At 41.0% G+C, this 72,089-nt stretch overlaps 1 protein-coding gene across 1 annotated transcript; it reads left to right on the forward strand.

The window, feature by feature from the left end:
- Positions 1 to 21,089: 21,089 nt before the first annotated feature.
- Positions 21,090 to 59,625, forward strand: HEATR6 (HEAT repeat containing 6). The gene is made up of 20 exons (XM_049771345.1): positions 21,090 to 21,311; positions 25,161 to 25,268; positions 27,030 to 27,170; positions 27,670 to 27,785; positions 29,409 to 29,523; positions 32,078 to 32,185; positions 33,318 to 33,455; positions 36,139 to 36,386; positions 37,548 to 37,725; positions 46,849 to 47,055; positions 47,367 to 47,466; positions 48,299 to 48,639; positions 49,759 to 49,881; positions 50,222 to 50,308; positions 52,079 to 52,213; positions 52,967 to 53,089; positions 54,331 to 54,455; positions 55,911 to 56,013; positions 57,900 to 58,104; positions 58,944 to 59,625. The coding sequence occupies exons 1-20, from the start codon at positions 21,090 to 21,092 to the stop codon at positions 59,513 to 59,515; spliced, it is 3,495 nt and encodes a 1,164-aa protein (XP_049627302.1). The 3' UTR covers positions 59,516 to 59,625.
- Positions 59,626 to 72,089: the final 12,464 nt, after the last annotated feature.

Genomic DNA, 72,089 nt, shown 5'->3' on the forward strand with positions numbered 1-72,089 from the left:
GCAGTTTTGAAGAACTATATAATGGGATGCCATGGATTAAACCTGGGTCAGCTGTAAGCAAGACAAATGCTATACCTTCTTCACTTTCACTCTGGCCCCCTAGATCCACTGTTGGCAGAAATGAGTAGAGCCTAATCATCCACTTTGTGGCAGCCTAAACTGGAGTTTAAGGCAGGTACTTGATCTCAGATTACTCATGGGTCAAAAGAGGAACACCATCTTCCAGAGGGTTCTGGTGAAGACTAAATAAACTAACAAATGGGGGATGTTTTTGGCCCTGACACTGGCATTTACTTAAAAATAAAATAAAATAAAATAAAATAAAATAAAATAAAATAAAATAAAATAAAAAGAACAGTAAGTAAAAGAATGAAAACTTTCTGGAACCATGTGTAGCAAGGTCCTATGGGAACCAAACTTTTCTTTTTACAGATGTGACTCTGACATTTGGAGTATGAATTTGATACTTTTCACCTTAATATTTCTTCTTACGGCAATCTAGAACATGCTCCCTCAGTCTGTGTTGTGTGAGGATGAAGGAGCCGATGGAGGAAATGTGTCTGAAGAGTCAAAATTCAGAAAATCAATAACTGCCTTTGCAGTCTCAGAGGTCACTTCATAGTTCCCTAAATGCAGCTAGTTTAGTTATCCTTGACCAAGAGAAGGGAAGGAAACAAAACAGAAAGGAGTAGCTCAGATTATCATTGCTGCAACCTGTGTCAAAGTGATCTGCTTCTATTCCTCATGTACTTTATTTGTGTACAAATAGATAGATACATGGCAAGCTGGGTAACTATCCCAGAGAGGAACTAGACGCTTCCAGGAACACATGACTATGCATTGGTTCCATGGACAGGGCCTTAGCCTGAGAGTCCTCCTGCCTCTCTTCTGAATGGTCACCAGAGCATTGGGTTCAGACAAGTTCTTTGCTGTTGTTTGTTTGTTTTTTGAGGGCCCATACCTGACTGTGCCCAGGGTTTATTCCTGACTCTACCCTAATGAATCTCTCCTGGAGGTCTTGGGGAAGCACATGGGGTGCTGGAGATAGAATCTTGGTTTCTGCATGGCAAACATCTACTGCTATACTATCCCTCCTGCACCAAATGACAGCATTTCCAATGTAAAAGCAATTTAGTTTTTTGGTTTTTGTTTTTGGGCCACAGCCAGTGATGCTCAGGGTTTACCCCTGTCTTTGTGCTCAGGATCACGCCTGGTTGGCTAAAGGGACCAGTTGGAGTTCTGGGCATTGAATCTGAATTCAATTTAGAATACATGTAAGACAAGCACCCTATCCACGGTGATAACTCTGGCTCCCCAGATGAGCTCTTTTCACCTGACAGTCTGCCCATCAGAGAAGTACTTGCTTCTTTATGCCCTCCTCATCCCAGGAGCATCCCTGAGCCCTGAGTGCCCCCTCCTCAGGCTCAAGAGACTTAAGCTCGGGCCCAGAGAGATAGCACAGCGGCGTTTGCCTTGCAAGCAGCCGATCCAGGACCAAAGGTGGTTGGTTCGAAGCCCGGTGTCCCATATGGTCCCCTGTGCCTGCCAGGAGCTATTTCTGAGCAGACAGCCAGGAGTAACCCCTGAGCACTGCCGGGTGTGGCCCAAGGAAAAAGAGAGAGAGAGAGAGAGAGAGAGAGAGAGAGAGAGAGAGAGAGAGAGAGAGAGAGAGAGACTTAAGCTCTAACCCCAATTCAAGATCTTGCAATTGGGCTCACTTGAGTGGAATTTGCACCCACCTAGCCTTGTCCATTCCTAATACTGAACGTAGCAAACAGTCCTTTGGTACTTGTTCTCTGCCAGGCATGTAGTTGTGTTCTGAAGAGAATGGTCAACACTGCTGTACTACTTATTGGACTCAGCTCCTCAAACTCTCAAAACTTGTCCTCAGACAAGTCTGTAGCAGCCCCTGTATGGAATCAGGATGGATCTCAGGCACACTCCTGGCTTCTTTGTGTGTGTGTGTGTGTGTGTGTGTGTGTGTGTGTGGTGACATATTTTTAATTTATTTTCAGCATAGATTAGGTTACATGGTTAAAAATGTTATTATAGTATTATATTATACTATACATAGTGTTTATAGTATTACAGTTACTTCACCTCTCAACCACCAAAATGTCTAAAAGCCTTCTCTGCTGTCCCTGCATCACATCTACTCCACCTTATCAATCACCCCTCTTGTCTCCAGTTTCTTTTTTTCCTTTTTTATTATAAGATCTTTATTTAAGCAACATAATTACAAGTCTTATTGTAATTGGGTTTAAGTCATAAACAGAACACTCCCCTTCACCAGTGCAATATTCCCACCATGGATGCTGGCTTCTGAGCAGAGACTTACAGAAACATTAATAGCTACTAAAGGTCACAATAGACATGCAAATGTGATCCTGCAGGCCTGGCCTGCCAGGCCTCCACTTGGCTTCCTGTTCCATTCCTTGCACATGAAGCTGTATGAGGAAAAGTGGAATCTTCAGGACTCAGAGCTGTTCATGAAATAGTGTAGCAAAAACTCACTGGGAGGGGCCGGGCGGTGGCGCTAAAGGTAAGGTGCCTGCCTTGCCTGCGCTAGCCTTGGACGGCCCGCGGTTCGATCCCCCGGTGTCCCATATGGTCCCCCAAGCCAGGAGCAACTTCTGAGCACATAGCCAGGAGTAACCCCTGAGCATTGCCGGGTGTGGCCCCCCCCAAAAAAAAAACTCACTGGGAGCAGCACTCCCTGAGGGGGGGACAGGCCTCTCAAGACCATTGTTCTGCTCTTCACCACCTAGTAGAGAAATGATCTGTTTTTTAACAACCGGCAAGTTATGGTATATTCATATAATAGGTTATCATATGGCACAAGAAATTAATAAATAATTTCCTGAAGCAAAACAAATGGACTCATAGATATTGCAGTTAATTGAATGAGATAAGAGTAATTTTATTGACACAGAATTCAAACCACAAACCAATCTGTATATGCCTCAAGAATAGAGATAGATTGCAAACTGAGAAAAGGAGCAATTTAGCCAAGTTACAGTTCTTTTCATTTTAATTTAAAATCAATTTATATAGTTATGTTGAAGTATTTAGATAACTACAATAGCAGGTAATACTGTCTTTATGTTTGCATCCATTTCTTTTTTTTAATAAGCAAATTCTTTAATGAGAAACACAGTTACAAAAAGTTGTTCATGATTCAGTTTCAGTCATACTGTTGAGTCTAGAAAAGAGGTGACCTTTGATTTTGGGGTGTAACCTTTTAACTTTTGTGTTTTTCTGACTTAAAAATATTATTTCATTTTTACATTAGCTAGTTTTTCCCTAACTGCCCAAGGTCCCTGATAGCCCTCACAGCCAGGCAGATTGCCCAAACCTATGGTAACCTGGCTCCTGAAGATAAGGAAAACTCAAGCACACTTGACAAATATTTCCTTGACAGAAAATTAAAACTTATACAATCTGTGTAACCTATGTTGGAATGGATATTTTTGACATAGTATGTTCTTAGTTTTTAATAGGAATAGTGATTTTTTAGTAATAGATGGAATGACAACTTTAGTCATTGGATGCAATTTCAAGGTAAGAAAGACTAGGACTGGGTGCTGGTGAGGTGGCGCTAGAGGTAAGGTGTCTGCCTTGCAAGCACTAGCCAAGGAAGAACCTCGGTTCAATCCCCCGGCATCCCATATGGTCCCCCCAAGCCAGGGGCGATTTCTGGGCACTTAGCCAAGAGTAACCCCTGAGCATCAAATGGCTGTGGCCAAAAAAAAAAAAAAAAAAAGACTAGGCCCAAGGAGACAGCTGAATCCTGGAACCAAGCTGTAAATCACAAAGAACATTCCAAGGAATGCAAGAACATCTTGTTTTCCATCAGACACCTTGATTCCTGCAAGGAGATCCCCGCAGAGGACAGATAGCCCTTAAAGATTAGGAAAGAATAATTGCACAGTCACTAAAAAAGGAATAACACATAGATGGAATTAATAGGAATAGAATAGGGTAAAATCTAGTTTAGTGCTATTTTTGCTTCTGTCACTATCTTGCCTGAGGTAGAAATATGGGACCCCAGACTCCCTCCTCCCAACAGCCCAGTACCTCCACCCTGGTCACATGGGGCACCTCCACCCTGCAAGCATAGGGTCCTCCCAGGCCAAATCAGTACACACCTAAAGACCACCTGGAAATCCTACCCATATCACAAAAATGCCATAGGAATGAGGGCTGGAATTAATGATGTCATGAAGAGGCTGAACAGACGGGTTCTCCACCCTGTAGATTAGGAGACCACCTGAAAGGTTCAGTATCTCTGTATGCCATCAGTCTAGGAGTTGGAGGTAAATGGTGTCATGAAGGGGCTGAACAAACAGAAAATTGTGCCTTTTCTGTAAAAAGTCATTGGATGATTCAAACTGTATAAACCTATGGAATGCTTTGGCCTGTATGCTCATTATCTTATAAATTCCCTTAAATGTTTGTAAAGTTGAATACTCGGAGTCTCTCTGCAGCCCAAATTGCTGGCTTGCAGTGACGCCCCAGAATTCTGGAAAGGAAATAAACCTGTGTGTGATTGCATCCTCAAGGTTGGTGGTTCATTAGGCGGCGGGTGTTTTTCTTCCTGGGACTCCTGGACATCCCCGACTCCTGGGACCCTCCCTGGGTTCCAGGTATCTCCAGCCCCAGACCCCATTCCAGGGCTAGGCCAGTTAGATGGATTTAACAATACAATGTAAAACGCCCTTCACCAGTGAACATTTCCTGCCACTAATGTCCCCAATTTCCTTCTTTCCTCTCCCTCCCTACTCCCACCCTCCCCCTGTATACCTCTGGGGTATACATTTTTCTCCTCTCTCTGTCTCTCTGTGTCTCTAACCCTCTTTTACTCTCCCAACCATTTTTCTTTTAAACACTATGGTTTGCAATATTGTTATTAGAGGGGTATCATGCATACCCCTTTCAGTTCCCAGTTTGGTAGAGAAGTGATCTAGATGGATAGATTCTCCTCTGTTGAATAATTAGTCAGACAGACTTTGAACCCAGCTCCACGGGCTGATCTTGACTGATATTCTGTGATTTGAGAATCCATATGTAGTTGCAGAGCTGATGGACAGCTCAACCTTACATTTTCTCATGACTCAGCTTATTTTCAGTGGAATAAATTTTGGGCAAGTTCTGTTACCTCTCTCCTTGGTACTACTATTTCCCAAAACTATACTCTCCGATGTGTAAGTACTCCAGGGTCTAGGACACGATACCTGAGCTGAGAGGTAAAGGCACCTGTACATCCATGTCTGCACAGTTTTCTGGCCAGCTCTAAGGGGTAGGAATCAGGATGCCCACTTGACGTCTGAGGAGGGGAGGCTCTGAAAGGTAAATGGACTTTACACAGATTACACAGCCTGCAAGTAGCACAATCTACGAAGAGTCCCCCACTCTCTTACAGTGTAATCTCTACCTGGAGCTGACCAAGACACCCTTCAATGGCTCCAGTAAATAGAATTAAGGGTAACAGAATTCTGTTTTCCTAATAGAAACCAAAACCAGTTTGTGGTGAACAAGCCTCCCTTTAATCTGAGTGGGCACTTAACTCACTTAGATGAGATGCATCCACAAGAAGGGGAAAAATGAACTCTTGCTCCCATGCCTTTCAGCCCCCATGTCACAAGATGAGACAGCCCAGAACTCACCGCTATATGGCAGGACAGTCCAACCCCCTGGGAGAGCTTAAGCTACATACTGGGTGGTCCAAGATGAAAGTAGACAAGATCAAGGGGGAACTCTAGCCCAAAAAAGAGCTCATGCAGACCAAGGCCACTTGCAGGAGAAAGAATGACACCAACCTGGGATACTGAGGTGACCTCTGGAATACTGGCAGGTGGGTGACCCCATTGCCTCTCCCAGTTCTCAATGCCACAGGTACAGGGCCCAGCAGGGAGGGGAGATGCAAAGGACCTGATTGAAACCCCTATTGGTCTGTACCCACATCCCAGATGGTCATTTCCACAGTGGCATATATCTCGAAACATAAAAATAGAGAAGACAATAGAGGCTTCTGTTGAAAATTGTGGCAGTTTACTATAAATAAAGCCAATTGGATTGGCAACCTCTGTCCAGTAGGATTTGGTCACAATAAGACAAACAGATACATAAGGAGAAAAACATTTAAGGGCTCTCCAAGCTTTGGATCACCTGGCAGTCATGAGTGAGCTCACAGGTCATATATCCAATACAAATCACATAACCACCCTGGCTCTTAACATTTGAATCATTGTTTAAGGTGATAGATTTTAAGGAGAGTTAATAAGCACATTAAAATTCAATGTGTCCATTAAAAGCAGAGGCTGTCAAGAGCATAGTCAGTCATCAGGCATTCTGAAAGTCCAAAGTTGTGACAATTTCCTGCTCTATTTTTGCTATGTTTTTCTCTCTATCTAAAAAACCCTAACCTGTTTTACTCTATCCTCCATGGGCTCATATTTGTTGTCCCTCACTATTTTTTCCTGGGTACACTTTAGCTGTCTTATTTTATTTTAAAAGATCTAAACTTTTACCCAAGGGACTTACCCAATATTGGGATTTTTGTTAGAGGGATTATTTCCCACAGAAATAAATCAATGAATAAAAATTATTTCCCATCTTGCCCCCATCCCCACTCACTCTCACTCCTAGCACTGCTAGGATAGGAGGTGGATGCCAGTCACTAGAGGGTGTCACCTTGGCAAAGAGACTTGTTTAAGGAACAACGTGGCTTGAACTTTTCTGTAGCTTACCGGTGCTGCCCATGGCATGGGAGTGGTTTATTTGGAAATACTATTTTCGGGGCAGGATATCCGTCCCTCACTTGTATAAGAACTCAGTGGGCAGACAGTCACAAATTTAAGTGATCCCTAGCCCCACTGCAATTAAACCAGAGGCTTCCAACTGCAACATGAAGTTGGGGGGATTTCTTCTCCTTGTGGCCCTCATTGCTCTCAGCTTTGAGGTTCAAGAGCTGCTGGCTTCTGTGATACAACGGAATATGCTTGGTGAGTGGAAATAAAAAGTAGCTATGCTCTTTATTGAAGGAGGGAGCCAGAAGGCAGATGTCAATGACCTATGTGTGTGGTGGAATGTGGGTGGAGGGAGCAAAAAAAGAAAGCAAAAGATCTAGACAGAAATCCTCAAGATTTCACATTACATTGCAGAATCTTCTCAGTCTCCATGTTTGCACTTCCTTGCCCTAGGTCTCTCTAGTCCTCCTCTTTATTTTCTCCACTCTTCCACATTAACCTTTGAGAGACCACCCAGTAGTCCAGGTTCACCCCCACAGATAACTTGGATCACCTCTATATGTACATACATATACATATGTATATGTTTTGTGGCCATATTGGCAATGATCAGTGGTTACTCCTGGGGGTGGTAGGGAAGCCAGGTTGGCTCCTGCGAGATGAAGCTGAGTTGGTTACATGCAAGGTAAGAGCCATAACCACTATACTATTGCTCTGGCCTGAGGTATTTTCTTAATCTTATTAAGCATGAATTATTTTCATCTCATCTTTCCCTTTTACCACCAACGTTTTCAAAGGAGTGATCAAAATGTTCTGTCCACCATGACCCTATAGCATGTTCCTTAGGTCCTTAAAAAGCTGACCACTATCTCCATGGTTGGCCCCCTCATTCCCCTGAGACTTCCTCCTGTGTCTAACGAACAAAATTCTTGACCCCCCTCAGTATCCCATCTTTAACCTTTGCAGCCTGGCAATGCTCACCTCTCCATTTCTTGAACTTTCTTTTCTCCTGAAGTAGCTTTAACTCTTCTTCATAAAGGGGTTAACTTTCATTCCTTTCTTTTCTTTGTTCCCTTTCCCCTCTGTCAATCTGATGACCAAATGCCATCTGTTTTCAGAAACTGTGTTTTACATATGTCCCTTTCCCATATTCTTCCTTCATTGCCACACAGATTACACTGGGCTTGAGCCAAGCAGTTCCTCCTGCCCCTTTTGTTGGGTACTGCTCTGTTTGATGTTCTCTCACCAGAGTAAATATTAAAAATCAATAGCAATTGTGTCCTTCTCCTGACATATCATATAATGTCCAATTTGTGTGGTTCTCAGGACTCATCCTCTAGGACACTATTCCTCCCTATTCTTTCTGTTCTGTATTCTACGGCTCTTCAGTTTTATCCAACCATCTCCTTGGTTCCTTGCTTTTGAGGAAGGAGGCAGATGAGATGCCTGAGACATAGACTTTAAGAAGGAGCTCACTCTCAGACTTGTAACAAGGGTCCTGCCTAAATTTGTGCCCTAAGTACCTCACAAAACCTATCCCAGACCCGTCCTAATACTCATTTCTCTAATGAACTTTTGCTAACAGTTCTTTCCTACTTCTCATGACCTTTCCAGCCCTGTAGAAAGTCTACCTTTCTTTTGACCACCTTTTAAAAAATACATTTTTAATTGAACAGACATGTTTTTATCATCTCTTTTTTCCTTTTAGGCACTGTGCCTTATAATATTGTTACTGAAGGGGTATCATGCATATAAGTTTTCCTTTTTTTCAGCACCCAAATCTTGTCTAGAGTGATAATTTCCAACTATCATCATCATAGTGGTTCCTTCTTTGCCATAATTCCACTTCTTTCTTTGTGGCAAGCTTTTATTATGGATTATTCCCCCAGGCTCTCACGTCTATTGTTTAATGGGTATTATTATTATGCTTTTTTTTTTAGTATCCCATAAAAGACTACAATAATTCTATATCTGTAGTTCTACCTCTGATTCATTTCACTCAGCATGATACTCTTTTTCTACCCATGTATAAAATATTACTTCATTTTTAATAGCTGCATAGCATTGCATTATGTAGATGTACCATAGTTTCTTTATTCTCTCATCTGTTCTCAGGTACTTTGGTTATTTCCAGATTCTGGCTATTGGGAAAAGTGCTGCAATGTTTGAAATTCTGCCTTCCACAGATGCTTGTCCTTTCAGATTTTCTGGACATAAAGGAATCAATGTCTTCTGTCCTCTGAACCTCTTGAAGCTCTTGTCTCTTGAAGCTCTTGTCTCTCTCTCTCTTTCCAAGCACCTGTTCCATTGATTGCTTGTTGTTTTTTTTTTTTTTTTTCTGAAAAACTTTTCTCTTTGCTTTATCCAGGATAGGACATTCAAAGAGAACAGGTGAGCAAATTACAACAACTCTTCAAATAAATCAACAGAACTAACATGAGCATAGATAGATCATGCTGTTTTTCTTCTTGAGGTCTACAAATACAGTGGAGCCATCTCTTGGGCAGTGTAGGTCACTGTAGCATTTTTCTCTCAAAGCTTGAGGAGGGAGTCCCATTTCTCTCCTGAGCATCAGACAGCTATGGGAGAATGAATTCCATCTCTCTTGCTAGAATGAGAAGCTCTATTTGACAGACATAAGAACAGAGACCCGGGGGCCGGAGAGATAGCATGGAGGTAAGGCGTTTGCCTTTCATGCAGAAGGTCATCGGCTCGAATCCCGGCGTCCCATATGGTCCCCCGTGCCTGCCAGGAGCAATTTCTGAGCCTGGAGCCAGAAATAACCCCTGAGCACCGCCGGGTGTGACCCAAAAACCAAAAAAAAAAAAAAAAAAAAAAAGAACAGAGACCCAACGGGGTCCTCTGACAGAAACAGGCTAAGGAGTCCACCAAAGCACAGCATGCACATGACTACAGGGCTCTTTCTCTGTTTTGCTAGAATCCTTCTAGGGTCTTCACTGTTTTGTTGAACTGAAATCACTGGCCCCAGAACAAAACTAGACCCTCTGGGAGCACAGGAGCCTCTGACTCAGGAGGAGCAACTCCTTGGAACACGTTTTTTTCAGGACACAGTCTACCATGTGGGATAATGGGGCCAGGAAGCTAGATTTTTGTCCCACTCCTAAACCTGCTAGTGGACAAGCCACCTTCAAGGAAGGAACAGAATGGCTCACTGCCATGGGGAACTGCAGTGAGATGTTTTCCTTTTCTTCTACACTGTCTTCAGCAGAGGGGACAAGTGAGGTCAATTAAGACAATGCCAGCTCTTCCACCTCCATGCACACATCACCATTGTCTTTAAAATGGGACTTGCCCTTGATTCTAGAATTGAGATCACCAAGTTTTGGGAGGAGCAGGAGAGGAAGAAAGACGGGGACAAAAAAAGATATCAAATAGATGTGGAGGGCCTTGGACACTTGGTTTCTTGTGAGATACAATGATTTTGTGTATCAAACCCATGATCATTAACAATGCTGTAATCAGGGCCGGGCGGTGGCGCTAAAGGTAAGGTGCCTGCGCTAACCTTGGACGGACCGCGGTTCGATCCCCCGGTGTCCCATATGGTCCCCCAAGCCAGGAGCAACTTCTGAGCACATAGCCAGGAGTAACCCCTGAGCGTTACTGGGTGTGGCCCAAAAACAAAAAAAAAAAAAAAAAAAAAAAAAAAAAACAATGCTGTAATCATATTACCTAAACCAGTTTCTCAAACGTTTTCTAACTGTAGGCCCCTTCTGACCTTGTTTCCTTCCTGTGACCTGCCTTACAGTAACCCCCACCTCTACTCCCTGTCCTGCTGCTTATCCCATATTATTGTGCAATGGCCCAATTTATGTAATTTTCATTGGTTGGTCTCCCTTTGGAATATTCTGGGCATCCAGGGGAACAATTAGCAATCATTGAACAAATGCTAACCTAAACTACAATAAAACTTCTAAATTTATTTTAGCTTTATATTTTTGTGCCAAGACTTACCTAGATTTGTGCTCAAAGATCATTCCTGGTAGGTTTGAGGAACTAGATGTGGTGCTGGGGACTGAATCCATGATGGCCATATACAAGGCAAGGATCTGCTGTACTAACTCTCTTACCACAACAAAAACTTGAAAAAAAAATACCCAGCTAGTTCAATATTTCCTTTAGCTTCTAAAACAGATGAAATAGGGACTGGAGCAATAGTACAGTAGGTAGGCTATTTGTCTTGCACATGGATGACCCAGGTTCAATCCCTGACACCCCATATGATCCCCTGAATATTGTGAGAAGTGTTCCCCTAGCTACGGGCCAGTAGTAAGCCCTGCAAACTACCAAGTATGAGCTAAAAGTCAAAAGAGAAAAACATTTTTTTTCCAAATAAAGCAGGGCTTGTTATATTGAGATGAGTGAATGGCTAGTTTTCAACTGGAAAGTTGGTCTGGAGAGATAGCATAGTGGTAGGGCATTTGCTTTGCATACTGCTGACCCAGGACAGACCAGAGTTCAATCCCCAGCATCCCTTATGGTCCCCTGAGTCTGCCAGGAGTGATTTCTGGGTGCAGGGTCAGGAGTTATCCCTGAGCACTGCCCGTGTGACCCAAAAACAAACAAAAAACTAAAATCAAGTGGAAAGTATGTTAAAGAATATTATTTTGTGAATAATCAAATATAAATCACATTATTTGCTACACTAAGGAAACTGGGAAAGTGAATTTTAGAGAGATAGTAAAGGTATTGCTTTGCATGCAGCCAGTTTGGTTTAATACCAGCACCACATATGGTTCTGAGCCTGGCCAGAACCGATCTATAAGCATAGGAACTAGAATAAGCCTTGAGCAGAGCCAGGTGTGGCACACACACACACACACACACACACACACACACACACACAAACACACACACACACACACACACAACTGGCCCCTTAATAGAGGTCCATCCACCACCCACTCCTAATGCCTGCCTGGCTGGGCTGAAACAAATTGGCTCTCAACTAGGTTGTTCTGACAGGTCCCTGTGTTGAGTACTGCAGAGGTGACTGGGAGTGTGATCATGGTGAACGCTGCATCAGCAATGGGTGTGGACATTTCTGTGCTTCAGCCTGAAAACAGGTAATGACATGAGGCCCCTCTTCGCTCCTCAAACTCTTGACCTTGAATAGTTCAGAAATGGGGGGAGGGGCTTTTTCTTGATGGCCTAGCCTTCCTTACTCACTCTTAAAGACTCTAGAAGTATCTCTCAGGATAGTAGTTTCCAAACTTTTTAAATAATTTTACTACCCAGTATATCTTAGAGAAAAGTCAAACTCTTTTGGGCAAAAGGAAGTTAAAAATTGCCTGTTATCCTCATTACCAAGATAATATCTGTGTGGATAATTTTGTGATATTTTTAAACACATACATATATAATACACATGCAGAAATGAATTAACTTTGTGCCAAAGTTTATTTATGAATTCACTTAAAAATAGCCAGTGAGCAACCCTTAATATTAGTTCTAATATGTGCATCATCACCTCCATGTCAGAAGGTCCAGAGGCAACATCCTCCACCCCCCATACCCAACATCCTCTGGTATATAAATGGCCTAACTCCACAACTAATCTCAAAAATGCTCCAAGCCACTAATCTATCTCAGGTATATAGATCTCAGAGCTGATACTGAGGCTGATATCTTGGCCTTCACAAAATAGGGATGAATAGATTTCACACACACACACACACACACACACACACACACACACACACACTCACACATCTTCCAACATATAACCTACCCAACTCTAAACTTCACAAAACTGAAAGCCCAGTAGGAGAGTGGCAAATTTATGGGAAAGTTGTGTAGAAAGCCCACCAAACTCAATGAGCAAAAATAATAACACATTAACACAAAAGACTCAGCTAGCTCAGTTAATCCTTAATGACTTTAGTAACATCATTGTGAGATATCACATACTTACTTTTATTCATCTGTTTTGATGAATTATTTCATTTGCCTTTTTATTGTAACAAGAAAAATGAAATAACTTTTTGCTTGTTAATGGTACAGACTTGAGTAGTGAATGGGAAATTGGGGGCATTAGTAGAGGGAAAATCACATTGGTGGTGGGATTGGTGTTGGAACATTAAATGCCTGAAACAATATTTTGAGCTGGTTATTGTTTATTGAGTCTTCTGCTATTATTTTTTCTCACTGAGCTCAATGGACATCTACAAAATTTCCCCATCAGATTTTCTATGCTCCTACTAGGTTGTCCATACTCTGAAATTTGGAGGTGTCACATGCTTCTGTATGCTACCATGCATACTTCAGGAACTATGGAGTTGTAATAATATGGTGTATTGGTAGCTTTATGTGGTTCAGTTGTGGAACTGAGCCACTTCTATGCCAGAGGGTGTCAGTTGTGGATGGGGGTTTTGGACCTCAAGGCAGAAAGGGGAATCTGAATGTTTTCATGTCAAGAAGACTTCAGTCCTCAACCAGGAATGATCTACCTGAGACAATTTAGCAGCATCATGTTTTTTTTGAGGGGGATATACATGCTCTTATGAATTTCCTTGGGTTAAATAATAAGAAAAAATCACCAAAGCACATGCTTTATTATAGTCTTTGATGTTACTATATTTGACTTATGATAACACACCTTTATAAAAAAATCTTTCAGTGACCTCACTGATAGTTTATTTTTAGTTGCCATGAGCTAAAAACCAAACAAAACTAGACCATAAAAGCAAAAAATGATTGAAAGCTGTCATGATTTAGTTTTTAGAAAACTAAGGGGCCAAGCGACCTCAGGTGCATTGGTAGAGAAAAATAAAGACAAAATTAAATATCCAAGCCAAAGCTGAAGTCTTCAACAATGAATCAAGAGACCCAAACTCTAACAATCTAAATTTATTTTTTATATCTTTATTTAAACACCATGATTACAAACATAAATGAACCTGTTATACTGAAAGGCTGTGGGATAAAGGGTAGTGGTTGGGATACACTCTGAGAGCATGCTGGAAGGAGGTTGACACTGGTGGTGAGATTGGCCTTGATTCATTATATGTCTGAAACTCAATTGTAAAGGACTTTGCAAATCACAATGGTTTCAATGAAATCAAATTAAGTTAAATTTAAAAAATTAAATTAAATTGTAGTAAACACAACAGAATTAAATAATCTTTAAAATAACTCACTTGTTTATGGAACATATCAATTCACGCACAATCCTTGGGATGCTCATGGCTGTGCTGGCTCCTTACTGTTGCTTATTGAACCCTGAAAATTGCCATTCAGTCATTTTACGTGGATCCAGGTCACATGCATAATATGCTTCAATTAAACTTATTTTTTGGTTCATTTCTCAGATGAAGACTAACCTTAAGGGCCAATCCCTCACTTGCAAATAAGGTTGCCCTCCTGGGATTGCTGTATGCAGAGATCTACAGAGATTTGAATATTTGAAGTAACTTGTCTAGAAAAACATGAAAATGAGGGCATCTGGCTGGAAATTGTAAATGATGGGAAGGGGATTGGAAAAATTTTTCCTTAAAATAAAGCATTATCATTTAAAGTAACATTGCGACTTGTTCATTATCATAACCATTTGAGATTCAAGGATACCAAGTTTTTGAGAAATTAAGTAATTTCCTTGGTGTATTTAGTAGAAAAGTTTCAGGGTGTAAAGTATAATCCCATGTCAAACTCTATAGTCTATGTGTTACACAGAATGGTGGTTTGTAATTAAGACTGACTTTCAAACTCAGGCAAATCAGCTATGCTGCTTCCAGCAGTATCCTAAAGCCTCCAGTCTTTGGGTTCCTCACTTTTGTTACAGTTTATGCCTCAAAGAGTAATGGGATAAGAGAGGTTCAGCACAGTACCTGACACATAGCAAACTTTCAACAAAAATTGACAATTATTATTAACAGATAGGTGGGGCAGAAGCCAGAGCATGACGGGTAGGGTATTTGCCTTGTACACGGTCAACCCGGTTTTGATCCCCGCTGTCACTACCTGCAAAAGGAAGCACACACCAGATGTGGCTTTTGGCCTTCCTAGTGCATTGCCTAATTTTCCTCCCAAGGATTATCTGCCAGAAGGCCCGTTGGAGAAGTCATTGACCCTTGTGTGGATTACTGGCTATATTTCTGACATGCTGTGACATTATCTCTTTACTTTTATTTATTTGATTTTGTCTCTTTTGCTACCACAGAAATTCAGCAGACAAAGAAATTTCAGTACCAAAAAAGCCCTCCAGAAGTTCCCTGCTAGCTTAGTATATTTGCAACTTAAAGTCCAGCCAGCTATCTCTCTTTCTGTCAGCCTTCTTACTTCCAAAAGCCAAGTCAAAACATAGCATCTTCAAGACTTCTCTCCCTGCCTTTGAGCATCAAATCAGATGATTTCTGCGTTGGGGACTCTCCCTGTCACTTTGAATACCTGCTTACAAACAGATTTGGTCAGTGTAGAATTAAGCTATTTTACTAGGTATAGTTCTGTACCCCTTTCTTTATAGTGTTATTCTCTTTCTTTTTTTTTTTTAACACCACCCATCACCAGTGCAACATTCCCATCACCAATGTCCCAAGTCTCCCTCCTCCCCACCCGACCCCCGCCTGTACTCTAAACAGGTTCTCAATTTCCCTCATACATTCTCATTATTAGGACAGTTCAAAATGTAGTTATTTATCCAACTAAACTCATCACTCTTTGTGATGAGCTTCCTGAGGTGAGCTGGAACTTCCACCTCTTTTCTCTTTTGTGTCTGAAAGTTATTATTGCAAGAATGTCTTTCATTTTTCTTAAAACCCATAAATGTGTGAGACCATTCTGCATTTTTCTCTCTCTCTCTGACTTATTTCACTCAGCATAATAGATTCCATGTACATCCATGTATAGGAAAATTTCATGACTTCATCTCTCCTGACAGCTGCATAATATTCCATTGTGTATATGTACCACAGTTTCTTTAGCCATTCGTCTGTTGAAGGGCATCTTGGTTGTTTCCAGAGTCTTGCTATGGTAAATAGAGCTGCAATGAATATAGGTGTAAGGAAGGGGTTTTTGTATTGTATTTTTGTGTTCCTAGGGTATATTCCATATATATATATATGGAATATACCCTAGGAGTGTTATTCTCTTTCTATTACCAGATCATAGGAAGTGGGTCTTAGCCCCTAGCTAGAATACTATTTCCCTCAGGTTAAGAATATTTGTTATCAAGAGTAACCCAGAATTCCTGCTATCCCTTAATTTACATATGTAATGATAGCTAGGGCCAGGAACTTCTTTGATATGTAAGAATTTAGCCTTCCTTTTATCCTCTAACTTCTAACTGAAACCTATTCTATTCTAAGGTTACAAACCACCTACAGCTATGTGTATTTGTTCTAAAATCAAACAATGTACATTGCATTCCTTTCATGATATGACTGCCTCTTTCTCCCTTTATATATCCCTTTTCTGAAGATTAAATTTGTCGCACTCTTGCCAGAAAGGTGTTGACCCCACACATACTGCGTGTGGTATCATTATTTCATATTACATATTCATCCGCTCATGCTCTCGCTTATTCCCAGTTAGGATCTACGGACCCCACTTAGGTCTTGCCTGTGGACACAGCCCATCCACAGCACCCCGCCATCCTACAAATTCCCCTAAGCCTGTCAGGAGTGATTTCTAAGCACAGAACCAGGAGTAACCCGAGTGCCAGTGGTTGTGTCCCCCCAAAAAAGTTCTTCAGGCTATTAACATGTTGCGAGTTAAGAGAATTGAAGATGTGTGGGTAAAATTTTATTAAGAGAGCTTTTCTTTTTCTTTCTTTTTCTTTTTTTATCTTTTTCTTTTCCGTGTGTGTGTGTGTGTGTGTGTGTGTGTGTGTGTGTGTGGCCACAGCCAGTGGTACTCAGGGTTTTATTTCTGGCTCTGCACTCAGAAATTACTCCTGGCAGGCTCAGGGATCATATGGGATGTCAGGGATTGAACCTAGGTCCAGGCCAGGTCTGCAGCATGCAAGGCCGATATCCTAACACTGTGCACCAGCTCTGATTGGCAGAGCTTTTGCCAAACTCTGAACTTTCATAGTTAGGGGTGACTATGGAAATAAAAACATATACCACGGGACTTCAAATAAAATGAATGTGATTTCCTTTATTTGGTGACCATCATAGAATAGAGATGTTAATTTCCTCAGAGAAGTCCAATGTGACACTTGTCACATTCCAGAGGAATGTAAGATAATTCACATTATCTCTTTCACACCACTCCCACAGTGCTAATGAAGAGAGTTCACATCCTTTACTGCACTGGACCTCTCTTCTGCAATGCTATAAACACTCTTCCACAAGACAATGCTACAGCACCCGTCTATCTCAGGGATCTACCAGCTTAGCACATGGTAGCTACCTAGATCCATGTCTCTGGTATGTACCCTAGTACCCCCAGAGCACTTATTTTTGCACAGGAGATTTTTTTCACTAAGTCACAAGAGACTCCTGCAAGAACCATGCCACACTGAGGTGTGTTCAAGCTTGTATTGAAAAGTCATGCCTGATGGAGCAACTACTTGAAAATATAGGCCAAACACCAACAGGATAGGCTTCTTCTTTCCCTTCCTCAAGAGGGAGATTTTTTTTTTTTTTGGTTTTTTGGGCCACAACCGGAGTTGCTCAGGGGTTACTCCTGGCTGTCTGCTCAGAAATAGCTCCTGGCAGGCATGGGAGACCATATGGGACATCGGGATTCAAACCAACCACCTTTGTTTGGTCCTGGTTCAGCTGCTTGCAAGGCAAACGCCGCTGTGCTATCTCTCTGGGCCCAAGAGGGAGATTTTTTAATGATATCTTTAAGCATCATGGTTATAAACATGTTTGCATTTGGGTTTCACTCATAAAAAGTACACACACCCCTTCACCAGTGCAAGATTTCTGCCACCAATGCCCCATCTCCCTCCTCCCCCACTTCCTGCATTTCTCAATCACTTTCCCTGCAATGATCAACTCAATAGCGAAGATTTGTATTGGTGCTCCTTCTTGTTTGATCCATATGAAAGAGTCTGAAGACTGTTCTAGGAAAACTCAGACTAAAACATAAGTGCCTCTTCCTTAGCTAATAATCTCTGAGCAAAGGTTTGAAAAATAACACACAAACACACACACATGCATGCTTCCACCAGCCCTCACCTGCCATCTTCCCAGAAGAGAAATAGCCCAGCTCCTCTAATCAAGTTCCAAAGTAAGGGCCGGAGAGATAGTATGGAGGTAAGGCATTTGCCTTGTGCCCAGGACTGTGGTTCGAATCCGGCATCCCATATGGTCCCCCGTGCCTGGCAAGGGCGATTTCTGAGCGTAGAGCCAGGAGTGATCCCTGAGCGCTGCTGGGTGTGACCCAAAAAACAAAAACAAGCAAACAAAAAAGTTCCAAAATAATTGTCTTTCCAACTCCAGGCTGATACCTCTGTGGCATTCTCAAAGCGGGTGGAGGCAAGGCAGTTTCCCTTTTCTACAAGAATTACAGTAGCCCAAGGCCACACCATACACCATATTATAGAAAAAACTTAACTCCTGGGTTTTACCTTATCAAACTGCCAAATTACCAAATTTGTTTCAGATCTTGAACCACACAGCTGATTGTGGCAATAAACATCTCAAAATGTTGTAGTAGTCTCAGCCAAGAAGCATCACAGGAAATCTGATATTGTAAGGCTCGGTAGTCCAGATGCTGCTCCGACACAGAGAAATGAAGAGACAGTCACTCGGACAAAAGCTCAAGTGGGTTCTTTATTCTGGCGGCCAGGGTCCAATGCTCATTCAGAACTGAACAGAGGCAAAGGACCACGTGATTTTCTTTGTTCATCCTTATATACCATAAGAGGAGGGGGGGGAGAGGGGGTAGGGATGATTCCCTTATAAGGTCATAACATTTGCTTGAGACACTCTAAGGTAATACGAGTTCCTTATAAGGGCATGAGCTTAAGGTTAGTATAAACTTCCTCTTTAGGACAAAAAAGGTTAGATACAAAAAAGCAGGTATAAGTTGGGGCTGGTGTAACTAGTTGTTGACTTCCCTTTTTAATATGAAATCCGATATGAAAGTTACATCAAAATCTACCAATCTCAATGAACCTAAACAGTAAAATAGAAGGCTCAACTACAACCAATCATAGCCTAGTAAATTCTTAGATATGAACTTTAGTAATACCACAGAAAGATATAAAAACTTCTTTAAATTGGCCCTTGTTGATCTAAGTTTTGTTCATTCCATTTCCCTTTGTGTTTTAATGAACAATCCGAAGTAAATTTGTGCCTGCAAAGGAGCAGGCTAGGGTGGTAGGTGGGAAATTGGGACACTGATGAAGGCAAGGTCACACTGGTGATGGGACTGGTGTTCGAACAACTTAATGTTTGAACAACTTGGTGTTAGGAACAACTTGATAAATCACTATATTGTAATAAAGATATTTTAAAATGTTATGTGATAAAAAATTAATTCCTACTATTGAAAACAATAAAATATCACCAAACTTTTCAATACTTTGAACGTAACATGCTTCCCCCAGATGTGTTCACGTCAACTTTTATTTTATGAAAAATTTTACTATTGAAGTAAAGCACATACTATGTTTACCATATTGCAGAAAGATCAACAAAATAGTCTACCTTCAATATAGTAAGGTCTTAAGTTATTAAAGAAAAAAAACATTTCTCCCCCCAAAAATCTCTCTACCATTTTCATAGAACTAGCTGGCAAAAGCAACCTCCAATTTTTATTGTTGAATAAAAGTGTTTTATTCTCAGGCTAAACATATTCATTCATGCAATTTCAAAGTTTTCTTCCATGAATAAAAAATTTATATATATATTTGTAAAACTCAAAGCCCCTAAAAATGGTTCAGTTTGAGCCAAATGTAAATTCAAAAACTCAAGTCTTCATTTCTTGGATGGCTGAAAACTTTCCACAGAATTTTTCTTTCTGTAAATTAAGATATAATTGGCACATAATCTTAAAGTTGCTTCAGTCGTGCAAAATAACCATTTGATATTTGCATATATTACAAAATGATCACAATAGGTGCCCTTAACATCTATCATTACAGAAATGTTTTTCTTGTAACCCAAATAAAAATAACAAATAAAGCTCTGAGCAACTATTGAATATAAAAGGTAGTATGTTAACTACAGTTAAAATATCTCATAGTTTTAAAAACAGATTTTTTTTTTTTTACTTTTTTGGTTTTGGGGTCACACCCGGCAGTGCTCAGGGGTTATTCCTTCTTTACGCTCAGAAATCATTCCTGGCAGGCTCGGGGGATGCCGGGGTTCGAATCACTGACCTTATGCATGCAAGGCAAATGCTTTACCTCCATGCTATCTCTCCAGCCCTTAAAAACAAATTTTAATTTTCTAGTTTCTTGTCCTTATGGTTTTAGAAAATCAGATTGTGCAATCTTCTTGTTTATTTGTTTGTTTTGTTTGTCTGTTTTTAGATTGTGCAATCTTGACCAAGTCATCCATTGGTTGTATTTTATGTGATTTTGTTTGAACTTCCAAGTTCTTTTTCTTGTGGGCCAAGAAGCCTCAAGATTCATAGAAAAAGTGCTAGAGAGAGAGCACAGTTGGCAAGGCTTGGTTGGTTCTATCCCAACACCACATATACTCTCCTGAGCCCCACCAGAAGTTATCGCTGAGCATGGAGCCAGGAGTAGTAAGCCCTGAGCACAGCTAGGTGTGGGCCAACAACAACAAAGATACAAAGAAGAATTCTCACTGGGAAAAGGAAAGAATGGTAACAGGCAGATTCAAGCTGTCACTTAAGTATGAGAAAGCTGTTTTGCATTCCTTGTCTAGATTTTAATCACCTGGCCAATCAGCAGCCAGGACAATTTTTCAAGGTGGTTATTTAGTTACAGGTAGATCTGGGTATGGGACAAAATCAGAGACTGTGATGCAAAGTAAAAAAATACACACACACACACACACACACACACACACATACACACACACACACACACACACACACACACACACACACACACACACACACACAAATTAACAACCACAAAAACCCATACAAGTTGGTGACTGTAGTTCCAAAGGGTCAGTCTTCAGCCCAAGGCCAAACTACCACGTCCCTAAGAGGGAATGAACCTTTTGGGAACACACAGCAAGTTCCCACAATTCGATTAAGACCTCAAGTGAAAGGAGAAAAACTAGACCAGGCTCTGTTCTGAGAAAGGTTTCGGAAAGTGGTCCAGGGCAGTCAGAGCGCTGGGGTTGAGAGTCCAAGCACGGCACTTCCGGAACTGGAGGCACTTCCGGGCCTCGGAGGAGGCGGGCCTAAGCGTGCCCCGATGCACTTCCGGGTCATCCCACCGGCAAGATGGCTACCGCGCAGGTAGCCGGCGGTCTTCCCGTCGGGCCGGCGCGAGACTCGCCCGGAGAGCCGCCAGCCCAGCCGGGCAATGGCTTCCGCTGCCTGTCGGCCCGGCTTTGCGCCCTGCGCCCGGATGACAGCAGCTCGGCTCGCACCGAGATCCACCTGCTGTTCGACCAGCTCATCTCCGAGAACTACAGCGAGGACGGCGGCGGAGTGGCCCCGGAGGTAGGCGGCCTGGCCGGGGTCGGGGGTCGTCGGGCTGCGACCCGGCCCAGCCTTCGGCCCTCGCTGCCTCCTCCCAGGCCCCGCCGCAGTGCTGGGCTCCGGGGCCGGTGGCTTCTGGCCGTGGCAAGTGCGGTCGCTGCTCTCTCCAGGAAGACCCGGCGGGGTTGGACTCGCTCGTTCCTTGCAACGCCCCAAAGAGGGACTTGGGCTCTGACAACTCCGCTGGGGTCACCCCCAGGGCCACCCCCTCTTGTGCCCGCGCGCTCTCTTTGTCTGTGCATCCAAAGCACTTGGTCTGCATGCCACTGCCGCTTAGTCCAGAGTACTCAGGGGCTGCGCTGTACCGTGAGTGCAATGAGAATTGGAATGGTAGAATTCTATAATTTCTAGAGTCAGAGCCAATATCTGCCATCACCGAGTTCCAGCATTCGCTGTCTGTCTGTCTGTCACCCCTCGGCCCCCCCCACCCATGCCACCCCTTTGCCCTCTTTTATATTTCTTAACCTTTTGGAGGCTGGGGGTGTATGGGTTAACCTAGGGGTGTCAGGGACTGCTACTGGCACCACGCTCAGAGTCACTTCTGTCCTTGTCCTGTGAACCATATGCTGTTCCAGACATTGAACCCAGGTAGCAATAGAACATGCAGGGGGGGAGTTCCTTAATCCCTGGACTGACACACCCACATTTCTTTCACACTTTGGAGTGATTTTACTTACACTCTGTAGCGCATGAATACCGTATTTGCCGGCGTATAAGACGACCCCCTAATTTTACAGTTAAAACATAGGTTTAGGCCTATATTCGCTGTATCAGACAGAATGTTCCTGCGCTGCAACTGTATGTACCACAGTGAGCCAATCACAACAAGCAAAGGTTCAGAGGTTATACTGTAATAGACTTCCTCTCTGACTCTGGCCCATTGGAGCAGGCTTTTGACAGTGTAGATTCGGGTCCAGAACATTGTCTAATTTGCATGCATCAAAAGCCTGCTCGTTGGCCGAGTTAGAGAGGTGGTTCGAGCAGCCTTGCAGTGATTGGTGCAGGATCGAGTTGGAAAATTCGTTTCGTGGCAATATCCAGATGATTTTCGTTTAGTGGCATATTGAGACGTTTTTCGGAATATACTCGGCGTATAAGACGACTCCCGACTTTTTTTCATTTCAAAAGTCATCTTATACGCCGGCAAATACGGTACCTCTCTTACGAAATTCCCCCAACTTTAGACTCCCAAAAGCCACTGTTCTCTGATGCTCACAGGCGCCTCACACTTGGCAATTGCTAAAAATATGTAGTTATCTCCAGACTACTTCTCCATACTTAGTCCACACTGAGTAGTATCCCCAAATGATCCCAACCTACCCCACCCCCAAATATACAAATCTATGTCCTTCTCACACCCAAATCACACAGATACAGAGACTGGTTCTTCCAATTTACTCTTTCCTAGATCTTAGCCCTAATCTAGATTCTTCAGAATCTGTCTCATGACTATTTCTCAGTTCCTCAAACTTCCCTCTACTGCCTTTCCTATGTCCTTTGAGAAGACTTTTCTGGACTGGATTCAGTGCTGTTGAATGACTGGACAGGGCAATGTTCTGAGAAAATCATGGTTAGGTAACTTGTCATTGTGTGAGCATCATTGTATTTTGATGCATTTGATAGAGCCAACAACACAAATAGACTGTATGGAAGATTGCAAACCTATGCTACATGCTACTGAACCAAATGCTGGAAACAGTTGTAATGCAGTTTGTCTATCTAAGCATATCTAGACATTGAAATATTACAATAAATAGTAATATAAGGACCAGGTTGATCAAAATGTTCCCATGTAGCTCATGACTATCATCATTCTTTCTATAGTGCCTTCTAGAGCTGGCCTTTTTCTTTTTTCTTTTCAGTTTTTGGACCACACCCAGCAGCGCTCAGGGGGGTTACTCCTGGCTGTGAGTTCAGAAATTACTCCTGTCAGGCTCTGGAGCCCATATGGGGTGCTGGGTCAAACCTGGGTCACCCATATGTAAGGCAAATGCTCTAGCCACAGTGACCCTATCTGGCCCTTTTCCAAACTATTCTTGGCTGCGAAGGTTGATAAAAGATACTTGATTTGAACAAGTAAAGATTGATGGATTTTCAGTATAGATTCATTAATGATCAAAGCAAGTGACCACATGCAGAAGATATGGGGACTAGGGCTAAAATAGGTGAGCATTCACGGCTGCAGCAGCGATGTGCACAACGATGTATGGAAGAGATAACAAGTTCTTAACTCTTACTGTTGCTTCTCTTTTTTTGCCCCATTTAATGTTTCTTCCTTCAACACCAACAGGTAATGCATGCTGGCTGTTCTCAGTCTTTCTACTCTGTTCCCTTAGCTTGCAGTACCTTTGTTGTTTGTTTGATTTTTTTTTTTTTCCTTTCCATGTTTGCCTACATATGGCAGTGTTTAAGGCTTATTCCTGCCTCTGCACTCAGGGATCACTTCTGGTGGGCTGAGGTACTTCAGCCTTGGGGAACCCTAGGAATGTGAGGATTGAACCTGGTTAGCTGAGTATACAGCAAGTATCCTGTTCGCTGTACTATTGCTCCAGCCCTACAGTATCTTTTGATCTTGCGTCTGGCAAATTTTTACTCATCCTTCAAAAACTTAAAAATTACCTCCAAAACCAGAGAGATGGTTCAATGGTCTGAGTGAATGCTGTACATGCAGGAGCCTGGGTTTGAACCCAGTACTTCCTAGTTCCCAAGCATGGAGCCATGAATAGTCCCAGAAAACTACCAGGTGAAGCCCTCAAGTAAAAGAGCCTCTCCACGAGGCCCCTCTAACCACCATGTTCTTAGAATGTTTTCTTAGCCCTTTTATCATTCAATTTTGTTTTAACCACATATGAATATTTTCTTTTAATTTTTTAATTTTTTAAAATTTTTTTTTGAATATTTTCATTTCCCTTACTAAACTGAGCTATTTGGAGTATAGCAATGTTGATTCACCTTTGGAAGTATAGGACCTAGCATACACCACCTGGCATACAGTATTACTCAGAGTTAGTTTAAATAAAAATCAATGGGCTTATTCTCCCACCTGGGAATTAGCCCACATCTCAACCTGAGGTATGTCTTCTTAGTCTCAGTCCCTCTGGAGAAACCCATGTTTTCTCTTGAATATGTATCTCTCTCTTTGTCTCTCATCACATTTCTCTAAGTAAATTTCTTTAAATAAAACTTTACTTCATTAAAGAAAAATCAGGGACCAGAGAGATAGCACAACAATAGGGCATTTGCCTTGTATGCAGCCGACCCAGGAAGGACCCGGTTTGATTCCCAGCATCCCATATGGGTCCCTAGCCTGTCAGGGGCGATTTCTGAGTGCAGAGCCAGGATTGACCACTGAGCACCACTGGGTGTGGCCCAAAAACCAATCAATCAATAAAAAAAGAAAAAAGAAAAATCAGTGCAGAAATGAGTAGTATAATTTCCAAATAGGTTTTTTATATTTTTAATCCCTCTGTGTCACATTCATAAAAATGTCATTTCTCATTTTCTCGGAGTATAGAAAATTGGGCTCACTTAGAAAGGTCACTTGTGATTTTATATTTGAAGCCTCTCTCTGCAAGTGTCTATACTCATACAGAAACATTGGTATTTCTAGCATGACCAAAAACATTTGAGTCTTTTTTAACACTTCAGATTTTTATGCCCTCATTTTATTTTTCTTCTTTCTGCTTCAAATTTTATTTTGCCCCATCTTGAATGTAAACAAATACTTTTTCCATTTGGTTATGGATGTGGTAGTTTCATTCGACTCGCAGTTAACTGTATCACGTTTCTCCTGCTTTTTCTTTTTTTTAGGATGTCTGTACTCTCCTTGTTCAAGCTTGCCGGCTGGTGCCTCTTAACCAGAATCATCTTGTCAGCAAAGTCTCTCAACTTATCTACCACTTACTTAACAGATTACAGGTAATCATATATGTAACTCTAGAATTTAGCTTTGGGAGTAAGTAAATACCTTTGAAGTAGTTTGTTTGTGTTGGGTATGATAGACCAGCCTTCTTAGAAATACCTTAACATGAATAATATCAAAACAAAATGAACCCTGAAAAAGTATTTGGTTCCACTTAAAAGTTTGTTCACTAGATTCAGTTTCACTGTATGCAGCTGAATTGTTCACTGGATACAGCTGACCTGTGATCCTTATGATCCCTGAGCGAAAAGCCAGTAATCCCTTAACATTGTCGGTGTGACCCAAAATCAAAAAAAGAAAAGAACGACATCAGTTTTCCTAGTGTTGTATACAATTTATCTGAAATACTATGAGAATCCTCATTCTCTCCCTACCACTGTTTTGCCCGATTCTCTAAAACAATTGTTTCTGTGGCCTGCATTTGGTTTTTATAAACCATAAGAAGTAACTTGGGGCAAAGTTTATCAATAGACCCCCTAATTTCATATCATGCTTATACTGTGGTTCCTCTTTAGAAAATTTTCCAGTTTATAAATGTTTAGCGCCTTTTTAGAAGTTTAGAAGTTGAGGCTGTTACTACAAGTATGTGAATGTGGTTCTGAACATAAAACTTATGTTATCGTTATGTGAATTTTGATGCTTTATACTACAAGAAACAGAAAAGCAAACCCAGAATAACCCAACAATTTAAAAACAACAACTATCTGACATCACAAGCCTCCAGGGAGGCAGCTCCTAGTTTACTAACTTCTTTATGGCCTGCCTTATTGGTGTAAAGGTTATCTTTAGCTTTTTTTTTGTTTTATTTTATTTTTGTTTTGGTTTTTGGGCCACACCCGGCATTGCTCAGGGGTTACTCCTGACTGTCTGCTCAGAAATAGCTTCTGGCAGGCACGGGGGACCATATATTCGAACCAACCACCTTAGGTCCTGGATCGGCTGCTTGCAAGGCAAACGCCACTGTGCTATCTCTCTGGGCCCATCTTTCGCTTTTTATGGAGCATTTGATGGTGTAGGGAACTTGGTTGAAGTAAGAAATTCAGTCTTACATGTCTGTATTCTTACATAAGAAATACAGTGTTACATGTATGTATTTAGGAGAATATTCTCTATAATATCTATTGTTGGGTTATACATTATTATTTTACCTAAAACAAAGTTTATCCCTAGTTTCTTTGCATCTGTTTATTTACAACTTGATTTCACCCAAAACAAAGATTGTCTTACTTTTAAACCTGGTTGAGTTTACTGCCCCACCCAGGGGTGATCTCTGTACTCAATAAAAAATGGTAGTTCTGGGAGGCAGGGGCTCCATACTAGGTGAAAGACTGCCAGACTACACATGTTTCACTCTCAACCTGGTCTGGATTGTTTCTTGTGCGACCCTAATTCAGACTCGTTCACCTGGACTTGGAGTTACGGTGCGTGGGGTGATTTTTACATTTATCAGTTCACATATTGTCACGTAATACATGCATGCCTGAATATATTACAGTGTACTGAATAGTTTAAAGAAAAGTTGCCAGGTGTATTCTGAAGGGACTTGAAGGGGAGGCAAGTAAGGTCCTGGGGCAAGGAGATTACTCTATCTTTATTCAAGGTCTTGAGCTAACCTCATTGACACTGAAGTATGCACACACACACACACACACACACACACACACACACACACAATGATTCAGGTGAGTAGAGCTGTCTGAAAAGAACAAAATAATGTTTTAGAAATTAGGACTTATATATTTTTTCTTCATCAATAGGTGATTGTTGATGAGCAGAATTTGGATTTCCTGCTGCCATATACTATTTCAGCTATTCACCAGTGTAGTTCCTGGACACACTTGGAAATCCTTCAAGCCTTGGCAGCTCTGGTTTATTGCAATGGCTCGAAATGTCAAAAGGTAGTTTGAATCATGTTCTTTCTTTCCATTAGAAGGGAGGTGCCCAGGCTTATGTTGAGCTGTCTGTCTGTTCTCCCACTAATTAGGTGTGTAACTTTAAGTCACTCTTATTCATCAACTCTAAGTTTGTTTTGCGCCAGTATTAAAATGCTCTGCTAAAAACTAAAGTTCAAATCCAGTCAAAGGATTCATCTGAGATAGAAGTGAAATGGTATTTAGAAAGTGCATGGCAGTCTGTTGCTATTTATCATTGTTACCCTTTATCTATGCAGTCAAGACTAAGACTAAATGGCTTTAGCACCTACCAGGGCTGTGTATGATGATCTTCCATCTGTCTGGTATATCTGTGCATGCCTGTTTGAAATGTTAACCTACTAGTTGTCTTTTTAACTTTTCCTACCATTTGTTTAAGAAAAAATTGAAATTTGAATGAAGAGTAACATTTTCCTCGTAGCTTCTCTTTGATTAATATCAACTTCTTTTTTTTTTTTTTTTTCAGTATCTCCCAGACTTACTAGGCAAGACAGGACTCTTGATAAAGTTGAGTGACATGACTCAATCTGATCCTGAAATGAGGAGAGCTGCAGTGCACTGTATGGCAAACTTATGTCTCAGGTTTGTGAAATCCACAGACTTCCCTGTAGCTCTGAGCAAGAGCCTCTGTAAATCCTTTGAAGATGATTCTGTCTCTTGAAGTCAGAGCCAACTTATAAAATAAAAACCTACTTTGCACTGGCGATATTTTTGGCTAACAAGGTTATTTAGGTGCAAAATGATGGCAGCAGGTAGTGCCTTGCCTTGTATGTGGTCAACACAGGTTTGATTCCCCAGTACTACATAAAGTTCCCCAAGCATTATCAAGAGTGATCCGGAGCATCTGCAGAGCTAAAAGCAACCCCCAACCACCACTGTATGTAACCTCCCAAGTAAGCAATAATAATACAATCATCTTGTATTGTTTATTTTTATTTATTGTAATATTGATTGCAAAGCAAGTTTATAAATAAGTAAAAAGGCGGCTTGGGGGATCTGAAAAAATAAATAAATAAATAAGTAAAAAGAAAATTAGATTAGGACTCTGGCCATATATGGTAAAAGTGATAGTAGGTGCGTAATGTCAAGATCTTTTCTCTTGCTATAGATTCTTACAGATATCTTTTAGAAAGGCATAATGATAAGAATTTAAACATTGGTGAGATTTAGCCATCAAGGCTAATTTCTCCTAAGAACATGGAACGAATCTCAAATCCAGTTTTGTATTCTCACAGTAGGCATTTGATTGTGTGATTCTAGAGCAGAGGTCTTCAAACTACTACCCATGAGCCACATGCAGCCCACCGAGCACATTAATCTAGCCTGTGGGTGTTTTTGCCACTGCTGCCTGTCCTGCTTAGCAGCCAACTCGTCCCAGGCTCCTGTAGTGCACTTGTGTGGATGTGCACTGCATTCTACACTCCCCTTCTCCTCTCTGTCTCTTGACTCCTCTCAGTCTCAGGCAGGGGTCCTCAAACCACCCGTCAAAAGTAGGCCCATGGTTTCCATTGGAATATTGGTGTTTGTCGATTTAATATTATTTGTTCTTCATTTAAAATATTGTATTTGTTCCTGTTTTGTTTTGTTTTTACTGCAAAATAAGATATGTGCAGTATGCATAGGAATTTTTTCGTAGTGTTTTTTTAAACTCTAGCCCGACCCTCCCAATGGTCTGAGGGACAGTGAATTGGCCCCTGTTTAAAAAGTTAGAACCCCTGTTCCAGAGGGACAGGGCCTTACATCCCTCTTAGAACTGAAAAACAGAAATAAGGAGAGGTCTCTTTTTCTCCATACTTATACTATAGACTTCTCTTAATTTTTCCCTATGCAACTCCCTCTCCTTCCTTGCTCTTACGCCAGCATTTGTGTCTGTCTCACATCAGTAAGTACTTAGAAATATGTACTGAACTCAAGGGTATAGCCCAGCTTTGTTAGTCTGCATTATTGCTGGTTTGATTGTTTTTTATTTATTTATTTATTTTTTGGTTTTGGAGACTCACCTGGGATTACTCCTGGCATGCTGGGGGGAGTCTATGGGGGGGCTGTATGAAGTGCTGGGAATAAACCCAGACTAACAGTGTGCAAAGAAAACACCCTACCCACTGTACTGTGTCTCCAGCCCGTATATTGTTGCTGTTATCATTTGTTGGAAGCCCTTTTCATAAGAAAGTAAATTTGAGTAACTTTTCTCTGTTTGTGTTTCAGTATGCCCGGACAGCCGTACTTGGAAGAGCCCTACCAGAGCATCTGCTTCCAAGCTTTCTTGACCACTTTACAGTCTCCTCAGTCATCTGATATGGATGATATCGCTTTTTGCATGGTATGTGGGACTCATCATTGATTTTGAGATTGTTAAAGATGTATCTAGAAGCAACAGTAGATTCTGGATTATTACTGAAGAGTTTCATTTGGTTTCTAGCTAGATTCCTTTTGCTTAGAGATAAAGATATTAGTGGAATGTTTTGACCTAAGAAAACTAAATTCATATCTTTAAGTTTAAAAACTACAGTAAGGGGGCTGGAATGATAGTACAACGGCATGCAACTTGCTTTGCATGCAGTTGACACAGGTTTGATCCCTGGCATCCCCTATGGTTCCATGAACACCACCAGGAGAGATCCCTGAGCACAGTCATGAATAACCCTAAGCATCTCAAGGTGTGGCCCAGAAACAAAAACCAAAACAAAACAAAAAGATTACTGTAAATTGTTTGTGGGGTTTTTTTTGCTGTTTTTGTAATAGTTTAAAAAAAAAATTAGGGGCCGGCAAGGTGGCGCTAGAGGTAAGGTGTCTGCCTTGCAAGCGCTAGCCAAGGATCAGGACCGCGGTTCGATCCCCTGGTGTCCTATATGGTCCCCCCAAGCCAGGAGCGATTTCTGAGTGCTTAGCCAGGAGTAACCCCTGAGCATCGAACGGGTGTGGCCCGAAAAAAAAAAAAAAGAATTAACCTTATATTTCCCTCTCAAAACTACAAAATGAACATGATTTTGGTTTAGTTTTCTTTTGGATAAAGAGAAAGGAGTAGATTTCAATAATAGCTTCATTATTCCTAATCTAATACAGATATGTCTATTTGTTAACATGCTTTGAGTCAAGAGTGGTGCATTTCAAAAATTGCATAGCTGAGGTGATACAAGTTCTTAATACTTCCCTGCTCAGCTATAATAATAGGAAATGGTGTGTTCTACATGTACCCAGATTTTTCTATATGGAATTGGTCTTATTTCTAATTCTCCAGTGAGACCATATTAATTATGCTGTTTACTAATTTCTTTTTAAAACTTTATATCTCTTAGGCCAGGGAAGTTTCTCAGTGGTAAAGTGCATGCCTTTCATGCACAAGATTATGGAGATATTTAGTCTCCACAAAAAAGAAAATGTATCTTGAGCATTCATTTGCTTCCTGTTGATGGACCTCATGCTTTCTCACTGCTCTAGCTATGAGACCTTGAACAAATGACTCGATCTCTTTTTTTTGTTTTGTTTTGTTTGTTTTCAGGCTACATCTGGTTGTGCTCAGTGCTGACTTCTGTCTCTGAACTCTAGGATCATTCCTGGTGGGCTTTTGGGATTGAACCCAACTCGACCACATGAAAAGCAAATGCCCTACCTGTTATACTTTTGTTCTGGCCCCTCATTTAACTTCTTGAATCTCTCTTCCTCATCTCTGAGATTGGGCAAATGATAAAAAAGACATTTTAGAAATCTTAATAGGAGTATATGAGGAGTCAAAGCAATAGCACAGTGGTAGGGTGTTTGCCTTGTGCACGGAACAACCTGGGACGGACCCAAGTCCTATTTTTGGCATCTCATATGGTCCCTCAAGCCTACCAGGAGCAATTTCTGAGCTCAGAGCCAGAAGTAACCCCTGAGCGCTGCCGGTCGTGGTCCAAAAACCAATACATTATTTAATTTTAAGAAAAGAGTATATGAAATAAAGCATTTAAGGTATATCCTGGGGAGATACCTCATAGGGCTGGAGAACATGCTTTGCATGCTAGAGACTTGGTTTTAATCTCCCCAGCATGTACTTTAAATGGTCCTCTGAAAACTTGAAGTCATTCTCAAGCATAGAGCTGAGACTACATAGAGTAACCCTTGTGCACTGCTCCTAACAGTCCCCCTCCCCCCTCAAAACAAAAACAAAAAAATTTAAGGGCTTCACAAATGTCTTGTTGTTATTATTTCTACTTATTCAAGCCTACTTCTTCCCTTATGGGAAATATAAGGACAATTTTAGAAATAAAATCACTAAGTCAAAATATCAGTATTGGGGGCCAGAGAGATAGCACAGCAGTAGGGCATTTGCCTTCCATGCAGCTGACCCTGGACAGACCTTTGTTCGATGCCCAGCAACCCTTGTGGTCTCCCGAGCCTGCCAGGACTGATTTCTGAGCGCAGAGCCAGGAGTAAGCCCTGAGTATCAGTCACCAGGTGTGGCCCAAACCCTCCCCCTCAAGAAAATCAGTACTGATCAAAATTGCCTTCCAGAGCCTGTACATTATTATGCCTCTGAACTGCTTTTGCAGACTCCCGCCTTTGACCTGTGGCCAATTCTTCATTCCTATCAGATTCTTCCCACTATGCTTCCCTTTTTTTCTTGCTCCCATTTATACCTATTTGATTATTTATGTGTACAATAGGCCACTCCTATACAACAGAAGCACTCTATTCTTCGGAAAGATGATAGTAGTTATTAAAATCTCTCTAGATCTTCATTTCTGTTTGTCTTTCCCATCCATATTTAAAGGTTTTGTTTTGTTTTGTTTTCATCATCTATAGACTTTCTTCATCCAAATTGGTGCTAGAAAGTTGATCTGTGGACAACCAAATGTCATCTGCCTTTTAACTTGGTCTCCTCCCCTTTGCCCTAGTTGTTACAAAATGCATTAAAAGGTATACAGTCACTTCTGAATGGTGGGAAGATGAAGATGAAGCTGAAACAAATCGATGACCTTGGAGCTCTGCTAGCTGTGTTAAAGGTAAGATCTTTGCCCATTCAGATAGTCAGTTCTTCACAATGGTTAGTTTCCTGTTTAAACCCCAAACATAAGAACCCCTTACGTCTCATTCCAAGGCTAACTTTAAAGTAATGTAAGATAACTTAAAATCTTTAATAATTTAATTTTAACGTTAATTTATTAATATTAATTAATAAATAATATAATAATATTAACATTCAATTAATTAATGGTTTAATTTAAACTTTAAAGTTATTTAAAATAATACAAGAAATAAATGCAATTAAAATAAAAAATAATGCAATAACTTAAAATATTTAATATTGTAAGTATATTTAAGAGAAGAGTAAAATGTCTGTATTCAAGCATATATAAAATTAGGAATGGAAATCTTGCTTTAATAATATATCAGAGAATTCTGAAATGTGATCACTGAATCTTAACTTAAAAACAGAATAGTTTTTGAGACCTTTATCTATAGATTATAATTTTAGAATGATCCGACTTAAAAGAACCACTAGAAATTCTCCTTATTTTTCTCTCCCCCATGGTGTGGGCAGGCTAGCTTAATAGTATTTCCTAGGCTGCCACCCCATTGCTTCCAAGCCTGGTAGTCAGTCGGGCAAGCCTAACACTCCTTTCTTCATTACAGCTTGGAGCTTTTCTGCCAACTCATCGTGACTAAAAATTTCATTCTTGACCTGTGCCACCCAAAAAGATAAAAATAGCTAAATAATTGACATAGACAAACTAAGTAGAAATAAGGGATTGGCTTTAAAATTTTGGTAAGATGACTAGATAAAAATGTTTGAAAACAGGAGCAAGATATGGACAGGGCACTTGCCTTGCATCCATCCCATCTGGGTTTATTCCCAGCACCAACCAGGAGTGAACCCTGAGGCCAGATCAGTAGTAAGCCCTGAGTATCTTTTTTGGGATGCATCCTAAAAATTAGGAAAAATAATAAATGTAGCTGGAAACTGTTTAAGATTAATCTCTTCAGCCTATGTCTTTAGACTATTTTCTGATACACTTTTACTTCCTTAACAAGCTCCTAAACATTTTTGTCAGTGTAACCTGGAACATGATAACATGATAAATAGTTCTGTATAATTGATGTTATGTGTGTGTGTTTCCTCAATGTTGTCACTAGAAATTCATGTTTCATGGACTACCTGGACTGAACATAGAGATGCCCACAGTGCTGTACCCTACTCCACTTCCTCAGTATGATGGGAGACCCCCTGTCAAGCCACAGCAACCAGAATCCATTACTTCCCGACCAACTCTGGTAAATTTAATCTTTTTAGATTTAAGTTGTGCATTGTTCTGTATTACTCAAATACAAATTTGTTTCCTGTGACTTACTAAGGTTATTTTGAGTTTGATTCTGTTAAAGGTTGTTAGCTTAATAAATTGAAATTAATCACACAGTGGAAAATATCAGCATTTTTTGGGTTTTCAGTAAGAATTATTTTTGTTACAAATTAAAATGATCTAAAAATTTTAAAAAATTAATTAAATATTTTTAATTTTTTTAAACATTTATCTATTTGTTTTGGGGCCAGATACAGAATGTTCAGGGATTACCCCTGGCTCTATGCTCAGGGATCACTCCTGTTGGGCTCAAGGGACCATATGGGATGCTGGCAGTGGAACCTGGGTCAGTTGTGTGCAAAGCAAAAGCCTTACCCAATGTACTATCTCTCCAGCCCCCAGTTCAGAGCATTTTATACTGTTTGGTGGGAAGAATGAGGGAGGTCACACTGGTAATTCTCTGACTCACTTCTGGTTTTGCATTCAAAGATCACTGCTGGTAGGGGTTCAGGGGACCTTATATGATGTTAGAGATCAAACCTGAGTCAATCACATGCAAAGCCTACCCACTGTACTATCTCTCCAGTTCAAGCATTTTATACTTAAGAGGTCTAAACAATGTGTATATAGCTATAAATATGGAAATTCATTTTATACCTGGAACCAACCCTTCTTATCCTTCAGATTCTCAGGACTGTAAGTGTGCAGACATTTTCTGTAAAAATATAGCTGTTAAATATTTCACATATTTCTTGTAGCAGCCAACTCTTGTCTTCTAGGGCAGAAGAAGTCAGAGACACACTATAAGTGAACAGGCATGACTGTCCCAATAAAAGTTCAGTTACAGAAGGAAACACTGTGTGCTAGAAAGATTTGTTCTTCAAAGTGGTGTGCAAACTCCTCTCTAGATCATTATAAACCTACCTATCAGTAAGCTTGCCCTCTTCACACTTTAGAGTTGTCATCTTCCTGTGTTTTTGTTGAAAGACAAAATTTACGGGTCTGGACCAAGGTATTACAGCTAAGAAAGTAACACCTGATAAAAATACTCAGAAATTCTTTCAGTCAGTCACTTATTTAGCAATTACTTAACATCTGCTCTCTCTCATTATGTTGGTAAAGATATAGGCTCTGTTTCTAGAAATTAGGGAAAGAAGGCAAAGGGTGAGAAACCATTTCTATAATGCAGTGTATAACTTTTTTATTTAAATATTGCTGGAGTACTCATGGAACACATTCTAGGTACCCAGTTCAATTATAAGTGAAAGATGAAGCTTGTATAGTGCTTCAGAGGTATAGTGCCCTAGGTAGGACACTTGCCTTGCATGTCCCAGTTTTATCCCCAACATCTTAAATGATCCTCTGAGCATCTCCAGGAATGATACCTGAGTGCAGAGCCAGAAGTAACCCCGAGCAGCACTGAGTGTGACCTGCAAACCTAGATAAATAAGTAAATAAAAAGATATGGTTGAATTGAGACTCAAAATAGTAATAGTGTAGAAAAGAATTGGAATTTTCAATTTTAAGGGAACAAAAGCTACAGAAACAGAATGAAAGTAAGCAGAGAGTTCAGTGTTAGAGAGTTCACTGTTAACCAGTGGCGCCAAATGTGTGGCAGGAAAGGGTGGGCCAAGTGTGTGATAAAGAGCATATTGCAAGCATCTAATACAGTCTGCTGAGATGTTTACAGTTTTATCATATAGGTGGTATGTAGTCATTGAAGAATCTTTTTTTTTTTTTTTTTTTTTTTTGGTTTTGGTTTTTGGGGCACACCTGGTGACGCTCAGGGGTTACTCCTGGCTATGAGCTCAGAAATCGCGCCTGGCTTGGGAGACCATATGGGACGCCAGGGGATCGAACCTAGGTCTATCCTAGGCTAGTGCAGGCAAGGCAGGCACCTTACCTCTAGCGCCACCACACCGGCCCCGTCATTGAAGAATCTTAATGTTGAGAAATGGTGTCATCAGATTTGCATGTTAGGAAAATGATTGTGATAGCAAGTCAAAGTATAATAATCTGGAGAAAGAATAATTCAAGGTAGAAGTAATTAGAGCTTTTCTTGTTCAGGTTAGGGACTTTGAGGATACAGAGGAGGACACATATTCCAAAGTTTGGGTGTCAGAGAGAAGGAAGTAGAAAAAAGAAGAAAGAAACTGACTCTTAATATTTACTTCTATAAAGCTCTAGTGCCCTACAGTATGGCATTAATGTTATAGATTAACAGCTCTTCTTTATTGCATTATGAAGTAGTAGTTGCTGAGTGTCTTCTCTGGGAATGTAGATAGTCCAGTAACTTTCTGTATACTAATTGTGTTATGAAAACCCTTTTGAGAAGTCTTGTATGGTAGGTAGTGTGGTTGCCTTATAGATGATGAAAGTCGGAGAGGTTAAATGATTTCCCCAGGGTCATGTGGGTTGAGGTTAAAACCAGATCACAAGTTTTGCTCTGTCCCATGTTTCTAGAAATGCCTTAGGATATGTGTTAAGTACATAACAGAGCACCTGACAGCCCAGAATATTAAGTAAGGGTCACTTTTTTTCTCCTTTCCTCTCTCCTCTCTTTAAAGTACATGCTGGGGACATAGTAATTATCAAACATAATTCAGCTCAAAGCTGTTTTGAAATAGCCATTATATATGTTTCATTTCTAACATTAGAATAAAAAGAAAAAGTCAAAAGTAAAGCCCAAAAAAAGCCAGCAAGGAGAAGAGGAGGAAGAGGAAGAGTCCAGTGGTGAAAGAGAAGCTGCCCCCAGCCTGGGTGTTTCAAGTGTGGCAGTAGATGCAAGTGGAGCTGCAGGAAAAGTCCAAATCTCCTCACCCTCGAGTTCTTCGAACTGGAAGAGGGTCAGCAGTAGTGAGTCGGACTTTTCTGATGCTGAAGGAGGCATGCAGAGTAAAATTAGGTAGTAATATTTTGTAATGCATTTTATGCCTTCTATCTTGCATGCAGGTTTGTAGTTTTACTTAAAAATCTGTAGGACATTGCATAATTTGTAATTTCTCACAGTTGTTTGATTAATTTTTGTGTGTATTGTTCCTTGTCTAGAATGTCTCAAATATCTCAGTCTTTCTCCTGTGTCCTTTTGCACTTTTAACCACTCATCCTCACTATGGGCTCTGCAATCAGATTTTCCAGAAAGCCTTTTCTGGCCCCTAAGTTCTACCTTAAGTGCCTCTCCCATATGGCCATTTGACATGGTGTAACTTTTGTGCTGACCATAATGTGTTATAGTCCTTTTCTCTTTGTCAAGGGCAGGGACTTAGTTTATGTCTGCCACGACCAGCATAATGCCTAGCACATATCTAAAATATTAATTATTTGTTAGATGAATTGGATTCTCTGTGATATATTATACCTAACTTTTCTTCTTTTCTTTTCCTTTTTTTTTTTTTTTTTGGTTTGTTTTTAGGCCACACCCAGAGGCACTCCGGGGTTCTGTACTCAATAATCACTCCTGGCAGGCACAGGGTACCATATGGGATGCCAGGGATTGAGCCCGGATCAGTCCCGGCTTGGCCACATTCAAAACAAACACTCTACCCCTGTGCTATCATTTTGCCACTAGTAGTTTTCTGAGATCAAAGTGTTGGTCCTCTCTAAGGATCCTTTTATCCTCTCTAAGGTTTATTTTAGTTTTCTTTATTTTATTTGGAAGGGGAAGTTTGGGTCATATCTACTGGTGCTCAGGGTTTTTTTCTAGCTCTGTACTCAGGAGTGACCTCAGGCAGTACTCAGAGAACCATATGTAGTGCTGGGGATTAAACCAGGGTTAACTGCATGCAAGGCAATGACCTTAACCCCTGTAATTTCTTTTTGGCTCATAGTCTTATTGTAAATTGTTGCTTATATTAATTATATTAATTCATTATGAACAAATTGCTTTAACATGATTGTACTTTGAAAAACAAAATTTTATATAGAGTACTTTGGTATCTTTAGCCTTTATTTAGAACATTAAATGTTTCCATTATTTGAGTTGACTGGAATAAATAGCATTTCGTGTTTATATTTTTAAAAACTATTTTTAATGTTAAAAGACTTCTTTTCTCTTAATTATTAAAAGGTCTTACCAGGCCAGAGTTCGCCAAGGAGCATTAGCTTGCTTTCTTTCTACAATAAAATCAATTGAAAAAAAAGTCCTCTATGGCTACTGGTCAGCCTTTGTTCCTGAAACACCTGAGCTGGGAAACCCCCAGTCTGTGTCCTTGATGACCCTGACACTAAAAGACCCTTCTCCTAAGGTAAGATCATGTTAATTCTAAGTAATATTAAAAGAAACACTATGCAAGATTTTGCTGTTTTCTCTGTCCTCAGTCTTCTTACATAAAAGACCCTTCTCCTAAGGTAAGATCATGTTAATTCTAAGTAATATTAAAAAGAAATACTATGCAAGATTTTGCTGTTTTCTCTGTCCTCAGTCTTCTTACATAAATATAACTCATTTATTCTAACCCAATTCTTGACTGAAAATACTAGGAATATAGTATGAACTCATGTCCCTGTTTTCTGCATGAAAACAACATGCATTACTCCCTTTAATGAAATTGCCTTAGTAATTTAGGAAATTTTAGGAAAATTTAGGGGAAAAAAATCTTAAAAATGGCTTAGACAAGGGCCAGAGAGATAGCATTTGCCTTGCATGCAGAAGGACGGTGGTTCGAATCCCAGTATCCCATATGGTCCCCCGAGCCTGCCAGGAGCGATTTCTGAGCGTAGAGCCAGCAGTAACCCCTGAATGCTGCTGGATGTGGATTGCCAAAATCCAAAAGAAAAATAAATAGCTTAGACACACCATAGAATTTGCATTAATGTTTATGAAGAATTTGTAAAGCTTAAAAAATTGCTTCTGATGTTTGATGCAAGTATAGGGCATATAGTTGATCTCAACAATGTTTTATTCTTTGAGCACTCTATGTTTTTAAACTAGCATTTGATAAATATTTACAGAGTTTAATGAGAAAAACAAATAAGCTTTTAAAAATAATTTTAAAAAGAAAAGGGGTTAGAAAAACTGTATTGGGGGGCCGGGCGGTGGCGCTCGAGGTAAGGTGCCTGCCTTACCTGCGCTAGCCTAGGAGACGGACCGCGGTTCGATCCCCCGGCGTCCCATATGGTCCCCCAAGCCAGGAGCGACTTCTGAGCGCATAGCCAGGAGTAACCCCTGAGCGTCACCGGGTGTGGCCCAAAAACCAAAAAAAAAAAAAAAAAAAAGAAAAACTGTATTGGATTAAAGTGAATGCCTTGCGTACAACTGACCCTGGTTTGGTCCTCAGAATCTCATCATCCCTGGCATCTTCTGGTATAGCCCTGAAAGAACCCAGCACAACTGAGTGTGGCTCTGGGGCCCCTGGGTAGGCTGTGTAATCCCTGGTAGTACAGGGTCCACATAGCACCATGTTCTCATTGCACTGAACTGCCAGCCCTGTTGGCTAAAAATCTTGGGGAAAGGTTCTGATCTCCTGAGCACTGCTTAAGAGGAAGTAAGAGTAACTTCAGAAAGAGAGTTATGGTTGATCAGATATTTCCCACTTCTTAGCTATAGTGTTCCTCTCCAAAAGTAGCCTCTGAACCCAGGAAACCCAGTAAGGATTATAGTCTGCTAATTTTTGACTTTCAGTAATGAATATTAAAAATCAGGCTCTATGTTCTTAGGTAACCAACTATCTCCTCAAAATAAAAGTTTTAATTAAGCCAATAGTATTTTTTTTTTATGATTTTTAAGATTTTCTCTTAAAATCTAGGGGATTAGGGCCGGAGAGATAGCACAGCGGTAGAGCATTTGCCTTAGACGCAGAAGGACAGTGGTTCGAATCCCGGCATCCCATATGGTTCCCGAGCCTTCCAGGAGCAATTTCTGAGCAAAGAGCCAGGAGTAACCCCTGAGCACTGCCGGATGTGACCCCCCCCCCAAAAAAAAAATCTAGGGGATTAACACTCCTCAAAACTTTGTAGCTTCTGATCATCTTATTGAATTGCTAATTACTACTATACATGAAAATTTCTAGATGACCCTTCAGAAGCTTTATTGTACTCAAAAGGGCTGAAGAATATTTCAAATATTCTTCCAATGTCCAAATAGGTAAATCAGCAAACATTTTCAGATTAATTAAATGGATGGAATATGAGAACTCGAGAGAATAATGAATGATAGTGGCAAATAAATCAATAAAGAAACTATGTCAGTAATTGAAAGGACACCTAATATAAAAATTGAAAATATTTATGTATTTGAAAATTCTCCATCTAAAGCAGGGGTCTCAAATACGCGGCCCACAGGCCATTTGCAGCCCTCTGTACAAGATTTTGTGGCCCTGCCCTAGAGGAATCTTTTTTTGTTTTGTTTTGTTTCAGTTGTTTGGGTCACACCCCCCAATGTTCAAGGCTTACTACTGACTTTGCACTCAAGGATTACCCCAACTTTGCCTCCTGTGGCCCCCAGGTAAATTGAGTTTGAGACCCTTGATCTAAAGGGAGATGTTAGCAGTAACCAGGAATATGGTGCCAGGAAGCAAGTGCCAGGCCAAGTAAATCATCCATTTGGCATCTGCCCAGCTAAGGGAATTTAAGACATGCAAGTTTAGGAGATTAATACAGAGATTAACGAGGGAAGTGAACTGAAATAATTTTCATGGTGTTTAAAACTTTAAGAGCTTACATTTATTTGTTGTAGTATGCCATGAGAAATTTTATAGACTGAAAAGTGGTCCTATTTGACTTGGGAAACTCTAAAATATGTTTTTGTACTTTAATGTAAATGCAAGAAATTTGGTGAAAAAGAAAGGATACAAAGCTTCTCTGAAGAGATCCTAAGTCCAGTACAAAATTTACACGAAGAAAGATCTTGAAGAAATTGAAAGCCAGTTGACATTTTAAAAAAAGGATTAAAAGGATAAAAGTAATTAATTAAATTCATAGTTCAGTAATAGCAAGTGAAACATTTATTTTTGATAGGTTTCTAACAGGTATTAAATTAGAAGGATGTAAATAAATGTGCTTATGGTCCATAACAAAACTTGGTGCATATGTATATAATTATCCATAGTGAAATTAATTATGTACCAAGTCACATGGTCAAGGAAAGTATTTAAGTGAAAGCCTTTTTATAAGAACTTCTAGGAAATCATTTGCAAATATTAAGGGTGCTGATTTATTTTATTAAAGAATGGAACAGCATTCTGGATTTATAGCTCTAGATTAAAAGGTACAGCCATATGTAAAGGCTGAGTAATATCAGTTCTGTGGTGCTCATTGGAAGTGTAGAGTTGAATAATTGATGTTTCTCTTTCCCAGGATGAAGCACAATAACCCAACAATAGTGCATCTTGTTGAAGTGCATAGTGATGATAGTTTTGTATTTAATTCATAGCAATTCAGTCTTATATCTTATGGAAGATTCAACTGGAAGTATAGCTCTTTTCTTTTTTTGCCAACCAGTGGCACTCAGGAACTACGCTTGGTCCTATCTCAGAAATAACTCCTGGCAGGCTCAGGGGACCATATGGGATGCCAGAGATCGAATTAACTTGAAAATTATCCTGATTCTCAGAATTTATTTACTTGTCTTCGGGGTGCTGGGAAATGATGCAAAACAAAATCTAGGTAATGAAGAATGAGACTTGAATTACCATGGAATAGTAGGTAAATTGGTAACCAAGAATGAAGGACTTTGACTTTTGTGTTTTCAACCTTAGAAATCCTAGAGACCTAGTACAGGTTCATATGCCTCCATCTTAAAGGCAACATTGTGAATCTATCAGTGAAATTGATCTCAGCATATGCAGAGATTAATCAATCCTTGAACACAGACAAAGAGACAGCCAAGTGCCCTGATTGAAATTGAACTATGCCCATTCCCAAGGATGATGGCTTCTCCATCATCCCCCTAGATATGTTCTGAGACCAAATGTACACTTACAGTGGTTGGAGTGGGGAGATTCACTGGAACTACCTCATTCTTTTTTTTTTTTTTTTTTTTTTTTGGTTTTTGGGTCACACCCGGCAATGCTCAGGGGTTACTCCTGGCTCTACACTCAGAAATCATTCCTGGCAGGCTTGGGGTACCAAATGGGATGCCGGGATTCGATTTTTTAGTTTTTAGTTTTGGTTTTTGGACCACACCCATTTGATACTCAGGGATTACTCCTGGATAAGCGCTCAGAAATCGCTTCTGGCTTGGGGAGACCATATGGGATGCCGGGGGATCGCACCGTGGTCCTTCCTTTGCTAGCGCTTGCAAGGCAGACACTTTACCTCTAGTGACACCTTACCAGCCCCAGATGCCAGGATTCAAACCACCGTCCTTCTGCAGGCAAGGCAAACGCCTTACCTCCATGCTAATCTCTCTGGCCCCCAACTACCTCATTCTTAAGGAGGAAACAAATTACCTTTGAATAAGTTTCATTACCTTTATTACCTTTGAATAGTCCTCTTGAATAAGAAAGGAGCTAAAGCTACCTACTATTGAAATTGTGCATAGGATAAGACTAAACATTTTCATTCATTGGTTGTAAATACCCAACAATAAAAACTTAATCAACAGAATGAGCTCTCTGGAGGGCTGCAACTGTGATGAGGTGATTATACATAGGTAATTTCTGCAGCAAGTGCTGATTAGAACTGGTAAATAGTACATTAAATATTGATATAATCATAAATGAAGCAGAACTTGAACCAGATTCAATGCTATAAGTAGTATTTTTCTAATAACAAAGATACATTAAAGATCTTAATAAAATTAAATCAAAACTATGTAATGTATAACTTGACATACCAAATTTCTATAGAGATGTTTTTATCTCAATAAGGAAAAATAACCACTAACATTTTAATAATATTCTCTCTAATAACATTCCCTCTGTTTTCATTTATATTAGTCATGGATCCCTTTTCTCTTTTATGGTTCCAAAGTTAACTGAGCTGAAAATTTTTTCTTTTGAATATCACTTTATTTCTTTCGATGTCTTGGGGCTTTTTGTTGTTCTATTTTGTGTTAATTGAAGCCACATTGAACCATGCTCTGAGAGCCATGGACCGATCCTAGCAATGCTCACCCATGGTATAAGCCTGATGCTCCAGTGCTGGGGCCTGAAAGTGCTTGGGGGTGGGGGTGAGGAAATAACTAGGGCTACACCCAGTGGTCCTGGGAGGTTGCTGCCAGCCATATGATCAGTGCCAGGGATCAAACTCAGGGCCTCAGATATGCTTGGTTTATTCACCCCTATAAACCATGTTCTTGATCTTCTTCCAGCTAACTTGTATTTTAATTTTGGGGGTCTCTTTCTGTTTGTTTTGGAGCCACATCTTATGGTGCTCAGGGTTTACTCCTGGTTCTGTGCTATGGTATCTTTCTGGTGGGTTTAGGAGACCATAGAGGATGCTGAGAGTCAAACCCAGGTTGACCCTGTGCAAGGAAAGCATTCTTCCTGTTGTACTATCTAGTACCTAATTCTATTTGGTTTGTGGAGGTTTAGCCTAATATCTGCTTGTTAACTTTAGACCAGCCATCTAATCATAGGTTGGAAAACACTGGTCTAGGGATTGAATCTGGTCTGCTACCTGAGGTTATATGACACATAAATAAAATTCTTTTTTTGTTTGTTTGTTTTGTTTTTGTTTTTTCAAGCCACACCCATTTGATGCTCAGGGGTTACTCCTGGCTAAGTGCTCAGAAATTGCCCCTGGCTTGGGGGGACCATATGGGATGCCAGGGGATCGAACTGCGGTCGCAATCTTTCCTTGGCTAGCGCTTGCAAGGCAGACACCTTACCTCTAGCGCCACCTCGCCGGCCCCAATAAAATTCTTTTTTAACCACTGTTAAAAAACATTTAAACACTACTTTTATACTTAATCAAAATAATATTTTATTATTATAAAATAATAAGGCAGGCACCTTATCGCCTGTGCTAACTCGCTTGCCCCTATTACAAATTTGTTACCAAAACAATAAGCTTTTCATTTTTCTATTTATGATTCTATATGTTTTATTCCATAAACTATATGCAGAGGGGCCAGAAAGATGGAATAGCAGGTCCAAAATATTTTTTGCATAGGCCAGCTGTGTTCATAGCCCTCAGAGCTCTCACGGGAGTGATGCCTGAGTACAGACCCTGGGGTAAGTCCTGAGCACAGTCAGGTGAGGACAAATTGCCTCTCCCACAGACCTGTAGAAATTATGTATTTCTTCTCTACTTGGGAGTAACAGAGTCGAAACCTTTCTGGAAAACCTTTTTCAAATCAAATATAAACACGCTGCGTGTTGAGTATTTAAATTAGATGCCAGAATTAATATTGATCCCATACAAGTGTTTAAATGACATTTTTGCTAATAAACGAACTAGTCAAAGAGGGTAGCATATTTCATATTACTTCCTGCAGCTATTATCCGCATTCCATTTTGATTAAATTAACCTTCCCCCGATTTTTAATTATTTTTGTGGCGGGACCTACCAAATGGTGTTCAGGGAGCTTTTGGAGTAGCTCAGGAGGCTACTTCCAGTGATTCTCAGTCAGCAAGGCCCAACATTGAATATTTGGGCCTATGAATAGAGTGCTTCTTGGGCCTTGCCCTAGTGCTGGGTGATTACAAGGCTACCACAGTGATGCTTGGGGAGTCATGGGATGCCAGGAATTGAGATCTCTTCCCAGTCCCTCCTTTCTGATGTTTAATTACCTAAAATCATTGAGTTACTAATTGAAAGTTTTCTTTTTTAATGCTTTTCTTTCTTTGTGTGTGTGTGTGTGTGTGTGTGTGTGTGTGTGTGTGTGTGTGTGTGTGTGTGTGTGTGTGTGTGTGTGTGTTTGGGTTACACCCGGCAACGCTCAGGGGTTACTCCTGGCTCTACATTCAGAAATCGCTCTTGGCAGGCTCAGGGGATCATATGGGATGCTGGGGTTCGAACCACCATGCTTCTGCTTGCAAGGCAAATGCTCTACCTTTATGCTATCTCTCTAGCCCCTTTTTCAATGCTTTTTAAAGCTTGTGATGACAGTCTTGATGCAGTGGCACCATCTCTAATATGCTATCTTCTTGATAAAGGCATATGTTTCCTTCCCAAGGTTGTTTGCTAGTGTTCCTCTCTGGTTATCAGACCCTCACTGCAGACAATAGGATTTCTTGCTCCTGAGAATGTGTCAGAATTTGGGTCACCTATGGCACCTGCCAAGTTGAATTGCACAGACTTCCTAATAGCCTATTTGGTTTACATGAGTGTTTATAGACACTTTAGGGTGAACCAGAAGCAGAATGGTCTTCGGAACTTTGATCCAAAACAGATGGTGAATGTGTAGATTTCTTTTTTCATAGTTAAATAGATTCTTTACTTCTCTCTTTCAGTTATTCTGTACTTATAAAACGATATTCCTAATCTTCAAGTTATTCTCTTAGTCATCACTTCACCATTTGGTACTAATGTATAGCTTAGCTTTATTCTTTTTTTTTTTAATAATTTTTGTTATAATACCTTGACTTACCAAGTTGCTAATAATACAGTGATTTACAGCATTAAATGTTCAAACACTGGGGCCGGGCAGTGGCGCTAGAGGTAAGGTGCCTGCCTTGCCTGCACTAGCCTTGGATGGACCGCGGTTCGATCCCCCGGTGTCCCATATGGTCCCCCAAGCCAGGAGCGACTTCAGAGCACATAGCCAGGAGTAACCCCTGAGCATCACCGGGTGTGGCCCAAAAAACAAACAAAAAAAAATGTTCAAACACTAATCCAACTACCAGTGTGATCTTCCCTTCAGCAGTATCCCCAATCTCCCACCCACTATCATAGCTTGCTTTCATGTAGGCACAAATTTATTTCATATTGCTTGTTAAAACACAAAGGCAAATGGGGTTATCAAAACTTAGATCAGTATGTGTTAGTTCAAAATGCTTATTATCTCTCCATGGTGTTAATGATGTCAATGTGAGAGTATTTACTGGGATGAAGTTGATGCTAGTTGAACCTTCTCTATTACTGGTTAGTCTCACTGAGCTTAGTAAATTACTGTGTAACTTTCCTAAAATTTCCTGTGATACTACTCAGCTGACATTACTATAAAATATTGAGGTGGGTGTTGCATGGTCACACATGGCTGTGTGGTCCAGGTTTTATAGATACAAAACAAATTTGGTGACTTGAAAGTTTGATAAGGTTAAGTCTTGGAGCTAAGCTGTTTCTTTTGGGAGAGTGTACACGATGACATTTGGCTGCTATAATTCATGTAGAAAGGGAAATCTCTGCCCCCCTTTATGCATTTTGTGTATGTTATACATTATCAACCAGGAATGGAATGTCTGGAAAGTATTATGGCCATTTTCTTTTGGAGCATGGTGCCGGACCCAGGCTAACAAGCCTTATTCCTTTTTTTTTTTTTTTTTTTTTTTTTTTTTAGTTTTTGGGTTTTGGGTCACACCCGCCAGTGCTCAGTCCTGGCTCCACGCTCAGAAATCGCTCCTGGAAGGCTCGGGAGACCATACGGGATGCCGGTATTCGAACCATCGACCTGCATGCAAGGCAAACAATTTACCTCCATGCTATCTCTCCGGCCTCATAGCCTTACTTTTTTTTTTGCTTTGTTTTATATTGTTTTGGGCCACACTGAGCAGTGTTCTGGGATTACTCCTGACTACACTCAGGAATTACTCTTGGCTATTTGGGGGACCATATGGGATGCCAGGGATTGAACCTGGGTCAGTTAGATACATGGCAAATGCCCTGCTTTCTGTACTATAGCTCCAGGTCCCCCACCCACTTTCTTTACTAAAAGAACCAAACCATAATGTGATTTCAGGTAAGGTGGGGTTTTTTGTTGTTGTTGTTTGTGTTTTGCGCCACACCTGGTTGGTGCTCAGGGGTTACCCCTGGCTCTACTCAGAAATCACTCCTGACAAGTTCAGGAGACCATATGGAATGACGAGGGTCAAACCCAGGTCAGGCACATGCAAGGCAAACTACCCTACCCACTGTGCTGTGGCTCAGACCTGTATGTATTTTTTCTTTTTTTTTTTTTGGTTTTTGGGCCACACCCAGCAGTGCTCAGGGGTTACTCCTGGCTGTCTGCTCAGAAATAGCTCCTGGCAGGCATGGGGGACCATATGGGACACCGGGATTCGAACCAACCACCTTTGGTCCTGGATTGGCTGCTTGCAAGGCAAACGCCGCTGTGCTATCTCTCCGGACCCATGTATTTTTTCTTAAGGGTGCAGTACACAGTGGGCCTCATTCACATTTTGATCTAAAGACTTATAGATAATCCCATGACCTGAATTCTTCTAACTAAAAAGATCCTAAATACTTCAAAGATTTAAAATACAAGTTAATACGAAGGGACTCCCAACTCCTGATTTTTAATTAGCTGAATATTTTTAACATTCCAGACTCGTGCCTGTGCTCTGCAAGTTTTATCTGCCATCTTGGAAAGTTCAAAGCAGTTTCTTTCTGTGGCTGAGGACACCAGTGACCACAAAAGGGCTTTTACTCCCTTTTCTGTGACCATTGCTTCCAGCATTCGAGAGTTGCATCGGTGTCTTTTGCTGGCTTTGGTAGCTGAATCATCCTCACAGACCCTTACTCAAGTCATTAAGGTAAAGATCTTAAATTGTCAGTAGATTACACAGAAGATTACTTTGTTTGATTTTATATATTTTATATTATCCTGAAATAACTTGACCTATGAATACAACTAAGCAGTAATTTTACTTAAAGATATCATATTTGGAAGTCTGAACCTGCTTGTCTCACAAATCTTGGCTAGAGTCTCTATGTCAAAATAAACGATTCACTATATATTCCTTTAAATGTAAATACTTTTCTTTTGCAATAAAATCCGCTAAGATTCTTCCTCTATCTGTGACTTAATCAAGTTCATTGATAAGCTATTCTTTGCCCTTTACAGTGCCTTGCAAATTTAGTATCGAATTCACCTTATAACCGTCTGAAACTCAGCCTGCTGTCCAAAGTCTGGAACCAGATAAAGCCTTATATTCATCATAAAGGTTGGTGGTAGTTAAAACTGATTGCTTCTTGGGACCAGAGTAATAGTACAGTGGGTAGATGTTTATCCAGGCTCAATCTCCAGCACTTCATTTGGTCTCCCTCAACCCCCAAAAGAATAGCCAGGAGTAATCTCTAAGCACCACTGGCTTTGACCATCACTATGTTATCACCCTTCTCATTATACTCCCCCCTTCCCCCCCAATCCTTTAAGCTTACATAGAGAATGGATAGGCAGACAGATAGCACCCTCTTTTGTTGTCATCTCAGAATCACAGAACTGGGAGGGGCATGATCCCTGAGTGGATCTACATATGCTCCTAAACCTTATGAGAATTATACTTACCTTATATTTTTATGAGGCTTCAGTGATAATGATGTGTAACTCCAAGTCATTTCTTTCCATCATATAAAATGGGACCCAGAAAGATCAATCTTCTCCTCACATATAGTTTAGTCCCTTGCCTGCTCACTTGCCCCAGCTCTAAGCTGAAGGGAGTATCCCATATCTCAAAGCATAGTTTGGGGGCATCTAGGAGATAGTTGAAAGGGCTAGTAGTGTTCATGTTTTGCCTGTAGAAGCCCCCAGGAGGAAAGCAAAACAATCCCCTACTAGAAATTTACCTGTCACCTTAAGTAAACAAACAAAAAGTGCCCCAAATTGTATGCGTAGCTTCTTTTCTTCCCCCTATTCCATAAGTCGGGTTACCCTCTGGGAATCACCAGTCTAAAGATTTAACTCAGGTTAAACTAAGCGGCTTACTGGCCTGCAGGAATAATTCTGGTCTGTAGGTGATTTCCCATGGTGATGGATTTGCCTGTTGCCTTTAACAGATGTTAATGTTCGTGTGTCCAGCCTCACACTCTTGGGAGCCATCGTGTCCACTCATGCACCTTTACCTGAAGTCCTGCTGCTCTTACAACAGCCCTGTTCTTCTGGGCTCAGTAGTAGCAGTTCAGGGACTCCTGACTGGTGGAAGAAATCCCCGTTGGGATCTATACGGGATGATCCATCGGTGAGCTCCCCTCAAGGCTGTGCAGAGCCCTGCTGGCTGATCCGACTTTGCATTTCCACTGTTGTGCTGCCCAAGGAGGACTTGTGCTCTGGGAGTGATGCAGGTTCTGCAACAGGAATCATCTATAAACCATCCCCTATGAGACTGGAGGCCTTACAGGTAGGAAGTTTCATGTCCTCAGTTCTCTGGAACTGCTTGTCCTTCCATCATAAGCTAGTTGTGAAAAGTTAGTCTATAAAAAAAAAAAAGACAACCACCATAAATCAAAGCTTTGTGTCAGCATTGTTGATGGGAGTTGTATTTTAGGTGTTAGTGGCTTGTTTGTAGTTGTTTTATTTCAAAGAGCAAGGCTCTGATTCATTCATTTTTGCTGCAAACCATTTTAGATATACCAGCTATTAGATGACATTTGCAATAAATTTTTTTTTTTTTTTTTTTTTTTTTTTGGTTTTGGGGCCACACCTGACAGTGCTCAGAAATCTGCTCAGAAATAGCTCCTGGCAGGCACGGGGACCATATGGGACGCTGGGATTCGAATCAACCACCTTAGGTCCTGGGTCGGCTGCTTGCAAGGCAAATGCCGCTGTGCTATCTCTCCGGCCCCATTTGTAATAAATTTTATGGCACTCCTGAAATAAATTACACAGTTAATCACTGATTTCTACATCTTATATGTTTAATTCTCCATAAATTTCTCTTTAGTCTTAGGTCTGCTGAGAGACCACAAATAATTAGTACTTCAAAGAAAGAAAACAATCCTAAATAAAAATATTTTGCACTTTTCTATACTCAGACTTTAAGACACGGGTTTGGTCCTGGGGTCTACTGCTAATTAAATTAACTGATTAATGTTAAATGTGTCATTTATTTTTTTCACTGTTCTGTTAAAATATTAGATAATATAGGAGGCCCATGTTCAACCCCTTTCACCATATGTCCCCTGAAAACCACAGGGAGTAAACCTGAAATCTAGTGGAGGCAGCTACAAAACCACAAATAAATTAAATATTCAGTTAATACCGTCTTCAAAAGTAACCTTAAATAAGGTAATATTATTAAAGATGCATATTTTGTAAATTAGAAAGAGCTGTACAATTCTATGAAATAATTTTCTTAATCATAAAATAAAAATTAAGCTTGCTTTTCATTTCATACAGCAGATTTCAGCCCTTATTAAGTCTGAGTGATTCTTGAATTATTGTCCTTTTTTTTTTAACACTTCTGAATATTGCATCTCTGCATTCAGATCTTGGTGTTCATCCTTTACTATGTCTGCAGGTCTTGGCTCACCTGGCAAGGGGTTACTTTTCCATGACTCAGGTCTACCTGATGGAGCTTGGAGAGGTGGTTTGCAAGTGCTTGGAGGAAGCAGATCCTTCTATCCAGCTTCATGGAACAAAGGTGATTCCCACTGAGAGGCACACACTTTTCCTTCTCTTTACAGTCTTTCCTCTGCTGCACGCCTGTCAGTTTAAGAGGTTTTTAGGTGGAAAGTAATCTGTTCTACTATTTTTAGCTCTGCATATAAGCCCAAAGAATTGTTTTTGTAATAAAATGATACCATATTGCCAGTTGTTTTGCTTCTGGAAAGAATGCTGACATGGGATGTAATGAGAAAAGAAAGAAAATCATTAGAAATGATATTTCCACTTGATGTGAGGTCATCTCCAAACTGAAATGGTTGTTTACCCCTATAGGTCTAATACTCCACTTTGACAACCTGTTTCTTTTCCCCTGGCAGCTTCTGGAAGAGTTGGGCACAGGCATAATTCAACAGTATAAATCAGATTCTACCACAGCACCTGCTCAGAGAGTGCCAGTTACCTTGGTAAGCACTTTCAGCTCAGAGCTCTCTTTCCCTGTCAGTTCTAAGTAGAGGTTTCAGTGGGCAAGTGGAGTAGATAGAGTTTGTTCTAATAGCAAAATTTGGGGCTCATAATCCTAGAAAGATGTCATCCTAGCCTGATTAGATTTTATTTGCATTTGAATTTATTTGTAGTTTCATCTGTGGGAGGATTATGCATAACAGACAACCAAACAGCAATAAAAAAAAGCAGAATTTCTTTTGCACAAAACCCAGTTTGAAGAAGTAGACTAGAATGGTGGGAAGAGATAGGATAGACAGCATAAAATTAATTCTAGGAATCGTCACTTAATGGATATTAGATGATGAATTTTTCATTGTAAAGAGGTATAACTTGAGGTGGGGGGCTGAACGAAGGTGGATTTTCTGGTAGAGATACAAAAAACATAGACATATTTGCAAATGAATGTGAAATCCCAGAGTTTTTTTTATAAGACATAGGAAGGAAACTGGATTTAAAGTACTCTTTAAATGCCTCTGTAAAGGAACTTTGAAATGAGATCATTCTTCAAGTGCTTAAAACAGTCAGCTTCTTCATTTAAATCTCCACTATGTGCTATGGAGATAGCACAGCAATAGGGCATTTGCCCTGCATGCAGTCAGTTCAGGACCTACAGTGATTCGAGTCCCAGCATCCCATATGGTCCCCTGTGCCTGCCAGGAGTGATTTCTGAGCACAGAGCCAGGAAGAACCCCTGAGCAATGCCAGGTGTGACCCAAAAACAAAACAAAACAAAAATCTCCACTATGCACGGTACTAGGTATTTTACACAATATTACCTTATTTTGTCATATAGACTCTGCCAAGTAGAAATCTTTGCCTGTTCTATTAAAGGGGGGGATCAAAGCTTAGACAAATCCTATGAGTCCCCTAAGGTTGCAGAGATGGAAACAGCAACTGAAGTACTCAGCCCTAACTCTGCTTCCAGATCCTATGCTCTTTGAACTCCAGTAAGGTCTTTGGATTACTCTGGAACCTGATCCCCTTCCCACAGGGATCAAGTTAAAAAGAAAAAAAAAAAAAAAAAAAACCTTACATGGTGCCACTTAATTGAGGTTCTACTCCAGTACTGCATCCATAAGCATTTATCTCCTGTGTCTCAATGACTTTGTCTGATGGGAGAGAGAGAGAAAATTGTAAGCTTCATTTTGTTGCTCTGGGTGTTTCAATGGGTGATATGTGGAAAACACTCAGCATATCCTTGCATTTAAGAAGCTATCTGGGGGGCCGGGCGGTGGCGCTGGAGGTAAGGTGCCTGCCTTGCCTGCGCTAGCCTAGGACGGACCGCAGTTCGATCCCCAGGCGTCCCATATGGTCCCCCAAGAAGCCAGGAGCAACTTCTGAGCGCATAGCCAGGAGTAACCCCTGAGCGTCACAGGGTGTGGCCCAAAAACCAAAAAAAAAAAAGAAGCTATCTGGAAAACAGTAGCTGCAACTACTGTGGTTTGACTATAATTAAATTATCACTCTTATGCACCTCTTATTATTTGTATCACTGTCACTATTTAACTTTAGCAGACTGTTATTTCTTGATCAGTAAATGAGAAGGATTGAATGAGCTGTTTTTTAATCTTTATTTGTTTAATCTTTGTGTGAAAAGGCAGTGTAAGAATTTGCAAAAAGCTTACCACTTGAGGGGGAAGTGTTTCATTCCTAGTTTCTCGCTGTAGGCAAGCTTTAGGTTGGTCCCGTTGGTGGTGTGGGCTGTGTTTTGAAGTTGCCCATTATTCCAGGTGGTAGCTTTCTGGACAATGATGCTGAATGGTCCTTTGCCCAGAGCCCTGCAGAATTCGGAACACCCCACTCTGCAGGCGAGTGCCTGTGACGCCCTGTCTTCCATCTTGCCAGAAGCCTTCGATAATCTGCCGGTAATCTGCGGAATTTTTCTTGCCCTTCAGTGAGACATCAGAGTTTGAGTTTGATTTAGGTTCTTTTCCATTTTGAGCCAGCATTCAACTTCCTTTCTGAGGAAAAGGAGCCTTTTCTACTTGAGTGTGGGGTGAAGTTGCTGGAGACCAACAAGGAGGAAAATGGAAAAATGTTCATGTCCCTGCATAGCAGGTGCTCCCTCTGCCATAGAGACAGGAGAAATGGAGAAGAGCTGAGGCTTTGGGTCAGCTGTTAGAAAGACCTGGTTTTCAACTCCAGCTCTTTAGCACTTTGATTACTTTAATTTTAGTAAAATTTGGTTTTATCAGTTACTTAAGGGAAGGTGAATAATCAGTCATGAAGTCTGAAAATACTAGACTTGATGCTAAGACCTGCTCTCCTGATCACTTTTTTCTTTAGTCCTCATTGCCATTTACATCTGATCTTAGCTTTTATAATGAAGAATTACTTGAAGGAAAAACAAAATTTAATGGAGAACTTAGTTTTATTGGAGGAAATATACAAGAGGAAAACCCGGGTAATCCTCCCAGAGCAAAATGTTTAATTGCAGGTGTTTTTGCCAAATTCATGCTTAGATATAACTCGCTTTGCTGTGAACCAAGAGAGCCCTTGCCCATAAAGTTATATCCAGCTCCTTAATATGGAATGGAGCACAGGCAAGTCAATCACTTTGCAGAGCCTCGACTCAGTTGATTCTTCTTGTCTTCCCTTTACCACCTTTTCTCCTACAGAATAACAGGCAGATTATGTGCCTCACAATGCTGCTGGGGCTGAATGACAGCAAGAATCACCTAGTAAAAGCAGCCACCTCTCGGGCCCTTGGTGTCTATGTGCTTTTCCCTTGCCTGCAACAGGTTAGTGTGAGCCTGCAGGGCTCTTCTCATCTCTTATCTGTAACAGTGCTTTTGTGTGTGTGTGTGAGTACATCCATGTACTTTTGTGTGTGTGTGTATATGTGTAGAGCTCTTGAGTTGGGCAGTAAAGAAAATGAAATTGGGGCCTGGAGAGATAGCACAGCGGTGTTTGCCTTGCAAGCAGCTGATCCAGGACCAAAGGTGATTGGTTTGAATCCCAGTGTCCCACATGGTCCCCCGTGCCTGCCAGGAGCTATTTCTGAGCAGAGAGCCAGAAGTAACCCCTGAGCACCGCCAGGTGTGACCCAAAAACAAAAAAAAAAAAGAAAAGAAAAGAAAATGAAATTGTTATATAATCTGTTTTTTTGAAATGCTACTAAGATATAGAAATGTATATATTTTAAACTTGATTGATTGATTGGTTTTTGAGCCACACCCAATGGTGCTCAGTGGTTACTCCTGTCTCTGAACTCAGAAATTGCCCCTGGCAGGCTGGGGGGACCATATGGGATGCCGGGAACCAAACCAGTTCCCTCCTTGGTCGGACGCATGCAAGGCAAATGCCCTACCGATGTGCTATCTCTGCAGCCCCTAATTCATTAATTTTTAATCAGCATACTGCCCAGGACTATAAATGCCCAGTAAATATTTAAATTAATAAATGCCTGAAAGATGTACATAGTGCATTACTATGTGACAGAAATAATATAGAAAACTGATTATGGAGTTTTCAATAAAATTGAAATGCTCTTACACTCCTATTTTTTTGTAATGTCAAGGATACAACCCTATGGTCACACCTGTGCAGAACATGCACTCTACCATTGAGCCTCCTCTGTGGCCCCATCCCTTCAGTCCTACTTGGAGCACTTCCCACCAAATAGAGTAGAGTGTGGTTTGGAAGTACATTTTGTTGACAACACATTGTTTGCTGAGGTGGAAATTGATACAGGCAGCTGCCACAGGCCAGTGAAGGAGATATCTTAAAAAAACAGTCTCTGGGGGCTGTTTTGGGGATAGGAAAATATTTAGCAAGTTTATGGGAGATCTCCCCTGGAGTTTAGCACATATTCAACAGCAATGTAGAAGAGCAGCAAATTGAATCCATCGTTTTTAATTCCCAAATAGAACCTTGTGATAATGACATATAACATATAGCTTTATCCAGAAAAAAACTGGAGAATTTTAAAGATAGCACTGTGAAAGGAACTATATTGTTCTGCTTTGTTTATGTCCTATAGGATGTCATCTTTGTGGCAGACACGGCAAATGCAGTTTTGATGTCACTTCAAGACAAGTCTGTGAATGTCCGGGCCAAAGCAGCCTGGTCCTTGGGCAACCTGACAGACACTCTGCTCATCAACATGTAGGTGTCTGAGCTCCTTCCCTAGGTCATTTGCAGGGCTGAAGACCTAGAAATGTTCTGATTTTCCAGCATGAAAGAACTAGCAATTTCTCCATATTATTTAAGTTTTCTGTCACATAGTATAATATAAAATATTTTATATAGAATCAATAGTCCTAAAATAGTAATATGTTAAATTTATGTATATGTATGAAAGTACTGTTTACTGATAGAAGTAATATATCCGCATAGTAGAACATGGAAAATAGAGAGCTGGAGAGATAGTACAGTGGATAAGTTGCTTGTGGCCAACTCCGATTCTATCCTGGCATTTCATATAGTCCCTGAGCACCACAAAGAATGATTCCCAAAAGCAGAGCCAGCAGTAACCCCCTGGGCATTGCTGGTATAATACGAAAAGAAAAACAAACAAAAAATGAAAGAAAATGGAAACTATAGAAGTAGAAATCCAAAACCTTAGTAACAGTTGCCTTAATTTTTAACTATAATATTTGCATATTTTAAAGGAAAAAAATTCAAATAGTTCAAAAGGATATTTAGAATAAAACCTTAACTTTGGGGGGACCGGAGAGATAGTACAGGGATTACTGTTTTGCATTGAACGCAGATGACTTCAGTTGAATTATCAGCAACGCATGGTCCCCTCGGACCCTATCAGGAGTGGCTATAGAACAGAGAACCAGGAACAGCTGCTGAGAGCCACTGGATGTGGTCTCAAAACAAAACCAATAAATCTCCCTCCCCATTTTACTCTAACTCCAAGACTAACTCCAGACTAAGTCTAACTCTAAGACCCTTCCCCAGAGACTACTTGTTATTTTTTTTAACTCTTATTTATTCACTTATGATTAGTTTTCGGGTCACACCTGACAGCGGTCAGTGGTTACTCCTGGCTCTGCACTCAGAAATCTGCCCTAGCAGGCTAGGGGACCATATGGGATGCTAGGAATTGAACCGGGTCCCTCCCAGGTCAGCTGCATGCAAGGCAAGTGCCCTACCACTGTGCTATCTCTCCAGCCCTGACAATTTGTTATTCTTACACAAGTATCTTGCTTTTTGTTGATCATCTCTCTTGTCACTAACATGTATTATATATATAAGCATTCTCTTGTATTATTGACTTTTTTTTTTTTTTTTTTTTTTGGTTATTGGACTTCACTTGGCCACACACAGGGGTTATTCTTGTCTCTGTGCTCAGAAATTACTTCTAGCAGGCTCAGGGAACCATGTGGGATACCAGGGATTAAACCTGGATTGGGTATGTGCAAGGCAAATACTCTACCTGCTGTGCTATCACTCTGGTTCCACATTATAATTCCGTAGTATAATCTGAGTAAATATGCTTTGCTCTTTTCTTGAATATTTTATAGTTATATAGGTATGCATGTATAATATATATTGACATGTTTTTTGTTTTTTTTGTTTGTTTGTTTGTTTGTTTTTTGCAATGTCAAGGAATAGGGATTCAGCAGACCCAGGTTTCCGGGAAGAGTTTTCTGGTCTTTTACTCTTGAAGATGTTGCAGTCAGCTATAGAAGCTTCCAAGGACAAAGACAAGGTAGACTCACAACAAAACCTAGGTTTTCGGCGCTAGATACTTCATGTATTATAGTTTTGGTATGTTTTTGTTTTTTGTGGGGTTACCACATCTGGCAGTGCTGGGGAGACCATGTGACTCCTGCATGAAAAGCATACCTTCCACATGCTGAGATATATAGTACAGCAGGTAGGGCATTTGTTTTTGCTGCAGTCAATCCAGATTCTATCTCTTGTACCCCAAATGATATCCCAAACACCGTCAGGAATAATCCTGGAGCACAAAGTCAGATGTGGCCCCAAAACAGAAAATCAGACCTTCCAGCCTTTGAGCTATCTCCCTACTCCTGTTTCATCTCTGTTTGATTAGAAGGAGCTTGCTGTGGTGTGATATTCTTCAGACTATTCTGCCAATTTATTTCTGTTCTAAGAAGATTGAGCATATACTCATGTTATCAAATGGCCCGTTTTGTACTTTGTAAATTTCTTTCTTGTCTTATGAAAAGTTCAGAGCTATTTATAATACTGTTCCATGATAATTTGTTTTTGTATAATCTGGTTTATTCCAAAACTCTCAGTGAAATTAGAAAATAAGAAAGATCAACTTTTGGCATTGAATATCTTCTATTACAGTGAAAGTATGAAAAGTATAACTTAGGCATTGAGGCAAACAGAGCAAACTCTAATTTGACCTTTGATGCATTTAACTTTACTGGGAAGCCTTTACATATTTCTTATTAGACTCTAAGGTCCTAATTTGGGTGGAGGGGGGGTGGGTCACACCCGGCAGCACTCAGGGGTTACTCCTGGCTCTGCACTCCTAGCAGGCTCAGGGGACCATATGGGGATGCCGGGATTCAAACTTGGGTCTATCCTGTGTTGGCAACGTGCAAGCAAATAAATGCCTTAACCACTGTGCTATCGCTCCAGCCCCTGAGGTCCTGATTTTAAACACAGAGCACATTACCAAACTTTTACCAAACCTTACCTGAATATGATAGTTCTGAAAGGGAAAACTGGACTTCAAATCTAGTCAGTTCAAGTTTCTGGAGTAAGAGTTTAAGAATAAAATTGTTGGTGCCTTTTTTCTTCCTCACCTTATCCTGTTTTGCCCGGATTTTTCAGGCTATCTTTGTAAACTGAGTGAGCCAGACCTCTCTGAAGTCCAGTCTGATAAGGAAACAAGCAGGCAAGACCTCTATAGAAACACATATTTCAGGGAGGAGAATAGTAACCCCATGAGGGTGGACAGAGCTCTGAAACATTATTCTTTACAAGTTGTACTTTTCATTAGCTCAACTGTGATCAAATTCTAAGGACCTCTGGGTTTTCTTAAACTGAAATTATATATTTTGTTAGTTTTATTTTGGGGTGTAGGGGACCTCCTACGTGATACTTGGGGACCCTGAGCCATTCCAAGAGATGCTTGAAGAACTGAGCCAGCAGTTCAGCACTAGGGCCAGGCAATATGGAGTTGCATAAGCCCATGGTGACCAAGGACCATAGTTGGCCACTCCAGCAGTGCTTGAGAACTATCCCGGCTGCACCTCACAACACTCAAGGCTGAGAGAGAGACAGAGACAGGCCAGGTAGTGTAACACTCAGGGGAGAGAGGGAGGGAGGGTTTAGGGGACGGGAGAAAGAGAAGAGAGAAAAGAGAGGAGAGGAAAGAGAGAAAAAAAAGAGGAGAGAGAGAGACAGAGAATGGCCAGGTAATGCCAGCTGCGTGTGTGTGTGTGTGTGTGTGTGTGTGTGTGTGTGTGTGTGTGTGTGTGTGTGCACACGCACACTCGAGCTGCCAAACCTAAGATGCAGTTCCTGTACTGTCTCCCTGGCCTCACTGTCATGACACTTTCAGAAATACCTCTCTGCAACTGGATTTCTGATGCTTTTTACATTTTGTTCTAGGTGAAAAGCAATGCAATCCGTGCCCTTGGAAACTTACTTCATTTCTTGCAACCATCTCATATAGAAAACCCCAGGTTTGCTGAAATCATTGAGGAGACTATCCAGACCCTAATTTCCACTGTTCTGGCAGAGGCTGCCATGAAAGTTCGATGGAATGCGTGCTATGCGATGGGGAATGTATTTAAAAACTCAGCTCTCCCTTTAGGTAAGCCAGTCTCCCTCTCCTCCCTGCAGAAGCCGTTTGAGAATAGCACACATGTGTTGTCGCTTTATTGCTATGAGCATGCAGGTAGAGTGGACAGGCAGTGGTTGGTAGAGCAGTAGCCATGTGCTTTTTCCTCTCAGGAAGCTACCTGTAGATGACCTTGTGGTGGGTGCTCCTTGAGCAAGGGACTCATCTGCAGAGGAAACAGAATGGGCAGAGAGAGTTAAGGGAGGTGTATTTAACTTTGTTGCCCATCTTGAACAATATGAGTAATGTTGCTGAAGAGGAAAAAGCAGCCTTATTTCCAAAGACAATAGAAAAGGAATGAAGACGGATCTAAGCTCTCCACTCCCGGAAGTCACTTAGGGAGAGAGAGGCCATAGCTTCCTTTGCTGTACATCAAGGTGTGGCATGCTTTTGCCAGAGTAGTGCCCAATGCTAATAAATAGGGAGGGGAAATATTGTCAACCAGCAGGGAATGGACTGGCATGCATGTATGCGCTTAGAAGCCTTCACCGTGGAGTAGAGGAGGTGATGCACTTCAGTCCACGTGCTTCCCTCCAGTCGTCTCCTCAGAACAGACTCCTTCAGAGAAGCCACTGCCTATATCATGAAGACTCTGCTTAGGGTGCAGTGCCCCTGAGCCTAGGGGAGGAGGAAGTATAGCCTCTCCCCTAGAAATCCCAGTGAACCTGCTGTGCTAATAGAGGATTATCATGAGAATGAAACGAAGACAAAATGAGCCATGTGAGCTCTGGTGTCCCTGCCCCCTTGCTTCTAGCTCCTTTTCATCCCACATTTCTAAGCCTTTAATGGTGTAAATGACCACTTCTTTCTAGGAACAGCTCCGTGGACCTCGCAGGCCTACAACGCCCTGACCTCAGTGGTGACATCATGCAAGAACTTCAAAGTGCGCATCCGATCAGCCGCAGCCCTTTCTGTTCCAAGCAAGAGGGATCACTATGGGTCTGTGGGCCAGTACGCCCACATCTGGGGTGCACTGGTCATGGCCTTGCAGAAGAGTGAAGACACTACAGACTTTTTGGAATTCAAATACTGTGCCAGTCTGCGGACCCAGATCTGCCAGGCGCTGATTCACCTTTTGAGCTTGGCCATTGCCTCAGACCTGCCCTTCATCAGAGACTCCCTTGAAATAAATGGGGACTTGGTCCATTCCTATATCCTGCATTTTTTGAAGTCTGGAGCAGAGAGAGATGACACTGGAGCATCCCACAACTCCCAGGAAAGAGCCCAGATGGTCCAGGTAGCCCTGGAACATGTTCGCTGTGTTCAGGCCCTGCCTGGAGACACATCCAAAAGCACCGTGGTGAGCTTTTTAGAAACTGTCCTGACTCAGCATTCTCACGCGTCTGCATCACCAGCAGCACTGCTGGAATCAACAGATCAGTGATGTTCTCTCTCCTTTCCAGGTGTCAGCGGGAAGTAGGAAGTCTACATGGAACTTCAGATATATGGGATTTACTTTTAGGGAAAGAAGGTGGCCCTCCACTCTTTATTGAGAATGAGTCGATAACAATTTCAGTTTTTCTCCAGGAGCTTGTTCACTGTGGAGAGTAAGCCTCTAGTGTGGAAGTGGTCCAGGCTGTCAAAATCTCTGACCTGTTCAACCTGGAGTCAACAAGTTAGGCTCTAAGTGGGTTGTAAAGGATGTGTGGTCAGAGAAGACTTTTTTTAAATGGGCTTTAAAAAGTTTTGTATTATGTTTGGAGGAATTTTTTTCTCTTATAATAAATAAATAAAATGTGCTCACCAAATCTGTCTTTTCTCAAGTTGCATTAATGGAAAGCTGTAAACAGCTGACTTTCAGCCAGTTTGTACTGGTTTTGTTGCTTCCAGTGCTAAAATACTGAGTGGCTTTTCAGAGACTGGTACTATAAGGAGTGCTGACCCTGAGCACCCTATCCCCCTCCCCAAATGCATCTCCCCACAATCTGTTAGGCCCAGAGCTAACTCCTGGCCTATGGGGCCCTTACCCTGACCAACACAAAACTGTTGGCCCCACTCCCTAGCATCCTTCTGAAGAGTGAGGTCCTGTGTGCTTTCTTGATGGAACTTTGCCCTCTTTGGGTGTGCCTTTTCAAAAAGTCTTTAAGAGAGTAGGTTTTTTTTTTTTGGGGGGGGGGGGAAGGTTTGGGTCACACCCAGCAGCGCTCAGGGGTTACTCCTGGCTCTCTGCTCAGAAATAGCTCCTGGCAGGCTCAGGAGACCATATGGGATGCCAGGATTTGAACCACTGACCTTCTGCATGCGAGGCAAATGCCTTACCTCCATGCTATTTCTCCAGCCCCAAGAGAGTAATTTTGTGTAGGCTAAATCCAGTGACACTCTGCTACTGCTATAGCTCCAGGGCCACCCCTATAGAAGAAATTGTTGGGGTGAAGCAAAACACTTTTTTAATTTGTTTAAACACCATGGTTACAAGGTTCATAATACAATTGGTTTATTTTTATACGTATTTATACTTATTATTTTACACATAGTTTTTTATGATTGAGGTTTAATCATACAGTATACAATAGCCTTCACCAATGCACATTTTCCATCATCACTGTCCTCAGTTTCCCTCCCTTGTCCTTTCTCCTGCCTGCCTCTGTAGACCTTTCTTTCTTTCTTCTTTCTTTCTTCTTTCTTTCTTTCTTTCTTTCTTTTTCTTTCTTTCTTTCTTTCTTTCTTTCTTTCTTCTTTCTTTCTCTTTCTTTCTTTCTTTCTTTCGAGGACTTCATATTAAACTTGTTTTATTCAGGTTTGATTTAACAAATGAGGCCTCTCTCTGCCTCTCTCCCTCTCCCTTTTTTTCCTTTCAACATTGTGGTTTGTAATATTGTTACTGAAGGGATACCATGCATATCAGCTTTATCTCTTTTTTTCAGCACCTAGTTCTTGTCCAGAGGGATCATTTTCAGTTTCCAATTATTATTGTCATAGTGGTCCCTTCTCTGCCCTAACTACACTCCTTTGCTATTTGTGGCAAGCTTCTTACCATGGACCCATCCTCCTGGCCCTCATCTCTATTGTCTCTGGTTATTATTACCATGCTTTTTTTTTTATTCTACAAACAAGTGTGATCTTTCTGTTTCTATACCTCTTTCTGTGACTTATTTTGTTCAGCATAATACTCTCTATACCCATCCATGTATAAACAAATTTTATGACTTTCTTTTTTCTAACAGTAGTGTAGTGTTCTATTGTGTAGATGTATCCTAATTGTTATATTCATTCATCTGTTTTCGGGCACTTGGATTGTTCCCAGATTTGGGCTATTGTGAATAGTGCTATAACATATGAATGCAGAGGGCTTTCTGCATTGTTTTTGGGCCACTAAAATTTACCGGATACCAGCAGTAACTTGCAGAAAGATAGAAAGGTCTTTCACTGTTGTGAAAGGAAGCTATTTAGGCAGCTAAGAATTGGCATTAAAGCTGACATAAGCATCTGGAACTTGGCTCAATCACATCTACGAATGCCATTCTCAACTTTCTTTTGCCATTTGAAAAAGTAAAAGGGACCAGAAAGATAGGACAGTGCGTAAGGTACTAGCCAAACACACAGCCAACTGAGTTTAATCCCTAGCACCTATACATAGTCCACCAAATTCTGTTCTCCCTAAGTGACCCTTGAGCATAAACAGCCAGGAATAAACCTGAATACTGCTGGGTGTGCCCCCCCCCCAAAAAATTGGAGGGTGTCCACCCAGGTGAACTGACTTAGATCATTAAACTAGTGATCTTCAACCTTCAGTCCAGCATGAGGTCAGTCTGCAGGGTTGGGAGATTGAGAAGCACTGGTCTGCTGCCTTGGTTATATCTATAAGTCTGCAGACCTGAATGCAGGCCAGGTGCCTACCACAGGTGTAGAAAGAGCTTGGCAATCATATTTGTAGTCAAGGTGTTTAAATAAAGATATTAATAAAAAGAATCATCACTCAACATGGAACACATTAAAAAGAAAAGAAAGGAAGAGAAAAAAGAAAGAGAGAGAAAGGAAAGAAAGAAAGAGAGAAAGAAGAAAGAAAGAAAGAAAGAAAGAAAGAAAGAAAGAAAGAAAGAAAGAAAGAAAGAAAGAAAGAAAGAAGAAAGAAAGAAAGAAAGAAAGAAAGAAAGAAAGAAAGAAAGAAAGAAAGAAAGAGAAAGAAAGAAAGAAAGAAGAAAGGAAAGAAAGAAAGAAAGAAAGAAAGAAAGAAAGAAAGAAAGAAAGAAAGAAAGAAAGAAAGAAAGAAAGAAAGAAAGAAAGAAGAAAGAAGAAAGAAAGAAAGAAAGAAAGAAAGAAAGAAAGAAAGAAAGAAAGAAAGAAAGAAAGAAAGAAAAAAGAAAGAAGAAGAAAGAAAGAAAAAGAAAGAAAGAAAGAAAGAAAGAAAGAAAGAAAGAAAGAAAGAAAGAAAGAAGAAAGAAAAGAGAGAGCTTGGCAAACACTGCATTCAACCAACAGCCTCATGAATGCTGCTTTCTCTCCCTCAAACCACTCAGTCCTACACAGTTCTAGATCTTGAGAAAGGTACATGTTTGCAACCTCTGGTGTCTAGGAAGGTTCCTGCCCTGGGGTTATCACAATCCTACAGCACAGAAGCCACCCATGGAACATAAAAGACTTGTTTCTGTTATTTCCGTGAATAAAGATCAAGCAGAACCTCACCCTCTTTCTAACACAATACTAAATGAGTTCTGGTTACTTTGATTCATTCCATTTCCACTTCATTAGTACAGCATTAAGGTTAAGGGCCTGGGCTTAAATCCTGGCTCTGCTGCATTCAACTTGAAGACAATTTATCGTCTCATGCCTTGCTTTTCCCAGCTGGAACGTGAGGCTAATTGTGCCTGCTTCATAGTGATACTCCCATGGTTAAGTTAGTTAGTTCATAAAAATTACGTAGAAGAGCTTCCAGTACTCAATAATTGTCAGATACTTCTTTTATTTGAATTTTCAGTACACTAGGAAGAAATTCTGCTTATATACTGTGACTTATATACTGTGAGATTCTCCAACTTCATTGGAGATGAGCTATTAGCTCCAAGCAAAAAACTGGAAACTTAAGCCTTAACAGGGGCCGGGAAGGTGGCGCTACAGGTTAGGTGTCTGCCTTGCAAGCGGATGGACCGCGGTTCGATCCCCCAGTGTCCCATATGGTCCTCCCAAGCCAGGGGTGATTTCTGAGCACATAGCCAGGAGTAACCCCTGAGCGTCAAACGGGTGTGGCCCAAAAACCAAAAAAAAAAAAAAAAAAAAAAAAAAAGAAGCCTTAACAGGAAAATTGGAATTCCCTTTCTAGTTCTGCCTCTTACCCATTCCTTGAAATCCAACCCCAAACCCCATGTCAAAGCCATGACCCAATTAGATATTGTTCATTTAAAAAAACATTAAAAGGGGCCAGAGAGATAACATGGAGGTAAGGCATTTGCCTTGCATACAGAAGGACGGTGGTTCAATTCCCGGCATCCCATATGGTCCCGAGCCTGCCAGGAACAATTTCTGAGCATAGAGCCAGGAGTAACCCCTGAACGTTGCTGGGAGTGACCCAAAAACCAAAAAAAAAATTAAAAAAAATAAGGTAAAAAATGGTAAAAAATAATAATAATAAATAAATAAATGGTAAATGTTAAGAACAAAATATATATCATGCAAATACTAATCAAAAGAAAGCTAAATTTGAGCTGGTGAGAGCACAGCAAGTAGGACATTTGACTTGCCTGCAGCTGACCCAAGTTCGATCCCTGGAATTCCATATGAGCCTGCCAGAAATTACTTCTTTTTTTTTTTTTTAGTCAGGGATTAGACCAATAGTTTTTTTCTTTTTTTTTCTTTTTTATTTTATTTCATTTTTTTTCTTTATCTTTATTTAAACACCGTGATTACAAACATGATTATAGTTGTATGATTACAGTCATGTAAAGAGTACCCCCCTTTACTGGTGCAACATTCCCACCACCAATTTCCCAGATCTCCCTCCTCCCCACCCCCCCTACACCTGTACTCGAGACAGGCTTTCCACTTCCCTCATTCATTCACATTGTTATGATAGTTTTCAGTGTAGTCATCTCTGCAACTGCACTCATCACTCTATGTGATGAGCTGCATGTCCTGAGCTGCACCTACCAGCCCTCTCTCTTGTCTCTGAGATACTGTTAAAAATGTCCTTCATTTTTCTTAAAGCCCATAGATGAGTGAAACCATTCTGCGTCTTTCTCTCTCCCTCTGACTTACTTCACTCAGCATAATAGATTCCATGTACATCCATGTATAGGAAAATTTCATGACTTCATCTCTCCTGATGGCTGCATAGTATTCCATTGTGTATATGTACCACAGTTTCTTCAGCCACTCATCTGTTGAAGGGCATCTTGGTTGTTTCCAGAGTCTGGCTATTGTAAATAGCGCTGCAATGAATATAGGAGTAAGGAATGGATTTTTGTATTGTATTTTTGTGTTTCTTGGGTATATTCCTAGGAGTGGTATAGCTGGATCGTATGGAAGCTCAATTTCCAGTTTGTGAAGGAATCTCCATATCGCTTTCCATAAAGGTTGTACTAGACGGCATTCCCACCAGCAGTGAAAAAGAGTTCCTTTCTCTCCACATCCCCGCCAGCACTGCTTGTTTTCCTTTTTTGTGATGTGTGCCAATCTCAGTGGCGTGAGGTGGTACCTCATAGTAGTTTTGATTTGCATCTCCCTGACAATTAGTGATGTTGAACATCTTTTCATGTGCCTTTTGACCATTTGCCTTTCTTCTTTTTCAAAGTGTCTGTTCATTTCTTCTCCCCATTTTTTGATGGGGTTAGTTGTTTTTTTCTTGTATAGTTCTGTCAGTACCTTGTAAATTTTGGATATTAGCCCTTTATCTGATGAGTATTGGGTGAATAATTTCTCCCACTCAGTGGGTGGCCTTTGTATTCTGGGCACTATTTCCTTTGAGATGCAGAAGCTTCTCAGCTTAATATAGTCCCATCTGTTTATCTCTGCTTCCACTTGCTTGGAAAGTGCTGTCTCCTCCTTAAAGATGCCGTTAGTCTCAATGTCCTGGAGTGTTTCACCTACATGTTGTTCTATATACCTTATAGTTTCAGTTCTGATATCAAGGTCTTTAATCCATTTGGATTTTACCTTTGTACATGGTGTTAGCTGTGGGTCTGAGTTCGCTTTTTTGCAAGTGGCTAACCAGTTGTGCCAACACCACTTGTTGAATAGGCTTTCCCTGATCCATTTAGGATTTCTTGCTCCTTTATCAAAAACAAGGTGGTTATATGTCTGAGGAACCTTCTCTGAGTACTCAAGCCTATTCCACTGATCTGAGGGTCTGTCTTTATTCCAATATCATGCTGTTTTTATAACTGTTGCTTTGTAATACAACTTAAAATTGGGGAAAGTAATGCCTCCCATATTCCTCAGAAATTACTTCTGAGTGTAGAGCCAGAAGTCACCTCTGAGCACCACTGGGTGTGGCCCTAAAATAGAAAAAGCTAGGTTAAATTAGACAAAGCAGAACAAAAAGATTTACCAGGGGTAAAAGCCACCAGAAAAACATAACAATCCTAGATGGCAATGTACCTACCAAAGTGGAGTAAAAAGAAAATTGTCAAATGTGAAGTAAAAACTGAGATCTGAAAGGAGAGGGGCCAGAGTGACAGTACAGAAGTTAGGGCATTTGCCTTGCATGCAGCTGTCTGCGTTCAATTCTTGACATTCCATATGGTCCCCTGAACCAGCAGGAGGGATTCCCGAGTGCAGAGCCAGAAATAAGTGCTGAACACTGTCAGGTATGGCCATAAAAGACACAAACACCCCCCTTCAAAAGGAAAGAAAAAATTATAAGTGAGCAAGTGTGTTTGAACACACTCTGCCTTCTCAATAACCATATTCTGGATCATAAATCAATAAATCTGGAGGCAAGTGTTTGGGTCACACCCTGCTGTAATCAAGGATTACTCTAGGTTCTGTGCTCAGAGATCACTCCTGGTGGTGCCAGGGAACAAACAGGTCAATCAAGTGCAAGACAAGTACCTTAACCCATACACTCTCTTGAGCCTAAATGGTTGCCTTTTTCCTTTTGGTTCTTAGACCACATCCTGTCATACCAGGGGATCCTCCTGACTTAGGGGTGTTTGGGGGATACTCCTATAAGTTCTTGGGGAACCCATATTTCAGAAATAAATAAGTATAAATAAAATAAATAAATCAGAAATAAAACACAGACTTGCCACATGCAAAGCAAGTACTCTATCCACTATATAATCCCTCTGGTCCCTCAGTGAATTTTAAAGAATAAAAAATGTCTTTGACTATAATAGAATCAGACCAGACCATAAAAGATGAAAAATCTCAAGAGATATTAGAAAAATAGAAGCTGTAAACATTTTAAATTAAGCAAAAAATATGAGATTTAAAAATACATGGGGCTGGAGCAATGGCACAAACAGTAAGATGGACCTTGATTCGATCCCCCGGCATCCCATATGGTCCCCCAAGCCAGGAGCGATTTCTAAACACATAGGCAGGAGTAACCCCTAAGTGTCACCAAGTGTGGCCCAAAAACCAAAACCAAACAAACAAACAAACAAAACATAGATGTTAGCTACCGAGGACTGATTTTGCCATCCACACTGAGCAGAAAGTTTCCTGACACCATAAAAAGACCTTGGGATTTGATAATAAGCGTGTTTGGAGCCTGTAGTTGCTCCCATAACAGTATGCTTCAAGGGTGGAGAAACTCTGTATCTCCTACCTAGGCCAAGTGAATATCCTGTCTAGCTTCCCCAATACTTATTGTGCCTGTGTAAAACAAAACAAAAAAGCCTTGCCAAACCAGTCCTTCATTTTCCCCCCTCTTTTTTTTTCCCCTTTTTTTCTTCTTTTCTTTAAACTTGCAGAAGGAAAGAAATTATGCAGGTGAAAGAAACTACTTAGAAAAGGTTGAAAACTCTGATTCATTTAATGTGGTATGATGGAGAAGGTAAAACCATAAAAAAAAAAAATGGTTTCCAGGAACTGGGGTAGGCCCTCTAGAGGGTTGGACCACAGGAAGCAGGAAGGAATTTTGGGTATGGTGAAGCAGTTTGGAATCCTGATTGTGGTGTGGTTGTAAAAAAAAAAAAAATCTATATTTGTGTTAAAATTTTTAAACCATTTTTAGCTCCTAAAACTTTACCTGTGTTAAATTGGTCTGACTAATGACTTCAAATGTACATCTCGGGGCCGGAGAGATAGCATGGAGGTAAGGCTTTGCCTTGCATACAGAAGGACGGTGGTTCGAATCCTGGCATCCCATATGGTCCCCCGAGCTTGCCAGGAGTGATTTCTGAGCATAGAGCTAGGAGTGACCCCTGAGCGCTGCTGGGTATGACCCAAAAGACAAAACAAAACAAAACATCAAATGTACATCTTATACACAAAAACACATGTGCACACAGACACACACACATGCTCTGTGTCTCTAGAGACAGACAATAGTACACTGAGTCCAATTTTAATAATAACATTAATTAAAACAATTAATTCCAAATGGATCACAATTACTCAAAAGATAGAGTCTCTCATTAGACAAATTTTGATAGTAAAACCAGTATTATTGCTTTTTATTTCCCAGCCAAGACCCCAGATTACAATATACTTATAATTATATACTATAAAATTATTCACAAGAATGTATTATGCAGATATTTTTATTTCTGGAAAATTTTTTTCTTGGAATCTTTTGGCAAACGTTTTTTACAAGTACAAAAATAACATGTTTTGGATGCCATGATGTCTAGGCATACTATGACAATTAACGTAATGACCAGTAGATGGAGACAGAGAATACAAAATCCTTCAAACCGAACTCTACAAAAACAGATGCTATTTCTCAGGCCACAACCTGGGTTTAATAAGAACACTGGTTGGCAAATCTGGCTACTCATTAAAATCCCTTGGGGAACTTCAAAATCAGATTCTGAGTTTAGTGGCATGGTGTGCAGTCTTGCCATTGGGAACGTTAAACCTGCATAGGTGATGTCCAGGAAGTTAGCTCAGGTTCAAGGGAACATGTCTGACATGGTTAAGGACCCAAGTCTGATCACCAGTGCTTCATTCCTGGTACACACAGTGGCAGCTGCACATTACCAGATTTCAGCATTGAACCATCGGGTCCATTTGATTGAATATTACCAAAAGTGCCCCCCCTCTGGCACCTGACATTGCTTACTTAGGAGGCCGAAAGAGAGAGAGAAGGAAGGAAGGAAGGAAGGAAGGAAGGAAGGAAGGAAGGAAGGAAGGAAGGAAGGAAGGAAGGAAGGAAGGAAGGAAGGAAGGAGGGAGGGAGGGAGGGAGGGAGGGAGGGAGGGAGGGAGGGAGGGACGGAGGGAGGGAGGGAGGGAGGGAGGGAGGGAGGGAAAGGGGAAGGAGGAAGGGAGGGAAGGAAGGAGCTAGTTCTAAAGTTCTTAGTTCTCTAAAGAGCTGGTGGTACTGAAATGGTGAGGATTCCACTAAGATATCAGGACCAAATCAGAACCATCTCATATTATATGCTAATAATTAGAGTATCTAGAGATATAAAAATGGGGGAACAGCACACAAGGAATACTCCAGGAAGGGCTCAGAGGACTGTATGTGGTGCTAGGGATTGAACTGAGCTGGCTGTGTGCAAGGCAAGTGCCTTACTCACTACAATGCCTATCCAGTACCACATAGGAGAATATTTTTTTGTTTTCTTTGTTTTGGGGCCACACCTGACAGTGTTCAGAGTTACACCTGGCTCTGAGCTCAGGAATTATTCCTGGCAGACTCAGGGGCCCACAGGGCATGTTGGATGGAACCCTAGTTCAGCTGCATGGAAAACATGCACTGTACTATCTCTCCAGCCCATAGGAGAACTTTTGATTGGATAAAATAATAAACATGAGCTCAGAATGCTTAACATAAGATGGCATGGGCACCTGTCCACTATCTGGAAATAGAACAGATACTGAAATCTGTATGATGGGGTGTGTGAGGGGGTTTGGGAGAATGGATTCTCTCCAGAGAAGGCCAGCCCATTCTCAGGTCAGTTACCAATGTCTTCATAGTCCCACTTGCTCCTTCTGATGGAGCCCAAGGGAAAAGTGGAACAAACAGAAAAACTAAGTAGCTAGATTCACAGCCTCCAAAGATGGACATATATCCCAAATTTGTTTCCACATCCCTGAACTAAAATGTTTAAAATTTTTTAATTTGAGGGGCTGGAGAGATAGCACAGTAGTAGGGTGTTTGCCTTGCATGCAGCCAATACAGGAAAAACCCTGGTTTGATTCCCAGCATCCCATATGGTCCCCCAAGCCTGCCAGGAGAGATTTCTGAGAGCAGAGCCAGGAGTAACCCCTGAGCACTGCCAGGTGTGACCCGAAAACAAAACAATTTTAATTTTTAGCATCCCAATTGATTTTCTAAATAACATTATTATAAAAATAATGAATCTTCATTGTAGAACATGTATTTTTCATTGTTGATGTTTGTTCGGGATCACACCTGTGTTGTTCAGGGCTTACTTTGGCTCTTTGCTCAGGGATCACTCCTGGAGGTACTCGGGACCATATGTGGTGGCAGGGTTTAAATCTAGGTTGGCTTCCTGCAAGGCAAGTGCCTTAACACCACTGTACTCTATTTCCAGCCCCATAATGAAATATTTGGGGAAAAATAAGGCAACAGTTATACACAAATAAAAATATAACCTGATGGAACCAGAGAGATCAGATAGGAGGTAAGGCTTGTTCAAATCCTTGGTATCACTTATGGTCCCTCAAGTACTACCAGGGACCTCTCCTGAGTGCAGAGCCAGAAATAACCTCTGAGCACTGCCAGGTGTAGCTGAACCCTGCCCCAAAAATAAATAAAATAGTGAAGTAATAACTTTTATAATTTGGATGTTTTATTCCAGCCTCTTTTCATAATACATTTATATGTGAGTATGAATTACACACCACATCACACGTCAAACTGGAAAGTATGTACCCTTAGGCATTCTCCCCTACATGCTGTAGAGAAATAGTTTATACAATTATAACATTATAAAATGTACAAAATTATGAATATAAGCTATGTACATTGTGTTGCCTGCTTTTTTGCATCATATATCTCAAGTCCAGAGACATTTTAAGTGGTAAAGTGCATGGCTGACATGTCAAGGTCCTAAATTTAATTCCTGGCACCAAATGGCCCTGAGGGCCAACAGGTGTGTGGCCCAGGTGGCCCCTGAGCACTTTGGGGCCTGAATACCAATGAATACCATCTGTGAGGTCCAAAGCATTGGGCCAAGCATTGTCAGTGTTGCAAGTCAGCCCCTGAAGAGGTTGACTGATGGAGGGATGGAGGATGAGGTCTTTCCCCTTCAGCTTGAAGCACGAGTCTACCACCCTGTCTAGCCGACGGTTCTGAGGTGAAACGGTGGGTAAATAGCTCGCAGACAGTCAGGCTTGTGGAAATATTAGATTTATTCGGTGGGCAAGACTGAAGTCCAAAGCCTCAGCATCAGTTCCTGCCAAAAGCCCCGCGCCTTCCACAGACCCTTGTTTTTATCCCCCAGAATCAGGTACCACCCAATGGTGGGATCAGATACCAACCAATGGTGGAAGCAGAATTAGGTACTACCCTAGGGTGGGGGCAGAGTACCAGGTCACACCCTAGGGTAGGGCACAATCACCAATCAGGTTAGGGTCAGTAACATAATAATCCCCTAAAATATTTACATACACAACAGCCAGAAGTAACCCTGTATATGAAATATGTGTCCTTAGCAATAGCCTCTTAAGCATGCCTCTAGCAACTATAATAGTATAAATTAATATAATTTAATCAGTTTCTATGGTTGAAGGTGGCTTTTCAGTTGTTAATTCATATGCAATTCTTTAACAGATATTTGGATTTTATTTTGATGTGGAGTCAGAGAAGTAACTTTATGACTTTCTTTTTTTTTTTTTAACTTTATGACTTTCTGAGCAGTTAGTCCAGTGTCTCCGCACCACTAGTTGCTCAGAAATATCATCCATAGCTTCCTGTAGGACTGTGGATGGACCTCCTGCCCCTAACCTCATGCTCATCCCAAGCATCTCTAGCTGTGGTGCTTTATAATAGAAATGGAAAGAGTCAGAGCTCTTAGTACAGTGAGCAAAGTGCTTGCTTTGCACATGGCCAACCTAGATTCAATTGCCAGCATCTTATATGGTCCCCCAAGTCCACCAGGGCTTGTACAAGTAATTCCTGGCTCAGAACCAGGAATAAGCCCTGAGCATTAGTAGGTTTCCCCAACCAAAGTTAAAAAAACTGAAAGGAGGAGGTAGTTAAACAGCAGCCAGACAAACCAGGTTCTTCCCTTGATTTTTTTGTTTGTTTTTGATTTTTGTTTTTGGGTGATGCTCAAGGGTTACTCCCGGCTCTGTGCTTAGAAATAGCTTCTGGCTCAGGGGACCACATGGGATGCCAGGGGATCGAACCGAGGTCCGTCCTAGGTCAGCCACGTGCAAGCAAATGCCTTATCGCTGCACCACTGTTCCGGCCCCTTCCCTTGATTTCTTGACCAGATAGGATGTGACCCTTTCTGTCTTTTTCTCAGGAATACCAAATGTTGTTAATGGCAACCAAGTACTTAGTGCTGGGGCTGGAGCAATTGCACAGCGGTAGGGCATTTGCCTTACACACAGATAACCCTGGATAGACTAGTTGATTCCCAGCATCCATATGGTCCCCTGAGCCTGCCAGGAGCAATTTCTGAGCACAGAGCCAGGAGTAACCCCTGAGCACTGCCGGTGTGACCCAAAAACCAAAACTACAGCTACAACAACAACACTTAGTGCTGCCATCTAAAACACTTTCTATTCAAAAAGAAAAAATATTGTCAGGGCTGCAGAGATAGCCTGGAGGTAAGGCGTCTGCCTTCTAGGCAGAAGGACAGTGGTTCAAATCCCGGCATCCCATATGGTCCACCGTGCCTGCCAGGGGTGATTTCTGAGTGTAGAGACAGGAGTAACCCC

The sequence above is a fragment of the Suncus etruscus genome, chromosome 1, assembly GCF_024139225.1.
Source record: "Suncus etruscus isolate mSunEtr1 chromosome 1, mSunEtr1.pri.cur, whole genome shotgun sequence".
Classification (NCBI taxonomy): Eukaryota; Metazoa; Chordata; class Mammalia; order Eulipotyphla; family Soricidae; genus Suncus; species Suncus etruscus.

Coding starts and splice junctions, on each gene's coding strand:
- HEATR6 (XM_049771345.1), top strand. CDS start 21,090: ATGGCTACCGCGCAGGTAGCCGGCGGTCTTCCCGTCGGGCCGGCGCGA. Junction 33,456..36,138: donor TTACTTCCCGACCAACTCTG/GTAAATTTAATC, acceptor TTCTAACATTAG/AATAAAAAGAAAAAGTCAAA. Junction 54,456..55,910: donor GACACTCTGCTCATCAACAT/GTAGGTGTCTGA, acceptor TGCAATGTCAAG/GAATAGGGATTCAGCAGACC.